Here is a 72,089-nt window from a genome sequence, read left to right on the forward strand (position 1 = left end):
CTCCTGGAAGATTGTCCCTTTGTGTAGGAACGTTTCGTATTCTGAATTCTAATATTTTGCATGAGGTATGTGTTCTGTGTTGCATAAACAGCCAAGTCCTAGAATGTGTGAAAAATGAACTCTGCATCCCCCTTAATTTTGTTCCAGCATTTCTTTGGACAAGCACATGGCTCACCTATCTTCCTGGCTGGAACAACATCCTTTGTGTGCCCGGATGTGTACTGCTCCCCTTTATTTCTTCTTCTCTTACGTTTCACTCTCTCCCAGTTATCATGGTCGCATCGTATATTTCTGGCTGGAGGATCTTTCACAGAAGATCGCTCTGTCGTCCTTGTGATGTAAAGGTCATTCTGAAATGGATCAGAGTAACAAATTTATTTGAAAATGTAAACTATCACTAAGCAATAACAGTCCAATCCACTCGACAAAAATTTCCGAAACACATCATTTTTGCAAATGACAAAACAATTCTGATTATTTATTTTTACATTCTTTCTACAATACCTTTCCTGTTGATTGACTTGATTTGTTGTTTTAAGTCTACTTTATGCACAGTAAGGTTAATCGGTACTGGACCTACAGTTTAAAGTGGAATCCGAACCAGTATGTGCCTCCACCGGGAATTGCACCCGGGACCCCTTGATTACAAGGCGACGACGCTACCACTGCGCCATCCGGGAGGCCACCTTTCCTATTCTATACGATTTATCGCAATGTCCTTGATGGTACGTTGTCAGAATTTGTCATTATTAGGGAACCATGTACGTGTGTCATGTCGATTTCTTCGTGATTAATCATTTCAGCAATATGGTGCTAACCTACATTCATTATGTTAGCAGCAGTTGTCATCAGAATAAGTTCATAATTTCAATGTACCAACTTGCAAGAGGCCTGACGAATGCATAGTGAGCTGATTTGCGCATTAACATGCACATCACGACGCACATTTACCAACCGTTTTCACCGTGCCCAAGTCTGAGACAATAAGGTGTTAACCAACATTTTAAAAAAATACCAAAAATAAAAACTTCTTTCTTACCTCAGAGTCGGTGCTTTCGCTGCTCGACACTCCACACACATAGTATGGGTCATCAAAGCTGTTGTCACCGCACAGAGGTCCATTTTCCTCATCAGAATCACAAATATATGAGGAGGTGCTCTGCAGACCTTCCTCTTTATCCGACATTTTCCTGTGGCTTGACACCTTGTTGCACAGAACTTTCCATTCGTACGTTCCTTTCGAAGAAGGGTACCATGTGATTGCGCGCGAATGTGACACAGCACCAGCACCATCTCTTGGTGAATGCAGCAGACGTTCATGCCGTACGTACTGCTCGGTATATCTCAATTTTGACAGAAGTGAGGGTTAGCCCTTCATATCATTACTCATCCTTATCGTCGCGATTAGACAAACTAGGCAGAAATGCGACGTAAAATAAACTAATTCAATCAATCTAACAGCATTCCAACATTTTCGGATCTGGCCTCTCCCTAAAGAAAATCCTGGGTACAGGCCTGGTCTGACAACTTCAAATTTTCCAGCTATTTCTACGTTCTCCGTGAAATCTCCATTTTTACCTACACATGGATGATTGTACCCATTTTCTCCTTTTCGAGGCGTCAGAAAAAAACACTAAAATGCCTCTAACGCGTCAGTAACGCATGAAGATCATACTGACGTCTAGGGAGAGAAGTTCACTTGCCATTGCGCATTAATTGGATACATCCCCGAAAAGTTGAATATTATGAATGGTTGACGAAGCTGTTCATAATGCTCATCGCCTTGTTTGAGATGCCCGTGTCTGGGTGAACTTGCTTTAAGACCTTGTAGATGTAAATGGTGTGTCGAACAATTACTGCCGGTGTACTAATTGAGGTCAGTGTACAGTGATTTGGATTCCACTTAAACTGTAGGCCCAGTCAAGATTAGCCCATCAGTGCATAAAGTTGCCTTAATCTGCTCGCTTGGTTGGCTCTCCACCGCATTTAGTGTTCGCTACTGTATGTGTGTGCATCAGATAAAGGTACATGGTGTAGTGATATTGTGATATTACAGCTATCAGTAGGGCTCGGAAGTTGATGGCCTAAAAAATCTAGCGTCTCCCCGATGGCGCAGTGGTAGCGTCGTCGCCTTGTAATCAAGGGGTCCCGGGTGCGTATTTCACATGTGCACATTGAAATAGAGATTGGGGGCATGGTTTATGCATGAATGCTCCCTATTGGCTAGTAGACTGTCTCAATGATAACCTACATTATTATATATTATTATCTGTATTATAGGATAGGAATCTGGCATTGTTTTAATTGACTTGGGCGAACACTTTTTATAAACAACAGACTTCTATACCCCAGCATAAGCAGAACCATCTGGTCGGGGAAGACAACGCACTCGAATAATAATCAATACTCGGAAAGCGAATAGACTTTCTTATAAAAGGAAATAATTTTAAAAATGTTGCGTTTGATGAAAATTCTTATACAATTACTAAATATATTGGGTCATTTACCGGTTTTCGTCACATGAAAGCAAGAAACATTTTGAATTCTTACTTTAAAAATTTGTCAAACCCTTGAGTAGGGGCAAAACCTAAATTTTGACTATATAAGCGCGCGCCTATTTGTTTTAAAAAGAGTTGTTACAAACAAGATATAACAACACAAAATGAAATGAAAGGAGTTTCGAAATAGAAAAGTAGATGGCAGCACAAGGTGAAAGAATGTAAATAAATCGTTGGAGGATAAGTATCGATTTAGTGAAAGTGAAGCTGTAATAGAAACATGTAGAAAAGATGAAAGAAACCAATGTATTAAAAGTAGATAATAGATGGGAAAGAAAAATATAAGTGGTTTTCAGCTTTCAACAAGTTCAAGATTATAGTCAAATTGTAATACACGCCATAGAAGTACTCAACACAGTAAAAAAAAAGTGACTCCAGTCAACCAGAAACTTCTCCATTACAAACCACGTCCCCAATCTCTATTTCAATGTGCACATGTGAAATGTGCGTCCCGGGTTCGATACCCGGTGGAGGCACATAGTGGTTCGGCTTCCACTTTAAATTGTAGGTCCAGTCCCGATTAGCCTTACTGTGCACAAAGTGGACTTAAAACATCATTTCAAACCAAACCTAAAAAATCTAAAAAAAATGACCTTAAAATTATTTAAAAAAATAACCTAAAATGGTAAAAAGAAAATACTCAAAAATAATTTTCGCTCTTAAAATGAAAGCGTGATTATTCATAAATTAGAAGAGAGTAGTTTAATAATTCGATAAAACCGTGGTTTGATGGTTTAATCTGCCAAAGCAAAGGGAAAAGGAAGCAAATAAGTGCTAATGTACGAGGGTGTTTTGAAAAGTTTTGCCTTTTATGCAATAACTCTGGCAACACTGCTCAGACACGTGCGAAATTGGTGTGAGAATAATCGCTAATTCACTGGCTGTTGCGACATCTATCGGCGTTCGCCTGCAACATCATGCACGCGCACAATAGTGAGTACAATGGCGACGTAAGTGGTATCCGCAGTAGAAGATAGCTGTTGCCTATTGTTCTCCGGTGTGCAGGTGTTCACAAATGATGTAAACAAGTTTGACATGTAGCTAGTGAATTGAAGGGAGGGGTGAATAAATTATGTCCTTTTGTTGTAAACAAAAATATTATTTTAATTTACTTTTCACCTTCGTTCATTTTGTTTACAACAAAAGGACATAATTTATTCACCCTCCACTTCAATTCACTACATGTCAAACTTGTTTACAACATTTGTGAACACCTGCACACCGGAGAACAATAGGCAACAGCTATCTTCTACTGCGGATACTCAGTGGCGGATTACCAAATAGGCCCACTAGGCACGTGCCTAGGGGCGGCAACTCTTGGGGGCGGCAAATCTTTTTTCCAGAATATCAAGAATAATAAAAAATGTCTTACGTACACAGTGACAGTTTAGACCTATGAAACCAATGTTTCAAATCAACGGTCTGCAACACTTTCGCTTCATACGAAAGAAACCTTGCTGTATCGGATTTATGTGTTATCAAGAAATGTTTCGTCTGCTCTGCCTCCTTCATGCGCCAATCAATTTGTTTTTAACCCGTGCTGTGGCCTTTATCGCTTACAATGACAATGCAAGCCGCCCAGCCTTCGTTGGTTTGTCTTTGTAAATACATACCACTCGATCTTCCACTAAGCGTTTGTTAATGGCCAGGCAGGAAAGAAGACTGATTGTTTGAAACTCGCATCTGTAACAATGCCAGTCTTAAAAAAAATAAACACATAAACACTGCTGACAAGTGAGTGAGTGAGTGCAGCTCTCGTTTGGACCGCAACTACTTTTTGTCTTACTTACTAAAGCGAACAAAGTTACTAAAAAAAAAAAAAAAGTGGGGAGGCACATTAAGTTTGTGCCTAGGGGCGGCGAGGAAGCTTAATCCGCCACTGCGGATACTACTGACGTACATAGACGTGCGGTTGAAACAATATGTTGTTATTGAATTCCTCACAGCAGAGAGTTTTGCGCCCGTTGACATTAATCGACGATTGACTGCTATCTATGGCGACGCCTGTATGGATGTGAGTAATGTCAGTAGGTGGGCAAGGAATCTTAAAGGCGACTATCCGGCCACGACGAGCCTGTATGTTCAGGTCCGCAGTGGACGACCGATAACAGCTACGGATCTGGGTTGGCAAAATTTGTGTTTTTTTTAAAAAAAGGAACAAAACAAACTTTTTTGTTTAAAACATGTTTTTTTTTTTGTTTTAAACATTTTTTTGTTTTAAACAGTTTTAAACATGAGTTTAAAAAACATGTTTTAAACATGTTTTAAGCAAAAGAAAGCCAACATTTTCCCAGTAAATTATAGTTAAAGTCGTTAAAGAAAAAATACTCATTTTTATGAGTACAGTGGCGGCAAGGACAGTTTATTTCCCTTTGGAGATAAGGTTTACCATACTGCAGGGAAGGAGTGTGCGGGACCAGTAGCGTACGCAGGATTTCATCAAGGGGGGTGTTATTTCGAAAACTTTCTACAAATTCACATTACCATTGTTTTATTACACTTTAATTAATTAATAAAAATAAATTAATTAATAATTATTACAATCAATTAGTTTAATTACTACTAATAATTACTACTAATGCAGCTGCTATTTATGAAAGAAATAGAACAAAATTACATTTCTTTTGTTTCTTTGTTACGAAATAATTGTCTAGTCAACGGTTATTTGTATATGATAAGTGAGACATTTTAAGTGAAAAAAATCCATAAAAACAAGCAACTATATTAAATTTATTGAAATAATCGATCGAAATATGAAATTCATTCAAGGAGCCGCGCTGGTCAAGTTTGACAACTTCATGGAATATCCGGGTTCGATTCCCGGAATTGGTTGGAATTTATCCAACCTTGTCTCCGCACCCAGCCTCATAGCAATGGGTCTGAGAGCAACCCTGGGGGATGAAGGCTGCCGGAGCATGGTGCTGATCACATCACCTGCAAAATAGTTCGAGATCGAGAATCTTTGGGGCCCACCACACCACTACGTGTGCCTTCATGGCACGGTGCTATATGCACGGGGGAATCTACATTACCTTTACCTATGGAACTCGCCCAGGATGATGATGAAGCGCGAGAATACATGTTGCTGAATTCCACTGAGTCTATGTTTTCGTTGAAAAGTAAGTTTATAGACATTCCAACACATTTATCACTTCTAGGTGATTCACAAAGCACTCCTTCAACATTATTTAATGATGTGGATGTAGACTCAGCATCACTTGAGAGTGCACAAGGGGATGTGAAATCAGTACCGGGAAGAACGTTTGAAATAAGGTCAGCACACTGCGACGAAGCAAGGAATTTTCACAATTCTCGCGAGAGTCACTGCGCGACTTTTTGCAAAACAAATTGCAAAATTGAACTTGGCGGCCGCTTAGATTGTGTTTGGAATGTTGTGTTTTTCTTCATGCTGCATGGGAATAATAATTCAAATTATTATTATTAATACTGTCGCAGATCTTTGACTGTGATAAATTAGCCATTTTCAATTTTTTTCTACAGCATTTTCCATAATATTTCAAAAGCTCAAGGGGGAGGTTTGAACCCGGTACCCCCCCCCTTGCGTACGCTACTGTGCGGGACAGAATTTTTTGGGTCGGGACGGGAAAAATTCTCAATTTCCCGACAAAGTCGGGAAATTTTCGGGACGGAATGAAATTTTCCAAAGCTCTTGAAATCTCGAATTCTACACGTAATTTCCATCTTGAGTGCTTGTTTTTGCACTTCTGGTACAAAAACTAACAATTTCCGATAAGTTCCAGACATTTACAATGCAGAAAACGTCGAGATTTGACGACTTTTTAAAATGACTATTCGGTATTTCCCGACTGCTTAAGATCCTGAAAAGCCGGGAAGTCATTTCCCGAAATTGGGACGGGAATTTTTTTCCCCGATCCCGGTCCCGACTTTTCGAGATCCCGCACACCTCTACTGCAGGGACAAAAGTTTTTCCGCCACTGCTGAAGTAGGTTAGGATTCATATTCATCTAAATTTCAATAAACTAAATATTATAGAATTACTATTCTCGTCCTGGAAATAATCAGGGTGAAATATTTCCTGCTGCCTGAACAGTTTATATAGCAGAAAACAACCTGCAGTGTCATAGCATGGTCATAGTAGATCCTCCAGATCAATTTATCTTTCCAAAGTACAAAATTATGTTGCCAAAAGTAAGCGTCTGCTCTTCATTCAGTTATACAAACCAATTAATTGTATCGCATGAGAAAAAAAATAACGCCATGATCAAAATCACGCATTGTGTATTCAGACCTATTAGTCTGCAGCTTCCACCAGTCTCAAACTTACAGGACGAACAGGTACGAAACAAAGAACTGAGAAGCTTCGATTTCTACAGTAAATCACGGGCCCTTCTTGTCGCACAAGTTTTGTTACCTTGTGCATACACAGCTAGCCTGCCTAACCTAACAACGTAGGCATTTAGCCAAAATTAAAAAGCTTTCTCCCGTGACGTGAGAACATAAGGTTGCTCAAGTGTTGTGCAATAAGAGACCTGTAATGCACGGATTAATTGATACAAATTCAATGAAAAGACAGGGTTGCCAACAGACTATAAAATATCAAATACCAAAATGTGTTTTAAACGCTTCTAAAAAAACATGTTTAAAACACATTGTTTTAAACGTTTAAAACATTTGTAAGAAAACAAAGCCGTGCGTTTTAAACGTTTAAAACAATGTGTTTTAAACATGCCAACCCTGCCACGGATGCACAGCATCAAGCGCGCGTGGACGAACTGATTCGTGTCAACGGACAGCGTAGTCCACACACAATTTTTGGAGCACGGGACCACTCCGATCGGTACTGCGAGTTAGGCCTGGCAAGGACGCAATTCTTCAACATGACAATGCTTGCCCACACACGAATTTTACTCCAACCGCCATACATCCCATAACTCGCATCTTGTGACTTTTTCCTCTTTCGGAGGCTGAAAGAGCACCTAAAGGGACACCGTTACACCAGTGACGCTGAGGTGCAAGCAGATGTGCGTCGCTGGTGCCGGGAGAAGATGCCTGATTTCTTCGCCGAAAGGATGCAACAACTTCTCCGACAGTTGAATTTGTGTGTGGACAATGATGGTGACTACGTGGAAAAGTAGTGAAACCCTGGTAGGACATTACAAGCTTTAAGAAGACATATAGTTCCTGTAAGTATCTTGCATATTATTGACGTTATTGCGTAGGAGACAAAACTTTTCAAAACCCCCTCGTAGTTTTCTATATTTTTAATTCAGGGTTACATAAAATACATCGCTATGTTTTTCTGTATAAGTCATTCACCTCTTTTCAGTGGGCCTTGCACGATACAGTATTCGGTCAGCATCTGAAAATGCAGTGTGTTTCGCGAGCATCAGGTTTGTGTGTGTGTATGTGTGTTGTGAATCATTTCACTTTGAAAACACAGACTGAAGCGATTATAGTGTCCATCGAGGGAACCTCAAAGTACGCTTCACACAAGTTATTTGAACTTTTCTGGAGGAAAAATAAATGTACCACAATTAATTATTTATATTTAATCCATTAACAAATGTATCAATTTAAAATAATATTGTGTTTTTGCATTGACCGTACTTTTGATTACTGGCAAACTTGCTAAAAAGAAAGACTAGGAAATTTAAGTATGGAAGTTACGTTAGCAAATATATTTAAAGTTCACGAAACAACAGGGGAGGAGAAAAATAAACCTAAAAAAATGAAGAAAAATTCAACAAAAACTGCCAAAAATACTGAAAATGACCTAAAAGCAGAAAAATGCAAAGAAATGCAAAATAAAAAGAATGTTTTCTGGTTCTAACTGAGGAGAAACTGACTGCTACTAGGATTAGCATTGTTTTCAATGCTCAGAAAGAGAGATAATTTTTCATCAATTTCCGACCCCTAGTTATCAGTAAAATCGGGTAGAGATGGCGATGTGTGAAGAAAATTCACATTCTGGGCATCTAAAAGAAAAAGAAAGGTTGAAAAACAGAATAAACGTTTATGTGGGTCACTGATGAAATATATGAAAACGAATATAATGGAAAATGTTACTATTGACGTTAGTAGACAATGCTGGATTATGAAATACGCAGAGTAGACACCGGCCCCACGCCATTTAGGGGCACTTCGACAAAGGATCAAAAGCATAATGATTTAATCTTGAAATAAGATTACAATCAAGGTTTCTGAAATTGCTTCCAAAAGATAGAGAAAATGAATGAACTAAAAAAAAGCGAAGACTCTATAGAGAAAGCACTATATTAATGCTAATATTAAAACGTAATCATTATTTTTTTATTATTATTATTTAAAATTGGTAATATTTTGCTGACAAATGCCTGATGATTTTGTCGGAAACCGGCCTTGTCCCTGCATAAAGCGGTTATTGAGCTCGCCCAGTCCCAAATCAATATGTACCTGGCGGCAACCCTGGGGAGGGGGGTGGTAAAACCGGCCGAAGCGAGGTGCTGATCACATCACCTCCAAAATGACGGAGATCGATAACGTGTGGGGCCCTACCCTCCCTTCCCAATTGTGCCTTCATGGCACGATGCATTATGTACGGGGAACTTTATCTTTATTCCACGATTGATTGATTTAGTTTATTTTACTTCGCGTTTTGTGCCTCTTAGCAAATTTGCGAAGATGGGGATGAGTGATGAAATGATGAAATTGATGAATGGACATTCACAAACAACCAAGCCCGATCGGGATTCGAACCCGGGACCCTTGTTTATTCCACGACAAATGTAAGTAATACAATAATACATAAGCACAATTATACAATAAAAATACACAGCATGTTGGCATACATGTACTTCAGGTTCATACAGAATATATCTTTCATTCTTTCTGCTGTGGAAGTCTTTAAATCAAATGTCTCAGTCACACAAACTTCGCTTTTGAGTCATATTTCGGTTCTCTGTTTCGCACAAACTACACCAAACGAGAGCAGACATTTTTTCCTGCGTCCAACCTTAACCACAGTCTTTATGGCTCAACCACAGAGAATATAAATTTATCTTCTCTGTGGTTACTTATTTAATTTCATGCAAATTCAAATTTCCATACTAATTAAAATTTAATTGTCAGTAGACGGTTGTAGTGTTGAATAATCTAGAAAGTTACTGAGTATTTTTTTTAAATTGTTTAATAGTAATTGAAGAGAACTACCTTCTTTAGAAATAGGATAATGTTTTATCATGAGCCCTCTTAAGCAAAAATTTTCTTCACGCCAAGCTATAGTGTTTCATTACAAATTTGGTCTTCCTGACGTTTTAAATCTGTGTGCTGTATGAATAACTAGGACTTCGTGACCCGATTCACACCTGAAATTTTATCCTGAACTTAAGTAATTTAAAATTATTATTTATTTCAAAATTGAGATTTAATTTGGTGGTTCTTGTGTAAAGATTTAGCTATTTCTTCCGCCTAATTGCTGGCAACATTTGTCTGCAGACTGCTCGTGCTCTGGTAAATATATGAAATAGCTTAGCTACTTTTTCCGCAGCGTTAAAAATCACGTTACTAAGGTAAGAATTTTGTTTTGTTTGCTTAGTTGTTTATGTTTTTTTTCCCCATCCGTCTACTCTTTTGTTATTGTTATGAGAACACAATTCTCTATCATCGTGTATTACAGCAGAAATTTTTGTTCGCTAACGAAAGATGTATTTATTTCAATCGCCGGTTCTGTCAATCGATTCCATGTGTCAATGTTTAAAAAATAAGAATATTAATTATTAATTCATCTTTAATGTATATTTTCAAAGTTAAACAGTTTAATATATACATTATAAAATGGTAAAAGGGAAAGAAATTGTTCGTTACACTGGATCGCAACAAAATACAGTTAAAAGGTAAATTATACGAAAAAATAAATGACAACTATTGGTAGTTTTGAGTTAAATTTTCCGTATCTATATTTTAAACCATCTTTAAGAATGTTAAAAATACACGAAAACTGCTCCTTCGAGTAGCCTAAGTGTTCCTGCATTTGCTAAATTGTCGATATGAAAGCTAAAGAAATTATAAGTTATGCGGTAAATGTCTGTTGTATCAGACACTTTTCTTCAAATTTACAGGAGGAACTACTTACGGAAATGAGTTTCTGTTGCATTCATCAAACTTCGTGGAGGTATTTTGTCACTATGGAATGCTGCACAACAAAAAAATAGACACTATTTTGTAGTACTGAAATGTTACTTTATATTTTGTATGTACTACAACTTATAGAAGTATGACAGGTATTTTGTTTGTACTACAACTTTTAGAAGTATGACAGGTGAGAGTTCAGATTTAGAATGTTCCATCTGCGGAAGACAGAAATGTTTTAAGCTTTTTTGAAGACCTCAGTGCATCAGAAATTGGTAAAAATTTACTATCCTTTGGACACCTCTAATTTTTTGGTTTCGTCAATTTTTGACATTCGTACTTACGTATCTGCTTCACGGAACATTCCTGAAGGAGTATCAACGTTGTTTTGATGAAATTTGAACTATGTTTCCTAACCTAACAGAACTAACCTAATCACGCGCCAATGGTTCGTGGGGCTAGCACCAATGGTTCGCAATTATTTCCAATTTCTAGATCCTGATATTAACACGACACCAAATTTTAACTATGTTTCCTAACCTAACAGTAACAGTTTGTATCCAAGATGACAGTAAACAAATGGCTGTTCATTGATAAATATGTTCTCCAGAAAACCTGCATAATGTAATCACTGAGGCACTGAAGTATGCGTTAACAGACATCAATGCAATAGAAATAGAAATCATGTAAAAATGCCTGTGTACCATGATTAATTTGAAATTAAACAATCAGGACTGGGCCTCTATTTCACCAAACTACAGAGGAACAGAAACAGTTTTAAGTTTTAAAAATGTGAATTTCAGCCTTGGAACAGCATCTTGCAGATTCTGTTCTGGGCCTCACTTCGGTACTAATTTACTATTCCACGAACAGATTTTTTCATTTTTACAGAAGAAACTACTTACGGTAATAAGTTCCTGTAGCCTTGTCTAACAGCTGGAAGGCATTTTCTGTGACGTGGGAATGCATCATAGTGGAAATTCATGTTTTTTGTTGAAAATTAATTCTCTGACTGACAATAGCCTTTGGCGCGTATACCTTGGTAGATCATCATGCGTCGTGCTTGTGTTTTGTTGATGTTCATTGGGATGCAGTGTTGCAACCTTCTGTGTTTCCAACCAAAAATACAAACATGACGTGTCATGGATGCATGGTGAAATTCATACCGGGAGCCCCACAAACCATTGACGCATAGCCCCAAAAACCATTCACGAATAGCGCCATGAACCATTTCCGGCAAGGTTATAACCAAGCATAGTAAAAATTTTGTTCGTAAAACAATGCAGAAAAAAAATTCAACGTAGTATTTTTTCGGTTACGAAGGTTGAAACACTGCATAGATGATGAAAATCGATAAAACACAAGCACAACGCATGATGAGGCACGAAGGTGTACGTGCTATATTGTGTTTTCCGCAAACGAAAACTAAAAGAAAGAACTACTCCTTATGTAAAAAATTGTAATTACTTTCATCAAAAAAAACATTAAAAAGCATTAAAGTTCCCTACTCAGAACCCTCTGTAGCTCGTTTGAAGCAATGGATTGTGGTGAAACTTCATATATCGGAGACACATTAAAATCTCATATTTTGTGTTTCGCATGGTTCGTACTTACCAATTGTGTATTGCGGAACATAGTTCAAGGTGCCATTATGCTTTTTACACGAAAACGAACACAATTTTTAACATACAGATTGATTTCTTTGATTCCTTTCCTCGCTTCCGTAACACATAATATGGCGGCCACATCTTGACTCAAGTTGTGGGTATGCAGTGTTTCCAACCTTCTTCACCGAAAAATACCTACTATCGTGTTCGTCACCGGTGGAAATTGTACATTATGCATCATGGGTAGCTGACGGATAGCCCTACAAACCATTCACGGATATCCCCATGAACCATTTCCGATAAGGTTAGTTTTGGTTAGGTTAAGCAAGCATAGTGAAAAAAAAGGGGTTGGAAACACTGACAGGGGGTTACGTCATGAAAAGTACGCTGCATCCGGTTTAGGTACGGGAGGCAAATGAAAACAATGGCAATTGTGCATCTGTGAGATATTTCTCTTGAAAAATACATGATTTCCCGGTCAAATATATTTCAGGATGAAAGAAAATACCTCGACGAACGTTGTAAACCTTAGACAAACTCATTTCCGTAAGTAGTTTCTTCTGTAAAAATTAAGAAATGTGTTTCCGATATACGAAACTGTTACCACATAAAGACTATGGAGAAGCAATAAGTGATGAAAATAAATTTTTCAAAGTTTTGCCACCAGGCGAAAATGTGCTGAAACAGCCGTTGCATTTTGATTATTTCACTGTATGATGTGGATTCAGCGCTGGTTTCATTCTGGGCCTCTTTTGCTTTGAGGAGCTTACACTTTAAGATTCAGTCATGCATTCCTTTACAAGTGCATGATACGCTCAACTCCTTGCACAGCATGTGGTTCTTGCCTGCAAGAACGGTGTTGTTTAGAGACCCATGTCTTCATACAAGATGGAGCAACATTCCACATGTTAATGTTTTTGAAGTTTCTTGAATGTTTATAAGTTTTATAGATGTTTCATGCCAAAAAGCAGCTTGCAGAGAACACTCTTCAACCAGTCTTTTTAGTTGAAACTATACTAAAACAGATTAACCTATTTACCTTTTTCGTGTAAAGAGGGAAAAGCAGATGAATGGAACATGTAAACAAAACTGATTTTAATTGTACATACCTGTAAATAAAGTAATTTCTACTTCGAGAGAAGAAAATCATGCATATTTGATCACAATGCCAAATGTTTCAAAGATGGCTGGATGAGTCAATTATCCACAGCAACAGTTTTTGAATGATACACCATGTATAGGGAAATATATACAAAAAAAAAAAAAAACGTTCTGCAAGAAAAGAGTAGCAAGCATGCCTCCATAGGGACATTCCATGTGAAATCAACAAGTGAAGAGGCACTTTTCAACCTCACATATTTTGATTCATTTGAAAATTTGCATGCTGAAAGGGCCACTTGAGGTAGAAAAATATGCAAAGTTGTAGATTCCATATCTTTTGTATTTTTGACAGTACAGTGTTGCAAAATCTTGTTAACTTTAAATTACAATATTTTGGCAATCCGGGCACCTATAGAAGTGATTTGGACGGTGTTGGAAAGGTCACGAAGGTATCTTTCACACGAGATATTGCATATCCATGTCAGAATAAAAAACAATTGAAGGTGGTGTAAAGAAAACTTTGGTAGCCATTTTCTCAAAAACTGGTCTTTATTTATTTATTTATTTTTTTTTTCAAAAAATTATGTTGCATATATACACTATTATTCAATAACCGTACAAAATTTGAAAATGGGACGCCAATGGGGTCCGGAGTAATGTTAGATTAGGGAAGGGTAGAGTAGGTTAAGTAATTCATTATAACATATTTTGATAGACAAATTCATAATATTCAAAAGTAAAAGTCTAAGAGAAATGAAATACAATATTGTTTGAATTAACGTACATAGATCTAATGTTTAAATTCGCAGTTGTTAAAAATAAGGGTGATTCAAAAGTCCGGTCCCATAGGTAACTCCGTTATTGGTGCATATAGTGAAAGGTGGAAAGAGGGGAAAGTTGTTGGAAATAGGTGAGATTGCCGAAATATTGCAATTTAAAGTTAACAAGATGTTAGAAAAATTGTCAAAATGGCGTAGTTTGCAACACTGTAATGTCAAAAATACAAAAGATATGGATCTACATATTTTCGTACCCCTGGTAGCCCTTTCAGTATGCCAAATTTCAAATGAATGAAAAAATGTAAGGTTGAGTCAGTGCAGGATGCATGGTTCGAAGAGCTCATTCCACAACCTCCCACAAATGCTCTAAGGGGTTAAGATCAGGGGAGTTAGGGGCCAATTCATATCCTGCATCTCTGGAATGTTCCTCCAGCCAAGCAAGTACAGCCTTGCCTCGGTGGTACCGTGCATTGTCATCCTGGAAAATGCTGTCCCTGTGTGGGTAGAAATGTTGCATTGCAGGGTGAAAGTGGTCCCCTAACACCTCCCGATACACAACGGATGTCACATGGCAGTCCATACACACCAATGGTCCCAGTCCATGCCAACAGAAGCAACCATACAGCGGCCCCCACCCGCATGTACAGCACTTACCATGCAGGAAGGGTCCATAGCCTCGTGCTGTTGGTACCACACACGCCTGTCACAGTGGTGTAGCAAAAACCGTGATTCATCTGACCAACACACCCTTTTCCAATCGTCTACGGTCCAATCAGCATGCTTGTTGGCCCAAGTGAGACAAAGTCGACAGTGATGCTTCATGAGGAGTGGGTAACGAGTGGGTCGTCTGCTCTGGAACTTCATGCATGCCAGTGTGCGCACATAGTTTTGTGGGATATGGGTGTTGTGCATCCACTGTTGCTGATTGTGTGTTCAGCTGTCATGAGCCGTTTGACTCGACGCTCTCCCCTCGGTGGCACCTTCCATACGCCCTTGCAATTCTGCCTTTTGGTAGTCGTTGCCCCATTTTCTTCTCTCTCTCTGTACACCTTCACTACACTGAAACGGGTGCATGCAGCCCATTATTGACGCACCTGATGCTCGGACACCCACAATCATGCTCTTTTGAAACAACGTTAAATCCTGACCACCTCCCATTGTAACGTGTGCTGTTTGATTAACATGTAGCGTTGTGTCTATACATTCATCACGATACTTCCAGTGAGGGTGGTCATGTGATCAGAGCAGCTACCTTGTTGTTTGGAGGGGTGGTCGCAATTCAGTGAGCACTCAGTGTATATAGTAAATTCATGTGATGTAGAACGGGTGCATGCATAATGAAGATGATTTGATCAAGCATTTGAATGTAGATGAAATACTTAAAGATACGATTTTTGTTGTCATTACTTAGGCTGAAAATGGAGCACAACAGTGTATCATCGGAAGGAGAGGAGTCAAACAAGGCTGACAAAACAGATGAGAAAGGTAAATAGAATCTTTTATTTTATTTTATTGGTTTGCATGGTGCCACTTCTCTTGTGGGGAGTGGTGAAATTTTTTAGCTTTCCTCTACTTGTTCATTGAAGATTTATCATTACTTTATGATATCACATGGAGCTTATTGCATTTCTTTAAGATGTGAGAAATAGGGGAAGCATGGAATTTCTTTTTATAATTGATGCTTTACTGTTTGTTTTGGATGTCCCTGTGGGGATGTTCCATTGGTTGTAGATATGAGGAGGGATGATAGCCCTTTTAATGCCTTGAGGAGGTATATCACACCCTCCACCTTAACCTGTCCAGTGAGCATGAACAAAATTAATTTACATCTGCTTTGTTGTTATTAGAGCCTGGATATTGCCTTCAATGCCAATTTTGTTCCCATGATCAGATTTGTAGACTTTCAGTACAGAAGTAAATTTAAGTTACTACAATAATTATGTGTAAATTTTCTTGTGACTGAAATGGCTTATTTCGACTTGTAGTGCCAATTTGGATTAGGAGTGCCTAAAATAGTGTTCAAGCTGTGAAAATTGTATTTTGGCATGTTTATTTAGGTCTCCCCAAAGGCAGCATAGTAATGCTCCACCCTTCCCCCACCTTCTCCTCTTGAATACTAGAACTTATAAAAATTCTTCAGTAAAAATAAAGAGTTAATGGTGATTGCCCCATCTTCACATGGTTGGTGGCAAGAGTTATATTCTCAGGCCTCGGGAGAAAGTCTGTTCTTTAAACTCTCTGCTTTCGCCTTACGGCCACCTAATCACATTGAATGTCGCACCAAAGGTTCCAGGTTCGAGTTCTTAGTTATAAGAATGACCTGCTCAATGTCATTGTACATCTTGTACTATAGATGATGAAACAAAGGGAATAAATCTAATCTAATCTCATCTCAGCGTGGGCATGACTGATCCTTTGGGTATGCCCCCATCATCAATTGGATATAATCACCATGCATCCTGGTCACATGGAAAATGAATGTTCACCTGAGAATTATATATTTCACACATAATTTCATTTCAGCCACAGTAATTTGTTAATTATTATAAATACGTTGAAGGAACATGATACTTTCAGACTGAAATAGTTTTTTAAATATGCCTCCTTTGCCCCCCCGGGAGAAATACCTTGATTGCCCCTCCCTGGAAAAAATCCTGCGGACGCCCATGATCCTGGTCTTTCCAATTATCAAACGGTGGCAGAAAACCAACACAAAACAAGATAATACAGGTATGAATCGTTCCACTTTCATTTTATTAGTCTGGGGCTCTTGAGAGTGCAATAAAGATAAAACTTGTTTATGTTTGTTAACACATATATGTTCTTGTATTGTATTTTGTTTTTGTATTTATTATTACATTGTGCATTTAGATTTAAGTTCTTTTCAGTTGTCTGTGCACTTATTTTTTCCATGCATGTTTCATAGTTCGTACTTTTGCAGGTACATTTTTTTCAACATTGTTTCTGTTTTGAAAAAGCTTCTTGGCCATTTTGAGAGGATTGTCTTCTGAGTATGAAAGGTTTTATGACTGTGACGCAGTTGTTGATATACTCAATAAGTCAATTGAATTGTTGTTTTAAGTCCACTTTATGCACAGATAGGCTAAATGGAACCGGACCTACAGTATAAATTGGGATCTGAACCATTGTGCAATGTGCCTCCACCAGGTATCAAACCTGGGGACCTTTGTTTACAAGGCAATGAATATACCATGACTCCAACGAGTAGTGAAGGAATCTATTGTTTTAGAAGATTAGAAAAAACAATCAAAGATGTTGTAACTTATATACAGTGATTGTACAATCCTCTGCATGTATTACGAAATTACAGCTATTGATGTTGCAGAAATATTAAATCTTGGATGAGAAGATTTGAATATGAGACTTTTCATTATTCATGCTATTATAAAAAGTAATGATTATTACATGTTATTTTATAAAATTCAGTGCCTAGTTTTTATATATTTTTTTCCAAACAAACTGTTCTACAGCAGAATAGAACAAGGTAGCAATGTTTCAGGAAATAAAACTTTTTTTTTATTATTTATTATTACATTGTGCATTTATATTTTAAGTTCTTTTCAGTTGTTTGTGTGTACTTATTTTTACCATATGTGTTTCATAGTTCGTAGGTTTGCAGATTCATACTTTGTATTTTGTAGGTAATTGGCAGTTATCAAAGAAGAAGGTGTTAGACAGATTACATCACTTACTGGATAGCACTGATTTCTGTGATTGTACAGTTATTGTAGGACATGAAGAAAAGGTAAAGCTTTTCTCAGTTTGTTATTTTGTTATATTTACATGTACAAAATGTTATTTTCTTACTATTAACTATACCACAGAATGCCCTGTGCCAGAGGTACAAATTAACCCTCCATTGGTACACGTCTTTCAGAGTAACGCGGTTGGTATACGATAAGCGTGGCACTCACATATGAATTTCATTGCTTTTTGTCATTTTTTCGAATATCATTTTACATTTATCACATTAAAAAAAAGAGTTTATAAATGTATATTGCCTAACATATATCACTTATACATTAAAATTTGTATTTATTATGTAATAACAAACTGATATTCTTGTATTGCAATATTACTGATTACCTATATAAGAGACAATGTAACATGAACACAACAATTTTTACAATTTTATTTGGAATTTACTTTTGATGTTCTGATTTGCAAAACATTAGTAATAAATTAAATAATTTGTTACTTGTTGACGAAAGAGATGTACCTGTACATTCTATTTCGTAGTTTCATCCTGCCAAATATATTGAGGGGAAAAAACACATAAAAGTAGGCTCATTTTTACAAGGAGCTATCATTATCGCTTTTCAATATCTCTTCAACAACATTATCATCTGATTACTGAGAATAAAACACTCTGCCCAAGTCTTCTTTTTTTCTCAACACTCGGTTCAGCAAAACATGCTCCGAACTGCCATTGTTCATAATTACCGAACAGAAAATGATATCATTATCTGAACCTGAAAAACTTACAACGTGAACATCACACCACGTATGCCAACGGAGGATTAACAATAAAAGTATATACGGGAGGCTATTCAAAAATCAAGTTCTGATTGGTTCGTAAAAAGCAATTCATAACCGCAGTGCCATGGCGTATGCGCAGTAGCCAGCAGTAATGTGTAATCGCACTCCACACAAAAAACGTAATCCATTTTCTTCAACAGTGTGCGAGTAGAAACTGACTAACATTGATGCTCGTGTTACTGCTCCTGCCAGTTGTGAGGTGTGATTCCATTACTTCAAGCAGAAGGAGTGAACGCTGCCAAAATTCATTGTTGATTGTGTCCTGGAAATTTGAGGAAATTCCTTGGAGAGTTGTGAAATTGTGAAACGGCATTTTGCTCGCACAATTTCTTCCAATTTGTCGGACGAGTTCATTGGTCACAATTGAAGGTCTTCCTTGAACTCCCTCATTATGCCCGTCTGCATGTCAAGCCTTAAATTTCCTGTACCCGTCTCTCGCAGCACTATCACTCACTACACCAATTTTTGTTGCATCGACTCCTTCTGCTTGAAGGAATTGAATCACATTGTGCACCTCGGAACTGGCTGGAGCAGTCATACGAGTGGCTATGTTTGCCAGTTTCTACTTGTACACTGTTGAAGCAAATGGACTGTGGTTGTATGTGGAGTGCAATTACACATTACTGCTACTGCTACTGTGCAAGTGCCATGTCGGTATGCTTATGCATTGCTTTTTACGAGCTAATCGGAATTTGATTTCTGAATAGCCCTTGTATGTATGTGTGTGGGTAAACAAAAATGGAAAGTTTGTATATTTTGCAACCTACATTTGCTGTGGAACTTACTCCTAGTTACATTGCATCCAGGAATCCATCCAGTCTCATGACAATCCTTCTACTGAACCCAGTCATCAGAGATGTGACTGCCTCTGGTATGTTGCCCAGTCCATTGATCAAGATCCACTGATCAAGTCTATCCATCAAAAGGTTGGCATGTGATGAGGTCATTCTGGTGCCAGTTTTCATCTGCAAACTCTGTGGTGGCTTTTACCTTTTATAAGATGTCCCAAAACTCCAACTCATCATTGCCACCCATACCAACAGTACAAACACTTAACTTCAGCTACTCATTCCAAGTAGCCATTATCCACCAGCTACCTCTGTAAACCACAATATCCTTTTCAAAATGCTGGGAACTCAATTTAGCCACTCATTAACCATCCCAACTTTTAATCCTCCTCCAATCCCAGTCACATATTTCCGACATTTTCAATCCCACCTACACACCATCCAGCAAACAGTGGCATGTTCTGAAAATTTGACTGGTTTGCCACAATAATTCTTATTTATCGTATATATTTATTATACATTTATTAATAATTATATATTTATTATATAGATTAATTAGATGTAATAGAAATAAAACACCAAAGCAGACATACAAGTAAAACAAAAAACATGAGTCTGATATCCTCAAAATTTCCAGCCATTTATTTCTACATTCTTCATAAAATCTTCCTTTTTACCTGAACTTTCACCTAGATTTTCCTGCACCAATGGACATTTCCCTTCGTGTAGCTTCACTGTCTCTGTCAAACACAGCACAGAAATCAGGAGGAACAAGTAGCTTTCTCCTGTCAACACTGTTTGCAGCAGTGGAACTTATCCTGCAGGCTGTGTGTTTTTAAATATCTACTTGCTTCGGCACCCTCACACTTCCTGCATCCTATCAGGGAGGAAACAGGGTCGTCAGAAGAGTGTGATGGAGAACGATCAGTGGCCTACATAAGCCAGTTTTTAAGTTCTTAAAAAAATTATGTAAATTCTACCTTAGAAGCTTGCTTTAATAGTTTCCATAATATACAGTGTGTCCCAGAAGTCACTGAACCCAGTTGTTTACCACCATATAACTGAAAACTTAATATAATGAGAAGAAACTCTTTTTTTGAAAATAAGACCCTGTATGTTGAGAAAATTATGTGATACGAACATATAGAATATCATGCATGATTTAATAATAAATAATTAAAATGTTGCCAGAAGTGAAAAAAGAAAAGGAAATCACATTTATTGACACACAGAACTCAATGAGGTACATTATTGCAACATTTTTTCAATATCACCAAACAATCTGGATTGAATACTATTGAATTTGACAGAAAAAGTACGTTGCTGAAGTCTTACAAACATTGCACAAGGGATATGAATAAGATGTCCCAAAAATGGCACTTGTTTGCAGATTCCTTCCAGGTAACACCACGAAAGAAAACTAGCACCTCTGGGAATGACGCCATTATGAATACCTTACCATAGGGCTGGAACAACGGATACAGCAACGAATTTGATATGATACAAGTGTTTTAATTCACTTAGCATTATACAGTAATTAAATACGTTTGCACACTGAATAAGATACACAAAAGCCCACATCCGATAGGCTAGTTGAAAAATGTTCTTCCCGCTGCCGCGAGCCGACATGCACCATGCCGCTGTGTTCGAATATCATAGTCCCAGAATTCCGCGTTCTTGCAAGAAGCTCCCAGCGGGAGTAAAATAAAAACAAATGAGGAGCGGAAAGCAATGCTATTTACAATCTTCAACATTCTCCCCCCTGTTGGAATGCGCAGCATCCAAACTAAATCATGAAAGTTCAATTGATCTTCCCATCTGGAAGAGGCACAATCTTACTGAGAGCCCTTCGGTACACTCCATCCTTGGTGCGAACCACGGCTACACGAACTAAATTGTCTTTCCCTGGAAACACTTCTTCTATAATGCCCATTTTCCAGGATAATGGGGGTAGGTTGTCTTCTTTCAGAAGCACAAGTAGTCCTGGTTGCAGGTTGGGCTGCGTGGTTGTCCACTTCTGACGCTGTTGCATACCATGCAGATAATCTCGGGACCAGTTTCTCCAAATCCTTTGTTGAAACTGTTGAACTCGTTGCCACCTGGAATGTCTATTTTCCTTGAGATCACTTAAGTCTGGTTGAGGAAAGGAGGTTAGTGGACCACCAATAAGAAAGTGGCCTGGAGTGAGGTAATTAAATTCTTCATGAGAGTCAGGTAAGGATGTAAGAGGTCGAGAGTTTAAGCAACCTTCGATTTGGCACAAAAGAGTTGACAGCTCTTCGTATGCCAGTACAGCATTCTTGGCGACTCTGCGAAGATGGTACTTCATAGATTTTATGGCGCTTTCCCAGACACCACCGAATGTTGGGCTACGTGGAGGTGAATTTTTCCACTGAAAGTTTTCTTGTGCTGCATACCTTTGAATGTCTTCACTGAATCCTTGCGATTGAAATAGCAATTGAAGTTTCTGAAGTTCGTTCTTCGCTCCTTGAAATGTTGTGGCATTATCGCTGATAATGGTGGAACAAATGCCTTGCCTTGCTGTGAAGCGTCGCAATGCTGCTATGAAAGCTTCAGAAGTAAGGTCTGTTACTAGCTCAAGATGTATTGCTCTCATGGCTAGGCACGTAAAAAGAGCGATGTAGCATTTCTTTGTGATTTTACTCCTGATTGACCCTACTTTGATGACGTATGGTCCGGCATAGTCTATGCCTACATGATTAAATGCCTTGCTAGGTGTAACTCTGATGGATGGGAGCTGTCCCATTAGCTGTTGTGCTCCGGATGCCTTCAAACGATAACAAGTTAAACACTGATGAATGATTTGCTTAATAACTTGTCGTATTCTAGGTATCCAGTACCTTTCTCGAATGGATGAGATTAACAATTGGGGTGCTGCGTGCATCAATCATTCATGCTCTGATTTAATTAGTAGACGGGCGAAGTGACTTTTTGGATGCAAAATGATTTGATGCTTGCTGCTGAATTCCAAGTTGCTATTTTCTAGCCTACCTCCAACACGAAGAATTCCCTGATTATCCAGAAAGGGGTGTGCCCGACCCTGTGGCCGAGTGGTTAGCACATCGCGCTGCGACGCCAAGGGTCCCGGGTTCGAATCCCGGTCGGGCTTGGTTGTTTGTGAATGTCCATTCATCAATTTCATCATTTCATCACTCATCCCCATCTTCGCAAATTAGCCAAGAGGCACAAAACGCGAAGTAAAATAAACTAAATCAATCAATCAATCAATCAAACCAGAAAGGGGTGTAAGTCCTTGAGGATACTTTTGTTGGATACTTGCCCTTCGGCAGTGAGATCATTTATCTCTCGATGAAAGAACGAAATTTGTGTCATAACGACGCACGATTGAGTGGCATCTTCAATGTCAATTGAAGTAAGTGGATCGGATTGTTTGTTACTTGCATTTTTACAATTGCGAATGAATCTTTTACAGAGCGCTATAGTCCTTAACAATTTGAAAAATGTAGAAAAATTGTTTATTATTGCCTCTGATTGCAGATGAGACACCAGTGAGGTTACAGGAAGCTTTCGTTGTTCAGGAACATCTTTGTTGTTAAGACTTGTGTCAGATGATGATGATGGCCAGCACGTTTCATTTTCTTGCAACCAAGCTGGACCATGAAACCATAGCGAATGATGATGAAGATCTTGAGGTTTAACTCCACGGGAGATTAAATCCGCTGGATTATCCTTGGACGAAACATGTCTCCATTGATAAGTTTGAGTAAATTCTTGAATTTGCGCTACTCTGTTGGATACAAAAGGCTTCCATCTGCTTGCTGGCGATCTGCGCCATGCCAGAACTATTTGTGAATCTGTCCACAAATAAACATTGTCAATATTAAGTCTCAAAATTGGGAGAGTCTTGTTGATTAATTTGGCCAATAAGACTGAAGCGCAGAGTTCCAATCTAGGAAGAGTGATTTTCTTGATCGGGCCGACCCGTGATTTTGAGCACAGTAAGTGAACTTCGGTGTAACCTTCTTCGTTTGCTGAACGAACATACAAGCAACTGCCATAATTTTTCTCCGATGCATCGGAAAAGCCATGGATTTGTATATTCTTGACACAACCAGGTGTTAGGATGAAACGTGGTATTTGCATTTCACTGATGACTGGTAGCTGAGAATGAAGATGAACCCATTCAACTTGCAGGCTATCTGGAAGTGGATCATCCCAGTTTATGTTATGAAGCCACAACTGTTGTAAAAAATACTTATACATTACAGTTACTGGTGAAAGTAGTCCAATTGGATCAAATATCTGGGCAATAACACTGGCTACTTGACGTTTGGTTGGTTTGTGTGACATCATGTTAACAGACTTGGCTCCAATGTTAATCATGAAAGTGTCTGCCAAGGGATTCCATGAAATTCCTAGAGTTTTAACACCTTCGGTATGAAAATGAATTAGATTTTGAGTCTCTCTCAGTGATTCTGGAATAGTGTTGAGTACTTCAGTGCTGTTGGAGCACCACTTTCGTAAGATGAATCCTCCTCTTTTCAGAAGTTCTGAAAGATCTTGATAAAGTTGTAACGCACCTTGCACGCTACTGCTTCCTTCAACGTAATCATCAACATAGAAATCACGCTGCAACACTTGAGATGCGTGTGGGAAGTTAACTGCCTCATCTTCGGCTAACTGCTTCAGACATCTGGTTGCTAATAAGGCACTTGATGTAAGCCCATACGAGACCGTATTCAATTGAAATACTGTTATGAGTTCCTGAGGAGAGTTTCTCCACAGAATGCATTGCAGTGGCCTGTCATCTGGATGTATGTGTATCATTCTATACATTTTTGTTACATCAGAAACCAATGCCACCTTGTGAGTTCGAAATCTCAGAACAATGGAAAACAAATCTTCCTGTATGGTAGGTCCAACCATTTGTATGCTATTTATTGATTCACCGCTTGTTGATGGCGAACTCCCATCAAAAACAACACGTATTTTCGTTGTACTGGAATCCTTGAAAACACAATGATGCGGAATGAAAAATTTTGTGCAGTCATTTGTTTGTACATCATTTAAATTTCCTATGGGCTCCATGTGTCCCAACTGGTAATATTCTTGCATAAATTCTGTATAATCAGCCTTTAATTGTGGTTGACGTTGAAGCCTCGTTTCTAATTGGTGTAATCGAGTTAATGCAGTGTGTGAGGAGTCACCCAACACTGAACGATCCTTACATAATGGCAGCCTGACCGTATAACGGCCACTTTCATCTCGTGTCACATTTCGCTGAAAATGTTGCTCGCAAGCAATTTCTTCTGGTGATTGCAGTTTCGTGTGGATCTCCTCTATGATCCAGAACTGTTAGAGCTGCGAGCTGAGAGAATCTTCCTTTCTCGTGAAAAATGACCTAGTAATACTGTTGCTAGAAGATGTTGCTGGAATCTTCCCTGCAATAATCCATCCAAACTCTGTGTCTTGAAGAATGGGGAAATTTCCTGGTTTTGTTCTCTTTTCAGGCTTCATAACGGTAAAGAAAATCTCTGCACCAAGCAGAATCTGTATTTTGCCCGGCGAACAAAAGTTTGGGTCTGCTAAACGAATATCTGTTGGAATGTTCCATTCAGATGCATCAAACTTTTCTGAAGGCATTAGCCCTGTAATGGTTGGCAACACTGAGCACGAAATACTTGTCGTAAAATTGCTATTATTAGATCTCAGAAGGATCTCTACTGAATGACTCGATTCAGCTGACGAATTGTTGATTCCCTGAATGGGAACTCGATGCTTTACCTTTCTAAGACGATTACTTTGAACGTCTTCAACAATGAAATTATTCTGACTCGCCACGTCCAAAAGAGCACGACAATTGACCCAATTGCCCACTATATCTTGTACTTGAACAATTGCCGTAGCAAGTAACACCTGTGATGCGGTTTTCTGCTTAATTGAACAATAAGAAACCTGAGGTGCTTGATCTGAATGCTGTGAAGAATTGCTTGTATTGTTTACCATTGACGTGTTCACGTGACCCCCAGATGACATTTCACGCTGCTGGTTTACATTGGATGTACCTTCATCTACATGAAGTAAAGTACTATGCTTCTGTTTACATCGCTTGCACACTCCATATTTACACTGAGCCGAAGCATGATTGTTGCTGCTAAGACAGTTAAAACATACGCGATTTTCACGTAAAAATTTATACTTTTGTGAAATAGAAGCTTTCTTAAAGGCTTCACACGAAAATAAGCGATGTTTATTTGCTTTACAAAACATGCACAATGAAGAATCTGTTGTAACATGACTTCGAAGATTGTTGACATTTAGCACTGTACTGTTTGTGCATATTTGTAGATGATTTTGTTGCTACCTTGTTACCTTCACTCGTAACTGGATTAATCTTTTCAAGAGCCTGGCATCTGTGCTCTAGAAAACTAAAGAGCTGATCTAATGTGCTAAATTCAGTATCATTACTTTCTAGTTCAAATGCTCTTCTCGTTGCAGGATCGAGATTTGAAACAAAATGCTGAACTAAAATTATATCAGTTAACGACGTGTCTTCAGCTATCATTTTGAGCACTGAAATAGAGCTAACTTCAGTGTTTGTAAATGCACGAAGTTCCTGACAATTCTCCTTTACAACTGGATTGATATGTAAAATATCATTTACATGTGACACTGCTATCAACCTTTTATTGTCGTATCGCTCATTGAGTTGCTCCCAAGCAATAGCGTAATTTGCTTCTGTCATTGGCAAATTTTGAATTAGATGTAAGGCCTCGCCTTTCAACGATACGCGCAAATACTGAAACTTCTGAACATTTGAAATATCTACATTGTTGTGTATCAGCGACACGAACGTGTCCTTGAAAGACACCCACTGCATGTAATTACCGCTAAAATGTGGTAATGCAATTGCCGGAAGTTTCACCTGCATACTTCCTCGTGATGCAGATTGTTTAGTTTCAGGGGAAACTGGCTTTGTGACATGCTTGTCAATCAAAATTTGCATTCTTGTTTTCAAATCAAAGTACATACGTTCAATTTCTTCTCTTGCCGCGTCATGTTCACCTTCGACTGATTGTAGTTCAATGCTGTCTTGAACGTCCTCTAATTTTAGCTAAACCTCGTTTAAATGCTCCAAGCGGGTCTTGATTGTTAGAATGTTGCTTGATGCTTCATCGTAAGTATCAACATACGAAGCTATACGTTTGGGGTTTACGCTTGCATGCATTTCTCTCTTTGATAAGATGCTGAATGTCGGCCATGGTTGCAAGGTAAGGAAAATTCAAGGAAGGAAATGTAAAATGAACCAGACTTACTCACCGATTTGCTTCTTTGATGCTCGCGTAGAAAGTCAATCCCTCCTCCCACGACGGTGGTGAAGAAACAGAGAATGCATCATCCTACGACGAAACAAGAGTTCCTGAAACAGCTGATTCCACCGTACCGTGACGATTGATGCTACTGTAATCGCAACCGAGTTCAAGGTCACTGCAAAATTCGTTGTAACAATGTTCGTTACGAAAGTGCGGAAAACATGTATGCGTACAAACGAAAAACACTGTTTTTTCTGTAACACTGTCACAATTAGCACTGTCACAACTGATGATCACTGACCTGCACGAAACAAACTATCACCATATCCGGAATACGGAGGACCATAGATGTTTGCAGATTCCTTCCAGGTAACACCACGAAAGAAAACTAGCACCTCTGGGGATGACACCATTATGAATACCTTACCATAGGGCTGGAACAATGGATACAGCAACGAATTCGATATGATACAAGTGTTTTAATTCACTTAGCATTATACAGTAATTAAATACGTTTGCACACTGAATAAGATACACAAAAGCCCACATCCGATAGGCTAGTTGAAAAATGTTCTTCCTGCTGTCGCGAGCCGACATGCACCATGCCGCTGTGTTCGAATATCACAGTCCCAGAATTCCGCGTTCTTGCAAGAAGCTCCCAGCGGGAGTAAAATAAAAACAAATGAGGAGCGGAAAGCAATACTATTTACAATCTTCAACAGCACTTTTTACTCAATCCATAAAATCGCCAGTCATGAATCCATCAAATGCTGCACATTATCATTATTGATTGCAAATGACAGATTGGCATGGCATCGGTCATCACATGTCTAATTATGACTCTCCCATAATTTCTTACATAGTTTTCTCCCTCAAAAGTGCATTTCTGGAAAAATATTTAATGCTGCCTTCCGCCACTTATTAATTTATTTAATTATCTGTATGGAATAAATTGATAATATTAAGTGTTGAAAATTATATCAATATATATATAGTGCAGCAAACCCGGTGTAAATATCTCTTACGGTTTTCATGATATAAATTTTCAAAGTTTGGTTTGCATGACTTGAAACACTGTAGCAAGTATTTGGATTAAAATCTATAATAAATACACAAAATCACACCAGATCTGTTGGACCCAAGTCGTCATTAATGTAGCCATCATTATAGTGTTAAAGTGTTCGAAATCCATGCATATATATTTTGTTATCAATATACATAGACCTACTATACTTATAAGTGTCACTTATATAATATCAGTAACAAAAGTTAATGTACATTGATAAGGTACTGAGTTTTAAAATGATACGATTGAGTTAATCATGTTTTTCTTACATATTTATTAAATCTGTAATATTTGTAATACCAAATATATTTTCTGTATCTGATAGAAATTAAATTACCGTGTATCTCTGAATGCAAGATGACTCTGAATCCAAGACGACCCCCCATTTTTCAACAAGGGATTACAGAAAAACTATTTTCAAAATTTATTACAAGTAACTGAAGGAGACAATAAAAGTACCGATACACAAGAAATAAAAACAGATACAGACATCCCTTAGTCAGATACAACAATGCTCAAAGCACATGCGAACATTCAAGGCTAAAGCGGTAGACGTAGCAGTGGGTATAGTTAGAGCTTAATGGAAGCTTGTGATTCTGTTCAGTAAAGAAAAGAAAAACTCTACATCATGTGCTGCGAAAGCAAGATGACCCCATCCTTCTGGGCATGAAATTGCGGCAAAAAACGTTGTCTTGGATTCAGAAATATACGGTACATGTTCTTCTTTATGGGACTATGAATAAATAACATATGTGCAGGAAAATGTAAAACCTGAAGTTACCGTAATATATATATATATATATATATATATCGTAACGCCGATCTTTCTTCTTCAACTTGAAAATGCGATATAGATCGCGAAATATAGAATAATTTCTCTTTGTGTGGTAAGTGTTTACTGTCTCCTTCGTCATTAGTGTTTATCTGCCCTTCTGGCACCTTTTCTGATCCTATTCCTGTGTTTTTGTTCCTTTTTGGATATGAACCCTTTTGTGTACAACTCACGCCAACTCTCCCGACTCCGGTCACTTATTATTTCCTTCACCAAATCTGTTTGTCACACACGTTTCTTACATTCATGCCTCTTATTAGGCCTAACTCCCAAAAGCCTGACACCCAAACTCCCTTTCTCAGCCATGCCCCCCGATATTCAACCCAATATTCGCCCCCTAGGGAGAACTTTTGCTGCCGAACTAACCCTAACCATGTACAGATCACAGCTCCACCGGACTCGAGAACTCTCGATTTCCATCCAGTCCCTCACCAAAATCCTCCTACTGACCCCAGGCACCAATAACAACCAAATCAACACACTCTGGAACCTTTCCCAGTCCATAGCCCACAACCTCAACCAGAAACACCTGCAAAAACTTTCCATTCTCTGCCGACAAGCCCTGAATGCAGGATGCACCCTCCCCCTCCCACCACAACACCACCACAAAACTGCATGTCCCTTACTTCCAGATCCACCCTTACCTCTACCCACTCCACCCCAACCTACCATCTCTAACCATGCCCCCCCCTCCCACCACACCACAGAAGAGCACCAGTCCTCGGACAAAAGATGCCCCCAGCACACTGACATTCCTCACCCCCTCCACCCACTGACTGCACCTCCGTCTTGAACCTTTCCAACCACAGCCTCACAACCACCGAAATTGACGTCCTTTCCAAAGGTCTTACCTTCTCCCCAGCCGCCACCCCTAACAATTTCTAGCTACTATTTGACATACAAACCTTCGCCCGCAGACTTAGGTGGACGTATTTTTGGGCCAAGAATCCCCCCTCCAATGCTAATCCCTCAGACATACATCCCAGTCTCCTCCAATTCTGCCCCCCTCCCCCCATGATCCCCCCTCCCTTCCCAACAACCACCCTCTTGAAAGATACATCACCTCTGTTGTCAACAATGTTTCTGACAGTACATACCTCCAAAACTCCTCTTCCCACCACAACCTAACCCCAACCCGGACATCAAAATCCTCCCTGCCGATAAAGGGTCCACCACAGTAGTCATGAACTCCTCTGACTACGTGGCGGAAGCCTCCCGTCAACTCTCTGATTCATCAACCTACAAGCCCACCACGGTTGATTCATCTACCACACACCTTGATAAAATTTGGGATTTTGTCCTCTCCCGAGGACCCCCTGAAGGCCTATCCAATTCCACCATCTCCTCACTCATACCTGACAACCCCCACACCCCCACGTTCTACCTCCTCCCGAAAATTCACAAACCGAACAACCCCGGGAGACCCATTGAGTCCAGCTACAATTCACCCACTGAACGCATTTCAGCCTTTCTAGACTCTCATCTCCAACCCCTCGTCCAAGCCCTGCCCTCCTACCTCCGTGACACCAACCACTTCCTTAACATCATCCAAAACTTACCACCCCTACCACCTAACACCATCCTCACAACTGTTGACGTCACATCCCTCTACACTAATATTCCCCATGCCCATGGCCTCAGTGCCACAGAATCATTCCTTAACTGCCGACGTAAACCCCACAATCCCAGCACTCACTTCGTGATACAACTAGCCAACCTTGTACTTACCTGCAACAACTTCTGCTTCGGTGATCAACATTACCTGCAGATACGTGGCACAGCCATGGGTACCCGCATGGCCCCCTCTTATGCCAACCTGTTCATGGGCAGGCTGGAACAGGAATTCCTTGACTCCCAGCAACTGAAACCACTCCTCTGGCTCAGATTCATAGATGACATTTTTCTCCTCTGGACACATGTCGAGCCCTCCCTCACTACATTCCTAAACCAACTTAACGACTTCACCACCCTCAAATTCACCTGGTTCCATTCAGAAGACCAAGTGACCTTCCTAGATGTGGACATCCACATTGCGGGAGACCACTTGGAAACCTCCATACATATTAAACCGACCAACCACCTCCAGTATCTCCACTACTCCAGCTCACACCCCTACCACACCAAAAAAGCCATCCCATTCTCCCTTGCCCTCAGAGGCCAGCGCCTCAACTCATCCCCCTCATCCCGCCAAAACTACAACCTACGCCTGCACCAAGCCCTAACCAACCGTGGCTATCCCTCCACCCTCATCAACAAACAAATCACCAGAGCCAACTCCCACAACCGCACCAAACAACCTAAAACCAACCCTCCAACCCTGATCACCCAATACCACCCCCATATTACGAAAATCAGACATACCCTCCACTCCCTCCTCCCCATCCTGCACAGTGATCCTGATACGAGGGACATCTTTCGGGATAAACCCAGGGTCGTCTTCCGTCGCCCCCCCAACCTCCAAAACATCTTGGTCGGAAGCACTCCCACCCCATCCACACCACTCCCCCCAGCTCACAGGTGCAACAAACCCAGATGCAAGACCTGCCCCATACTCATCACTTCCCCCACCCTCCTGATCCCCACAGCGGCAGGTGAGTTCACCCTTCACCCTAAGGGCACCTGCCACTCATCCAACCTAATTTACACCCTCATCTGCCAAATCTGCGGCAACTTCTACATAGGCGAAACCTCCACCCCCTTGAACCTAAGGATTAATAATCACCGTTCCTCCACCCAAAACTCCGATTTCACTGTTGCCATCCACACCAACAGCCATAACACCACCTTCAGTAACTGCTTCCGTGTTGCCATCATCCATCTTTTACCCCCCCCCCCCCCGCTCCGACACATCTTTCCGCAGGCGCTGGGAAAGGGCCTACATAACAGGCACGCACGCCACTATACCCCCCGGACTCAACCTAGCCAACCAGTAACCCTTTCCTCTCCTCCCCAAAATTACCCACCCACCTTACAGTAAACACTGGTGAAAGTACTTCTCGTCATCTATCAACTGTTTCTGGCAACACTGATCATAGAGACGCTACGGTCAGTATTCTGTGCCTCTACTCTTCGTAACGCCGATCTTTCTTCTTCAACTTGAAAATGCGATATAGATTGCGAAATATAGAATAATTTCTCTTCGTGTGGTAAGTGTTTACTGTCTCCTTCATCATTAGTGTTTATCCGCCCTTCTGGCACCTTTTCTGATCCTATTCCTGTGTTTATATATATATATATATATATAGAGAGAGAGAGAGAGAGAGAGAGAGGCAGGCTACATTTGTTATGTTTTGTTTAATTATAAAATTCAAAACATGACAAGTAATACCTAAAAGCTCACCCCTGATGCTCTTATCCAACAGTCAGTTTCCCTTCTTATACTTGCTTTTAACATGTAAAGTGAATATTCTTAAAACTTCGTTAAGTGAGATTCCAATCCTTGTATTTAGTTCAAATGTAGTAACCGTCTTATGCACATGTTTAAATACATGAATTGCCCTAATGACATGGTCTGGAAAATTTTGGTTCTTAGTTTGGAAAACCTGGTAAAGTCAGGAATTTTGTTTGTTAAAACTTCGTTAAGTGAGATTCCAATCCTTGTATTTAGTTCAAATGTAGTAAAAGCACTCCCACCCCATCCACACCACTCCCCCCAGCTCACAGGAATTTTGTTTTTACAAACTTGTAGACACTCTTATTCATGTGTGGACGACAAGTGGGCCAACACCATTCCAAGATATAGCCTCCCACCATTTTGTTGAAATTCCACCCTTGGTTTACCATTTCCTCTGATAGACTTTTTCATCCAGGGCTTTTGCCTGAGCATAGGCATCTGGTGATCTGAAATTAATGCACACTGGTGTATTGTTTTGTCTGTTGGTGCATCCTTTCTGAATTGAGCATGAATATGCCATTGAACACACACACATACAAACACACACACACACGTGTGTACATCCGTGCACGCACAAACAAACTATATGAAAAATTCGCCATGATGTTTAAGCTGCTAAAATCTTTCTCTTAGAGCTAAAAGTAATAGTGTCTAGGAGCTGGTAACAAAATCACCATGTTTTTGATTCTTCAACAGTTTCATCAAGGATAATATTTAATCCTTGGTTTCGTTCTCTGCTTCATACTGAAACTGCTTCTTCTCCTTTCGATTTCGGACATGTACAGTATTGCCCATATTTAGATCGTCTAGATCTAAATTTGATGCCAATTCTTTCACACCAACAAAGTAACTTTGAAACATTTCATCACTCCTGCTCTATTTGCAATAAATCTAACATACAGGTAATGGACAAAATAATATGAACACCAATGCAATTGCAGAAAACGTGTATTAGTAGGGGGTTGGGCCCCCCCTTGCCTGAATGATAGCTTGTATCCTACGTGGGATAGACAAATAAAGGTCCTGTACAGCGTGAACTGGAATGCGTAGCCACTCCTCGCACAAAACAGTCTCAAGTTCCGAAAGTGTCATTGGAGGTGGAAACCGATTACGCACTTTGGCCTCCAAAATACCCCACAAAGGCTCAATGATGTTAAGATCGGGGGACTGTGGACACCAGATGAGATGTTCTACCTCATCACTGTGCTCATCAAACCATGCATCAAAGCACCTAGCAGTGTGAATAGGGGCGTTATCATCTTGGAAGATGGGGCATGCATCGGGAAACAAAGTCTGAACCATGGGATGGAGGTGGTCACCCAGGATGGTGCAGTACTTCTCTGCTTTGATTCTCCCACGCAGGACGACAAGTGGGCCAACACCATTCCAAGATATAGCCTCCCACCATGTTTCACGGTAGGCACTAAGCAGTCAATATCAAATGCTTCAGCAGGAGTTCTCCACACATAAACACGTCCTGTGGTCTGAAATAATGTGAAAGACGATTTGTCTGACCATATCACATGTTCCCATTGCTGCTGTGTCCAATTTTTGTGCTCTTGTCACCACCTTCTTCGTGTCACTGCATTACGTGGAGTCACCAACGGTTTGGGGATGGCAACTCTGCCATGAATGTTCACAGAATGCAGCTCCCTTTGAATGGTTTTCGTTGATACAGGGTCCTGGAGGTGATTGTTCATCTCTGCGGTTATCTGGGTCAGTGTTGTCTTGTGCTTTCGAGTCACTATTGGCTTCAACACACGTCGATCCCTGTTGGATAACTTTGTTTTTCGCCCACTATTCTCCTTTGCAGACGTTGTCTTTCCATGTTGTCTGTAGGCTGTGAGAACAGTTGACACTGTGCTCCGTGCCACACCAACAAGTGTAGCTGTTTTTGTCACAGATGCTCCAGCCAGGCGGGCTCCTATGAGCATGCCTCTTTTGAAGTCTGAAAGGTCGGACATACCTGCATTTGATGGATAGCTGACTATTCGCATGCAACTCTCACACCAGCTTCTGATAGACTGATATGTTTGCTTTCATCGCCACTAGATGGTTGAAATCTCTGCTGAGTGTTGTTCCTTTTCCACGACGGCGTATATAGGCCTTTGCAAACCAAGGTGTTCATATTATTTTGTCCATTACCTGTATATCACATTGAGGTTAATGTTTTGTAGACATTCGATCACTGCATTTATGTGGAGTAAAATTGAGCCTTTTTCAAACAAGCTCAATATTACAACTTCCAATTTTTCAATCGGCTTATTTTTTTTTTGCTCTTCCAAATTTGCCACTCTGGGCTCCCCCCCCCCCCCACCAGCCCTGGTTGTATGATTTCAAGATGACAGTCAATATTCAGTGTCAACTAATTCCATTTTGATATCCTCTTTCATGAGGCTACTCTTAGATTATGTTGGCCCTACTTCTTACTGCAATGTTTTCCCCCCTCTTGCTTGTTCTCCAGATAATTTATTTCTGCTAAGGTTAAGGGGACAATGCCCACTGACCCCACTGTGGTTGCGCCACTGCATTCAATCATACTTTGCAATAAGCTGTAGATTTTAGTCCACCCAATGTCATATTTTTATTCTTATTATTCTCTTCCTTTCACTAATAAATGATTTGTACGAAATGTGTAGGACAGAATTTTCAAATGCAAATGCATTTGAGAATATTACTATGGTCATGATATTTGCACACATTTTGAAAAATCATATCAAGCAAATTAGTGAAAGAAAAAGGTTTAAATATGTATGTAAATCACAACGGAAAGTATTATGCATATGCTTTAACATTACGTGCAAGTGGGATGCACTTGCCAAACTTTGAGGGCGCTGCTGGATCTAGGGTTGCCAGACATTCCCTATTATCTTTAACTTCGCTGCTTCTAATTGAAGTAATATCCAACATGAAACCATCTCGTTTGTGAACTTAATAGTTAGTTTACACATTTAAAATGAAGCCCATTTTGTTACACCTCCTGTCAAGCATTGTTGAAACGAGACAGGAGTCGTTTTTCTTGGTTCTCTTCCGAACACGGCAAACATGAGTCAGATGCAGCGCCAACCATGCCAGCATAAGCTTCACCTGTATGGGGACAGAAATTCTTCCCAGGGGGACGTGTGGTCAGCAGAATAAACCCCCAGTAGTTGTTGTATGTTTCCATGACGACAGTACTCTACTCATTCATAGCTCCCCAATTTCCTCACAATGGTGGGTGGCCACCGGTTGCTTACACAGGTCGAAATCTCGGGCTTATTCCAGGAGGCTAGAACCTGCATGCATCCAAAGCATGGCACCTTAGATTGCATGGCCACAGTGCGGAAGTCCTTTGAAATTAATCGGAAAAAAACAATTCGCAACATCACTAGTACAAAACTAACAGACTTCCCAAAACCCAAGGAATCATTATGACTCACCCTGCATATAATATAGGAAAATGTAAAATTGATATTCCACTGTATTATCTAGTTCTGCTTATATGGCAGGAAGAAGTGATGATTATTATTATTTTTTAACAATTTTGAAATATTTATGAATGTTTTCTTGAAGTCCTTTTCAGCTCACAAGGTGGTCCTTGCCATGTCAAGCCCAAAATTCCGAGATATGCTGTACAGTGATGGATTAACAAAGCATTCTTTCAAATTACCAGATATGCAACCTGAGGTCTTCAAAGCTATGCTAGAGTAAGTTGCACAACATATACATAATATGTATAGTGAGGGAACCAAATAAGCCTAGCTAACAATAATTTCTGCTGACGACCTCTGTTGCCAAGTGGGTAGTACAGTGTGTTAACAGTCACTTATCCTTATTAGCCAAAAGTGGCAAAAAAGCTATGCTTAATAACATAAATCTAAACAAATCGACAATAATTTCTTTTTATTATTTTGCTCTGGCTGTCTTTTCAGTTGGTTTATAGGAGTAACTGGATGTAATTTTTTGGCTATGCAGTGTAAACATAAACTAGAAGCAGTGGAAACGTAACATGTTCATATCCATAAAATTATATGCAACTACTCCTACAAACCAACTGAAAAGATAGCAAGAGGAAAATAAAGAGACAATTGTTAGCCAGGTTTATTTCATTACGTAACTACTTTGATATGCTTTTAATGGAAACAACCATGAGGTAGCACATTCAAATAGTAAAGAAAAGGGGAAAAATTAAAGTTTTGATTCATTTAACGTGGTAAAGAAATAATCTATAAGGTTTATTTTTTAAAAGTCCTTAAGATTGGCGTTTCTCTAATATTCAAGATGAATTTGATCCTTCTTCAAAAACTAGAATCTGAAAATTATATTTAGAATAAGTAAGTTATATGCTGTTTTTGTAATTCTCGTTCCTTCTTTATTATTTCTTTGTGATTTTAGCACCGTTAATTTAGCTATGTGGTCATTTTATGACGACATATTTATCCCTAGTACTTCCAATAACCTGTCCAAGTGTGTTGATTGTGTAGCAAGGACTTTGTTTCTTTTATTTATTAAAATTTAACGTTGTTCGAGTTTTTGACAATGAAGCAAGGAAGGGAACATGTGAGGGCACTTTGGCACAAGCGAAAGGGAAGATAGAGAAGAAAACAAATGACTGTCCACATTAGATTTTGAATTTTCCTTAGTTTTTCTCATTTTGGTTGAATTGTATATACAGCACATTGGTATAACCTTTTATCTATCTTTGTGACCATGGTTACTCATATATGCAGACTAGTATTACTTTATTAGCAGTGTTCTCTTCTACCTTTAGTTCAACTATGCTATTTTTGGCCTGAAACTCTTTTGAAACCACTTTTCGGGCATCTTTGGGCCCATATTTCCATTCTGAAATCATTCTTCACTATGCAGTGCTTTGGGTCCATTGATTCCACATGGACTGGTCGAAAGTAGAGCAGCTGGTGGTTTCAATCGAGCCCCTGAGAGAGTTTGTGGCCATAAGTTTTCATGAAATTAGTAAAAGTAATGGAAACTAAATAATGCAATTAAATAATATTATATATGTAATATTATAATAATGCAAGTCTAGATGCCACGGAAAGTGCCAACAAGAAGGCAGTTCCCATGGCAGGTGGTTAGCATACTGCACCATTAAGCCAGGGGTCCTAGGTTGAAAACCTGGTTAGGTCATAGAAGTTTCAGTCAGTTTAATTTTTGCTGTTAACCCAGAAAGCTTGTAAAGTGATATAAAATAACCAACATTAGAAATATATATCGCTCGACAAGAGCAAAATGGAGATTGAAGGTTTGTGTACAAGCTAGAGTACTGCAATGAGTTTTTTTGCTCGAGCAGCAAATAGCACAGGTAATGCTAAATGGCATATACCGGGTGATTTTTTAACCTGAATCATTTGAATATCTTGAAAAAAATCATCCTACAAAAAAATGTTCCAAATAAAAAAGTTGATAGTTTGGAGGGGGAAGTTTAGTGGTGCAACAAAAAAACACCCCTCCCCCTCTTGTAGGTGGGGCGGGGGGCAACTTTGAAATTTCAAATAGAAACCCCTAATTTTTTATTACAGATTCGGATTTTACGGAAAAAAATACATAAGTTTTGTCTGAAACATTTTTTCGATTCGTGTTAGATGGCGCTATAATCGACAAATTTTCATTTCTTGAATGTTTACACTTTAAAACCAATGTATTTCATTTCGCAATTAATTTAAATTCAAAAAATAAAACATTCTCATGCATGAACTTTGTACTAATTCTTGACAAATCTTTTGAGATTTCATTAAGCTGGTAATTCGCCTATTTGCAACATTTAAAAGTTAGATTCGATATTTGTTTAATTTTTTTTATTGTTGTGTCAAAGATGCTTAACAAATCTACAACAGAAAAATAAAATAAAATAAAAATAAAACAATGTCAAGAAACAATTCCTTTTTAGACTTTTCCTGTTAAATCATTGTTTGTTTTTCATTGTTTTTTAGATCACAATAATGCCCCGAGCGATTAATTTGACTAAGCTGTTGATACTTTTTAATATCAATGGATGTATTAACTGTAGAAGAGAAAATTGAAATGGTTCTCGTGTATGGAGAATCTGGCATGAATCTCCGTCAAGCTGTCGTTGTTTATGCTCAGCGTTTTCCAGACAGGGTGCGTTCTTTCGCTTCGTTTCAACATACAGTCAATCAATTTACTACTGAAGGAAGTGTTAAACCTAAACAAAGGACCCGTCGAAGAACAGTTACTGGAGAAGAAAATGAAATTAATGTCTTGGCTGCTGTGGCCCATGATCCTCATGTCAGCTCACGAGAAGTAGCTCGAAATTCCGGATTGTCCCAGAGCAGTGTTTTGAAGATTTTACAGGGTCATAAATATCATCCATATCATGTGTCATTGCATCAAGAACTTCATGGCAATGATTTTCAAAATCGAGTGATGTTTTGTCAGTGGGCACATGAACAAATACAAATTTATTTCGTCTGGTATTGTTCTCTGATGATTCATCTTTTACAAACCACGGAACCATTTTGAAACTTAATGTAATTGAGAAGTGAATGTAGTTTACTAGCCATCGAGATATCTAGAGGTAAGAATTGTCGAGTAACTTTGTATTTTCAAAATAAATTTATTTGTTTTACAACAATTCCAAGTCCTGGAACAAAAATGTTTTATTTTTTGAATTTAAATGAATTGCGAAATGAAATACATTGGTTTTAAAGTGTAAACATTCAAGGAATGAAAATTTGTCGATTATAGCGCCATCTATCACGAATCGAAAAAAATGTTTCAGACAAAACTTATGTATTTTTTTACATAAAATCCGAATCTGTAATAAAAAATAGGGGTTTCTATTTGAAATTTCAAAGCTACCCCCCGCCCCACCTACAAAGGGGGAAGAGGGGTGTTCTTTTGTTGCACCACTAAACTTCCCCCTCCAAACTATCAACATTTTATTTTTAACATTTTTTTGTAGAATGATTTTTTTTCAAGATATTCAAATGATTCAGGTTAAAACAATCACCCGGTATAATTGATAGTTCTTTCTCTCGAGCGAAAAACGACCGAACTCTTGAACCTTGTTAGTACACATATTTCCGTGATTTGTCTTTGGTAGTCCACCCTCAAATATGGATCGTGAAGTAAAATACGAAGTGAAATTGAAAAATAAGTGAACATAATCATCATCTCCATGTTAAAATGCAGTTTTGTGTATCTTACCGAGATATGTGAAATGGTAATAGATGATTATGGGCTGAAACTACCTAGACTGATATTTTATGTTCCTAAGATTATTTTCACATTGAAATGATGTTCGATTGATTGTTATAACTGCATTTTATTATTTCGCAGAATATGATCATCCTTTTCGGTAAGTGAACAATGATGTACACATAGAAAATACTTGTTGCACGGTGATGATATACTTCTAATTGCTTAGGCAGGTCTGTCAACATCTGTATCCATTTTACGTTTCGGTCTGTAGATATTGCATAGTTATATACATATACATATATATATACACACACACACAGGAATAGGGTCAGAAAAGGTGCCAGAAGGGCGGATAAATACAAATGATGAAGGAGACAGTAAACACTTACCACACGAAGAGAAATAATTCTATATTTCGCGATCTGAGTCGCATTTTCAAGATAGAAGATAAAAGATCGACGACACTCGGAGAAGAGGCACAGAATACTGACCATAGCGTCTCTCGATCTTTTATCTTCTATCTTGAAAATGCGACTCAGATCGCGAAATATAGAATTATTTCTCTTCGTGTGGTAAGTGTTTACTGTCTCCTTCATCATTTGTGTGTGTGTGTGTGTGTGTGTGTTTTTTTTTGTACTGCGCACCTTTATTTTGTTATTATTAGTAGTATTATGCTATTAATTTTTCATATTTTCTTTCCTCGTTGGCAAGCCCATCATTTTTTTTCTCTCTTCGTTTTTCTTAGTCGACCGTTTCTTGTCTTTTTATTTGTCAACCCAGAAGACAGAGAGGCCGTACGGCTACCCCAACTCCTACATTCCAGGGACACCCCAGAATCCAGTATAACCAAACCCCCATATAATTAACTAAACTTTACATTGTCATAATTTTGTTCAAATAATTAATAATCGGATCCTCTATCCATTGCATAGGCGTGATGAGTTATTATACATGGAATAATAGAATGCAATAGCTTCAACATAGATTTTGTACAGGAACAGTTAGGGGTAAATAAGGACACGAGTTGGCAGTTGTGTGTGTGGTGAAAAGAGGGGTCTCCAAGAAGTGACTTTTTTTTCTTCTTCTTTTTGTGCAAAATGTTAAATGGAACCATGAAAGATGGCTGACCATTGGTCCAAGGGACGACAGAGGAGCCAAAGGGCGATAAAACTGACGAACTGATTGGCTATCTCTTCCCCTTCTTTAAGAAAATTGTGTTGGAAGAGAAAAACGTGCATTTTTTTTTTCCAAGAGAGTGTGTTTTTAGATCTGACGAGAGCAGGATTGTGAAATTGTGTTAAGTGAGGGAAGGAGAAGAACTTTCGTTGTCCTTTGTGTCTTGTGGTGAAGTGGATAAAACACGAGTAGAGTGGATGGGAGGACTCATCTTCCATTGAGTTGTGCTACGCCGAGGGGAGATAGCTGATCCAGACAAGTAAGTGAAGCCCGCCTACAGTAGTGCCAGTGGCTCTTCTTACTATCGCCCCGTGTCTCCTAGACCCTCACGGACAGAGGAAGTGTGAAACTAAGCGTGTGGACCTCCAATTGATCTAGTTGAATCTGGAACGTGCACGAACTGAACTAAACTCAAAATTTCAAATAACTATTTCGTTATTTTTTTTTTTTTTTTGGCCAATGGGGTTTTATTTTATGTAAACAAATGGGTGGGAGAGTTGTACCTTTTGTTTTTATTTTTTTTTGTTTTCATTTCATTATATAGAATAGATTATCGTATAAATTGACAGATATTTATTTTCATTGTCGACTTAGAATAGTAATAGTAAATGGCAGCAACCCTTTCCCAGTGCCTGGTTGGAGTGGCAGCGGAGAAGAATGAACCCTGGGAGTCTCATGCTCTGAATATTCTTAACCCTTCGCTACCGCTCTGCCAAGCACTATATATATATATATATATATATATATATATATATATATATATATATATATATATATATATATATATATATATATATATATATATATATATATGATACGTTCTCTGCAATCAGACGTACGCGTCGTATTATTTTACTATTTATATTAACTTAATAATACTCAGCGGTGAACGATGAGACTCGGTGAAGTACACAGACTCCTCTCAGGTACAGGGATAGTGTTAGGCAAAGACAATTTTCACAGCACAAAGAAATAAAACCACATTACTGCCGTATGTATAAACTGAAAGTTTTATTCTTTATTTATTGCAATTATAATGCAACTATACTTGAGACGAAGGCGAGGATTTCGCTTTGTCGACGAATTGACTCAATTAAAACGCATAAACTCAATGCGTGGCTATCGGCAGCCTATGATCACATAGACCTAGCTTGCGCCCCGAACTACCACACCAAGAGATATGCAATGATAACTGAGCCAATATTTGCTCTTTAGCCTTTTATTTCCAAATTAATCCTAAGGCTAACTTTATTATTTGACGTAGAATGGTTGCAGTATTGTGCATATCATCAATGCATGGCATCGGCGTACCTATGATCACATATGCCTAGCTTGCGCCCCGAACAACCATACCAAGATGTATGCCAACACCGAGGAGTTTCTTTTTAAGTTTAAAAGCTTCGTCGATCCGTGGCGAAAAGTGTGATGATTCTTACGCGATATCCTCACTTTTTATACTATTTTGAGAACACGGATTAAAGTACAGATGAATCACTCACTATCTACAAAAGGATACTACAACAAAACTGACATCTATACATGTTTAGAAATACAAATTCGTATAGTGAACTCTCGCAAACATGAAGATACATTAAATTACCCATAATGTAGCATAAAATACAATAAACATTAAACAAAAGATATATATTACTAATAAGGCGCAATATTACATAGAATAACAAGGAGGTTACGCTTTCTTTCACAAAATAAATATATTAGTGACAATTTTCTACTGATGATGTCACACAAAAATATGGATCATATATATATATATATATATATATATATATAGACACACACACACACACACTAATGATGAAGGAGTTTACTGTCTCCTTCATCATTAGTGTTTATCCGCCCTTCTGGCACCTTTTCTGATCCTATTCCTGTGTTTTTTAATATATATATATATATATATATATATATATATGTTGTATTTGAGCCTTACATAATAATATATGGAATTATTATTTAGAATTGTAATTCCATAGAGTGGATTCCTTCCATGTATAGGTTTTAGGTTGACAGTGCTGCTTATTACGCTCTGAAATATGGAACATTTTCAATCATTCCACTACGAGTGCGGTACATTTTAACGTAGCATGCTCGAGTGTGGGAGATTCAAACCAGTTTGACTGAGCAAAATTGGTCTGATGCAGTACTCTAGTACAAGCACATTATAATGCATTGAATATCACACTACTTACTTTAACACAGTGAAGATGCATGTGCTTAGATTTTGTGATTACCAAGGCTTGGAAGTTTAAGACCTAATTAATTCTCAAAAAATAACTAGTAACACTCCGCAGCTGTGGCGGCAATTCAGGGGTGGGGCATATGCCCCCCACTTTTCGCCACTTTTGCCCCCCCTCAAGTTTTGGCACCTTGCTTGCACCCCCCCCCCCCCCCCCGGTGGTTTTGGAACCCAATCGCCACCACTGCTTCACATTGTTAAGTGTTCAGGCCAAGATTATGCTCTTTCTCTCGCAATCCCCTCCTTTTTGCACATTAGCCTAAGTAATGTATGAATTTTTCATTGTAAAATTTTTGGAGAATTGTAGAATTTTATGTTTCTAACTGACTGAAAGCTACCCACTATCACATTTGGCATCTTCTAAAGATGGTTAAAAAGAAAATAATTTTCATTATCTTCTGAATCCTAATGGGGCCTGTGCCAGTGCCTGTTTAAGTAAACAGTCTTTTATACATGGTCATATTGCAATTTGTTTGTAATGTTTACAACTGTTGTTCTCTTTTCAGATACATGTATACGGATAAACTGAGTTTGCAGTCATCCCAAGATGCAGGCCAAGTTTTGTTGGCAGCTAAAGAATATGAGCTACCACATTTATATGAGCTTTGTAGTGCATACTTAGTGAAGGAACTTGGTGCATCTAACGTGTGGAATATACTCAAGTTAGCTGAGTCTGTACAAGATGATATGTTGACCAAAGAATGTATGAAAGTAAGTGTGCCTCTTCTGCATATTTTAATGGATTATCTGACTTAAACTAGTCACCATCGTGTTCAAGGTTCCCAATGACTTGGAAATCCTGGAAGAGACCAGGAAATCACCTCTGAGTGGAAAAAGTCAAGTTCTTGCTGGGATGGACCATATTAGTAGTGACGTCATCAGCAGACAACTGAGCAAGACAGACCAAACAAACCTCTCACGTGGTGTTCCCTTGTGTGATACCATTAGATTTTCCATCATAAGGGGTAATTTTAAAATTGTGTCAGCAGTTATATTTATAATTGTGATGTGCATTGTACATAAATGTAAAGATGAGACTTCGGATAATACATTTGTATATTGCACATACCATGTTGTCATGGCAGTGGTGGCTCAGTCGGTAACGCGTCTGACTACCATGCTAAAGGTCCCGGGTTCGATCCCCGGCCGGTTCAAATCCGGGAACTTTTCTAACGTTGGAAGCGGCCCTGGTGCCCACCCAGCGTCGAATGACGTGGGTTCCTGGGGGAAACCCTGGGGGGTAAAGGCAGTCAGGGGTGTGATGCTGATCACATCACCCCCACTCACGACCGGATCAAGAAAGTGTGGGGCGTTACCCCCACACCCCCTATACGCCTTCATGGCGTGGTGCTAAGCACAGGGGAGCACTTTACCTTTTTTTTATGTTGCCAGAATTCAAGTTCTCATACTCGGAGACCTCTGGAGTCTGTTCGAAGCATCATATTTTAGTGAGACTTGGTATAGAGGCTATGCAAACTATGGAGAAGCAAATGCTGATGGAAATAGAGATGATTCAAATTATCACCACCAGGTGGAATTGTGCTGAAAAAACAACAACCAGTAGTTACACATGAAAAACTTTGTATTTGGTTTGGCAGTACAGCAGTGTTCAATATGCCCATTGTCAACATGAATGACACTTTGGAAGGCTAATTCAGCATAATGAATGAATCAGCAACAGGATGATGTTCACTGTGCACCAGCTTTCAGCACCATATTTCCACCTGGTATTGACAATTTGAAATATTTTTTTCATCGGCAATTGCTTCCCCATGCACTCCATAGCCTCACCAAGTTTCACCGCAATCTGATGCTTTCAATGGGCTCCACAGAGCTCTGAGTAGTAGAATTTTAATGATAACCACCTGGTGCCTTTTAGAAAAGAAGGTAAAGAATAACCAGAGTAAAGAAATTGTGCACTTTTAAAGAAAATGTAGTGCTTAACTGCATTGCTGAAGCCATGATTGCTGCTGGGAGCCCGGCCAGCAGACTCACATGACTGCAATATTGGCTTCCATTCTCAGATCGGATGTTGGCTGGGTGCATTCACTTTTTTGAATTCTTACTCCTTACTTCCTTATCCTCTGTAAGGTATTGTAATATATCAACGTATTCCCTGAAATATCTTTAGATTGATGTATGATACACCTCACAATTTTGTTTCATAACTGCTGTTAACAATTTTATAAGTTGTCCCTTATGATGGCAAATCCAATGCTATTGCATAAGGAAATACCACATGATGTGTTTGTTTGGACTCTGTGTGATGTCACACTAATATGGTACATTTGAACATGAAATAAGTTCCATTTTTTCCGCTTGAATCATTATTTGTGTTTATTTATTTTGAGCAATGTTGAGTAAACCGTATTCGTTTATTTTGAGCAATGTTGAAAAACCATATTCGCTTGATTAATAAATGCAGTTTAACACTTAAAACTTTATTGACATGTTTAAGCACCACAAGATTAGTATGAACTCTGATGTGATGTGATGGCTCTTATTTTGAGAATCTGCTCGTGGGTATTTTGGAATAATGTTGTGTGCACTGCTTTTTCTCGCCCACACAGTAAGATTCTTTATTCTCCTAAACTAAAATAACTTTGTGGCAAAACAGCCCTTGAAGGTCGAATCGATCAATTAGGTTTTTAATAGGGTGACTTGTGGTCAGTTCAAGGAACTTGACAATTATCCTCACAATTCTAGGCCAACACTAAAATGCTTGGGTCTCCAACTGTGAATCAAAACCGTGATAGCTCACACCGAAAACATTCAGCTACCCTGGAGCTCTTCTCCGTTCTCCTACCTTTTCTAAATCAAGGGTAGAAGTAGAAAGACAGAAGCAGCGTGATGATAAAAGCTTAAAATATACACCAGTTTTTCGATAATATTGTTTGTAGACATTTTCACATTTTTATTGCCATTTTAACTTTAGACAGACAGGAGATTTTCAGATGCATGCTTTTGAAATGTGCATTGAATGTACAAAAATAAACCATGCAAGGGAATCTTATTTATTTTAGAGAGTTGAAGTTGGTTGTTTTTTTTTTGGAGGAAAACCACTCTTCTGTAGGAAATTAAATATTATTCTCGCACCCAGCAAGTGTAGTTAGAAGATGAAAAAAAAATGACATTTTCCTGAATATATTAATAACAAAATATAATTGCATTGTATGAATTATTAAAACCCATGGCTCTACAGCCTGTAAGGGCCTTGGCATATCTCCCGACTGTCAGTCTCCCTCCCAGAATCCTGCCTAGAGGTGTGGAGATCTGCAACCAGTAATAGGGTGATGTGGGGTCAGCATTTCGAATCCCCAACCGTTATAGGAGATATCTGTGACCGGGTTATGCTACTCACTTGTAGCTCCCCATTTTCCTCACGATGGTGGGTTGCCACCGGTCCTATACACAGGCCAAAAACCCAGGCAGTCTCTAACCTGCTGTTTGAGCCCAAAGCACAGTACCTTAGACCGCACAGCCACGGAGGAGGACTTTTTACTTCCTGTGAAATACTTTGGTATTCTGCTCAGAATAAGTCGACCATCAGCCCTCTATAACGAAGTTCTCATTCAGGATATTTTTCTATATGCAGTGGACTCTTTTTTACTTTGAACTTGGATAATTCAAATTATTCGATTATGTGAAGAGAAGTTTACTCCCCTTGCAATTCCTATTGAAACCAATGGTAAAAATTCATGGTGTGTATACTTGCTTAACCCATCCGCTTACCTAGTCGTTGAATCGACGGGTTCCCGATTTTCATCACGTAGTTTCTTTTTCATTCAATAGATGGCAGAGGTTGTATGATCTTTCGAATGTATGACGTGTATGTTTGTGCTGCTAAGTTTTTCATACCATTTCAAGCATGTTTTGTTCAGTAATTTCTCATGTAAACAAACCTTAATTTGTTATGTCTTGCAAACATGTTGCGTAAGATTGTTGTAGAAGATTCTGCGATTGAAAAGTTTATTTTCGATAGCGATAAAGAGGAAAATGTGGATTTTGGAAATGGAGATGAACACGGGGGTTCATTTTGTGTTAGTGAAATTGAAGAATGTAGTGAAAGTGAGGAAGAGGTGGCTATGGCAGGAAAAAATAAAAGGATGAGGAATGTAAATAGAATGCAAAGATGTATGTGATCAAAATTATTAAATGAGTTTCTAATTATCTTTCAAAGTAAACTGCATATGTGCATACGTATTACTATACTTCCACTTCAATATATAAAATTTTCACGTAAATTGCTTGGATAGTTTTCACAATATTTGACATCTTGTCTTGCTGTGCAACCTTCATGGGAGAAAGCCAAATTTAAATGGTATTTCATGGCAAAAAATTTGGCATTTAAATGGTATGCGGATGGGTTAACATTAGAGAAAAAGAAAAAAAAGGTAAAGTGCTCCCCTCTGCTTAGCACCATGAAGGGGTGTGGGGGTAATGCCCACACTTTCTTCATCCAGTCGTGAGTGGGGGTGATGTGATCAGCATCATGCCCCTGACCAGCTTTACCCCCCAGGTTTTCCCCCAGGTACCCATGTTATTCGATGCTGGGTGGGGGCCGGGGCCACTTCCAATGTTAGAAAAGTTTCCGGATTTGAACCTGCCGGGAATCAAACCCGGGACTTTTAGCATGGTAGTCAGATGCGTTACTGACTGAACCACCGTAGGAAGTTCTAAAAGAAGTGTAAGGAAGAAAAGGGACCACTAAAGAGTAGGGAATACAGAAATTATGGAGAGCTGGAATCTACAAAATAGAGAAAACAGGAAAAAGGTGCTGTGAATTTCCAGACATGGAATAGTGTGTTTATGTGTGATTCAAACAATCATTTGAGTGCAACATTCAAGTAAGTGGTTTGCTCTAAAGCTGAGGAATTTGCTGAAGAACATTTCTTTAATAATGCATGTTTTTGTTAATTCAATTTTTTTCGTGTCCCCTTGGAGTTTAAATTAAAGAGTCCCCACGTATCATTACATTTAAAAAGTCCAACCTTATAAGTTCAAATTGATTTAATTGAAACTCAAGTATGTCATACCTCCATATGTATAAAATGAGAAAAGAAAATTGAAATATGATATCGAGAGTTGTTCCAGAGAAATTATGAGGATTTTAAGTCATGTACTGTTATTCCAAAACGAGTCAGCCCTATGTTGAAAGCTTAAAGGTATGCAGGAAGGGTTTCTGTGAGGTTCTACCCTGTGCATCGTCTGCAGAGCACTGTTGCCAACTTGCCAACTTAGCTGTTTTGGAGCCAGATCTGGCTCTTTCATGCACTCGTTTGGCTCTGAACTGGGGCACCTGCCCCACTATGATACCATCACTGACTCTGTCCCACGTAGACCAACTTTTGCCATGAGTATACATTTTGCACGTGACGTGATATTGTTATATTGGCTGGCTTGCCACATTCCCTCGTACCTCCCAGCTACTTTTTTTTAGCACAGGGGCTGACGTGAAGATGACATAATATTGTTATCCGGGAATCCTTTATTTTTTAATTCAAATTACCATCAGTGGATTATTGAGATGGATGATGCTGCCAGATCTAGACAGTAAAAACTAAGAATAAATTGTCATCACTTCAAAGTTAACGGTAATAGCAGCAGCCCCTCCCCCACTCCTTTGACACCTAAAATTATCCTAGAAGGCACTTTATCCAGCCTTCGTAAATCTAGCTCCTTGAAAGTCATCTTTAAGGTGAAATTTAGATCTTTTATGCACATCAGGTTTGGCAACACTGCCAGGATGGCCGTAGCAGGCAAGGTAAAATGCATTACACTTATGGGAGTATTATTTTTATTTGTTCTATCGGGAATATCAAACATCCAATGCTGTAGAAAAGTACATGGAGGGAAAAAGGACATGAACAATTTCTTAGTTGTCGGAAAAGTCGAAACTTCCATTTGATTAGTCGTAACTTGAAGTTGATTCCCCATAAGGAATACATGGGATTCTGTAAATACTTATTAATCGTATTTTTCAAACATCATGTCTAGCTTAATAATCAACTTTAAAAAACTGCTTCCACTTTACCCATTCATGGTAACTGCATTCTTTATTTCTTTAACTGATGCAGTACATTTACTGAGCCAAATTGCAATCTGAATGCAGATATTAAATACCCCACTGTTTTTTTTACGTGCTTGTTTGGCATATTGTAAACAAAGGAAATTACTTTTCAGTTTTCTTTTCCATTACCTTGGTTGATAACAACGAAGGAGTTGCTCAAAAGTTGTGTTAGCAGATTTTAATTTCTTAATAAAACATGATTATTAATGCACAAAACTTTTTAACACTTTCTTTGGGCACCTTCTTTATTCATTAAACTGACTATGGTATGGTACCTAACTGTGGTTCCTATTTATACATGATGAAAATTTTTCAGGGCTCCTTACAAATTGGCTTGAAAATAATGTGTAAAAGTGTCAGACAATTCTCTCATGCCCATGAGGTGTGGAAGAACTTAAACTAATACTGTATAACCATGCAAATTCCTTTACAGGTACAAATGTTTTCTCTTACTGTATTAAAAATAAAATACAAAAGCTTGAAATCTTATGTATGGTTAAAATTGTCTACAATAATCTGTATCATGTGCAAAAAAAACAAAAACAATTAATGCTTTCACTAATCTGAGAAACCTGTTCGAGTTAGTCTGAGACTATTTACATAACAAATGGCTTTTGCATTTCATCTTTGAGTGTAAGAGGTTACCCTTCCACGAAGTACACCCAATTGTCAACCTCACTTCCACGTAGTACACCCTGGACTAGTGGCAACTCGTGACTTTTTCGGAGTGTAGGAAGAAGTTATGGTAAACCGAGGAATGTTTGAAAAATGCGTTCAATTACATTCACACGTATTGCTTGTACTATCCTTTGCATTTAGAATGTTAGCTGAAGGCCCATGCACAAGGTAGGGCAAGGGGCTCTTGTTCCTCACTTCGAACTATGAAATATTTAAATGTGAACCAATAAAAAAAATGACGAAAATAACATTGATGATATTTCATATTTTTCAAGAATTTCGATTATCTTCTCCCTCCCTGTCGTCGAGTGCATTCAGAGTAGCTAATCTAGTCAATTGTACGTACATTGCGCTCATCATTTTATAACATGCATTAAACTCTCAAAAGTAGAGAACTTGAAATAAGTACAAATGAACTGTAGGAAGGTCCTCACTTCCTACATTGAGGAATCGCCCCTGCCCTGGACTGCATTTTGCAGACTAACGAGGCTCTGGCATCTGAACCTATGGCCAGTATAATCCTCTGTGGGGCTGTGTGTGTGTGTTGTCCTGTGTGCTGAGTGCCCCTTTACGGCCTCAGCTTTTAACCCAGGTAAGAATATTTTAGTCCTCCGACATTACAGTTATGTCCATTACATTACAGTATTGGTTATATTTTCGTTATGAGAAGGGGCTGGACCCCATATAATTTAATGGGTGCAAAATAACCTAAGTGCTGATGCACCCAAAATTTCAATTTCAATTTCATCTCATTACTTGTTAATAAATTTTCAAAATTTTGTATCAACTTTATTTCTCTTTCCAGTGCATTGTTGCGTAACATTTTATGATTGTTAGTCTGGCTCTGTAACTCTCCTAATTTTCCCAGAGTTCAGTCTTTCTCCAAAAAAATAAGTAAATATATTGAATGTGCAGAAAAAATTGAGATGGGAAAAATGAACTTCTTCCTTCCTTTTCTACCGAGGTTATGAATGGCTGCACACCAAATGTCTTTTGTTTAGACTGATGACATCCCATCCTTAATGTCTTCTCACCAGCCCAGTTCTTGTATCATCAGCAGTCTAGTGTCTGTAGGGTCCTTATTATTGAAAAATGCTATGACAGCATTTTCTGGTGCGAAAAATTTGGCAAAAAAATAATGGAGTAACTCTTCTCCTATTCGTGTTCATTAATTCTAGGCCACTGTACCTTGCCCTGTGCATGCGTGTCTAAAGCCATTCTTCTCATCCATATCTACTTGCTTTTTACTGTAGCTTTCCTCCATTTATGAGGGCAAGTCGAATTTGAACCTTAAATATTTTGTATCTTGAAATATATTGAAGCTTAAATTGTTTGAACATGTGGTAAGAATGGACGAAGCTAGAAAAGCAAAACAATTGATGGAAGGAGAACAAGAGGTAGACCCTGGAAGACATTCGAAAAAGGATTAGAAGAAATAGGACAAAAGAAAGGAAAGAAATGAAGAGGATGGCAAAGGAATGGGAGAGATGGAAGGAGTGGATAGAGGCAACCCCGATGCTGTAAGGCAAAAGGGGAAAGAGGAGGAAGAAGAAATATATTGAATACAAAAGGTATAAGTCATTTTTTGATGTAGTCTCCATGGCATACAATACAAGTGTTCCATGCCTTTTTTAAGAGCATGGATACTTCTAGAGGGGGAAAAAAGTATTTTGGTTGTGAGCGTAGTCACTCGTGCACTGTCTGCTTCACCTCTTTATCAGACTTGAAAGACTAGCCACCAAAGTGCTTCTTTGAGTGGTCCAAAGATATTAAAATCACTGGGAACAAGGTCTCAAATACAGTGGATGTGGTAGACACTCAAAAAGACATCTTGGATGGTTGCAACAGTTGAATGGGCACCATGTAGTCAAGCATTGTCATGTTGCAACAAAACACCTGTACTCGGAAGTCCACGTTGTTTGCACCTGAATGCAGGAGACAAGTGGATCCTGAAATCTGCATGCATTGCATTGGTGACACTTTCTCCTCTGGGTATGTAGTGTTCCAAAATGGCTCATTGTTCATCCCCAAAGATCATCAATATAATATTTCCCAGTAGTGGCTGTGTGTCGAGTTTTTTTGATTTTGCTGAAACCTTTCTTTTCATTTTTGGTGGTAGTGGACCCAGGTTTCATCTCAAGTGATGATTCTTCCTAGGAAGTCATCACCTTCAGCTTGTAGGCATCGATATATCAATCTTTCAGTGCTGAAGTCAGCTGGTGTGGCACCAGCAGGAACTTTATTCACCATGCTGCAATGGCTTTTGGTGTCACTACTCGATGTACCTGGCCTGATCAAGAGGAGTATGTAACAGAAGTGATGTTGTTTAGAAACTTCTTAGTCTATTTACACACTTGATGTATTAACGGACATGCATTACATTATTTCACTTGCATTCTTCAATGAATTTTGATCGCTTCGCTACTCAAAAAATGTATAACAGAATGCTGTTCCACCTTGGTGCATGTTGCAAGTGGAGCCACAGTCTTTACATTACTGCAGCACTAGCATCTCATGTTCTGACATCATGCTGCCACCTGTTGACTACTCTTCTAACCATGAGCATCGCTGCTGTCAAGTTATAGTACAACCAAATGGTATTTGGAAATTTTAGCACCCTTCTAAGATTTTCAATTGACTCTCTCTCTCTCATATTAATTCATCCTCGAACAGTTCTTTTTCCTGACTATGTAACAGTTACAAAGAATGTCTCGAACATTATAAAATTGATTAAATTATTCATGTTTTTTCCTATCTCTTTTTCTGATAGATTCTTCGAATGAAAACAAGTGATGTTTTGGAACACCCTAGTTTCCTGGAAGTAGACAGAAGCATTCTGCTGAAGCTACTGAGCGAAGATTTTCTGAAGATCAGTGAAAGCGATCTGTTTGCAGCCATAAAAAGATGGGCCGAGCGTAGATGCAAGGAGGATGGGCATCCTCTCAACGGCAAGAGCAAAAGGAAGGTGCTTGGAGTGGAAATTTTGGGTAAGGTCCGATACTTATCTTTCAAGTCAAAAGAATTCGCAGAAGGTCCTGCAATGTCTGAGATTTTGACTTTGGAAGAAATGTGCAGTATTTTCATGAACTTGGCTTCCATTAATTTGCATCCCATGCCCGAAGGGTTTTGCAAATTAACAGCCCCAAGGAACTTGCCAGAGCTGCGCTGCGTACGCAAAATCATAAACACGGTCTCGCAAAATGTTCCTAGTGCCCAGAGTGTACCGTTTGGTCAGTCAGCGTCAAGTGCATTTACGTTTACAAAGAACATACCGGTGAGTAGGGTATTTGGTGGTGCTCCCACTTTTTCTCAAAACAAAAGTGCGTTCGGTCAAAACTTATCTTCTTCGGGGACGGGATTATTCTCCACCGCATGTTCCTTTGGTGGGACGGTCCAAAGCTGCAGCAGCCAGGGTTTCAGCTTTTCATTGCCGCAGAAATTCATGGCATTCAATGAAAATGGCACGTTCAGTAATGCAAATTTTTCAGTGAGTGTTAAAGTAAGCAATGATATTATTCTTCATGCCATTCACGTACCTTCACGTTCGCATGAGACCAATGATAACCAGCTGAACAAACTTAACAACTATCCTTTCTCTAAAGAATATGAGGAATCGTTAACAGTTAATGTTTTTGAACTTCCCTCACACAAAAGTCTGAGTACAACTATCTTTGAGGAAAAGGTGGAGTACGGAACGTCTTTTGATATTTGTCTTACAAATGCTGTGCATATGAAGAAAGATGTGGAATATCTTATTGAAATTCTGACATCCGGTGTATATGTCTGCACTAAGAAGCTGTCGGATTCCGAAAATTGTGCTTCTGTGGTTTTCACTCTTAAGGACTTCCTAACTCTTCCACCTGTCAAGGTTAACTCAAGGCAGGAGGCCGAGTGGAGTTTTGTTAGTCAGCTGACATATTCACTGTCTCCATAAGATTCCATGTAGTTTCTGTTGTCATTACTACTCAATCATAAGACTGATAGTTTATTTTTGTTTATTCTACAGTAGTGTGAGATCTTTTTTTCTGTATTATTTTTTACACGGAGTAAGAATAATTTACACTGTATTTTGAAATAAATAGCACTGAGAAAATTAAGTGTTGTTTTCCTAATCATTTCTTTGTTTATTATTATTATTATCATCATCATTATTATATGATCCATTTTATGATAATTAACTTGTGACTCCAAATTTTGCTTGCTGTTCACATGGCCGTGGATTCAGGGAATACTCATGTAATCATTGAGTGTCCTCTTTATGATTGTAGCTATATAAATATAATTTGTCCAGAAAGCAACAAAATTTACGAAAAAGTGTGGTTTTAGAGCAGTTTTTTTTTTATCTTGAGCTTCATTTAGTTCGAACTTTGAAATGGCAGGATTTGAAATGTTTCTCCATACAACCTATGAAATGCATCTGTTAGTACAACTTGTAGAAAGTTGAGTGTGCTCAATGAAAAATTTTCCTGGAATTATTGAAAAAGACAGATGTTACAATTTGCATTGTAGTAATTAATATAAATAAGCAGGCAACTCAATCTCAAAGTTCATAAATTTGCTGATGGCTTTCCATATATTTGATATCCTAGACACACACAGAGAGACAATGTTGAAAACCCACTGTTTGTATGCCAGCATAGTAAGTGTTGATGCAACATGAATGAAGTGTGGCAACGTAGCACTTCCTGTGTTGCTGCATCCAGGAACCTGTCACATTCTGAAACAATAACTTTAATTTCTACAAAATAATAAAATTACAAGACAGTTTCTTACAATATGAACACTATTACAAGACAGTTTCTTGCAATATGAACACTGCTGAATAAGTTTTAAAAAAGTGCTTGTATAATAATAATAATAATAATAAACTATGACGTAACAGCCTGTGAGGGCTAGTGACTAACTACTGACTGCTTGTCTCACCCTCACCAGAAGTGAAAGATCATTCAACCAGTTACAGAGTAACATGTGGTCAGCCCAACGAATCCCCAGTTACGCTACTGATTCATAGCCACTAATTTCCTCACAATAGTAGAGGCCAAAATCTCAGGAAAAGTTGTTATGCTTCCCCCGAGATACTCAAACCTGCATGTGTGCCATAGCAGGAGCCCAAAGCTTGTGCCTTAAGACTGCACAGCCACAGTGCAGTATGTTTGTTTGCTTATAACCTATTAATTATTATCATGATACCAGTCATTACATATATTTTGATAACAGTGTTACGATCTGCGACATTTTTACAGAATGATAAGGTGCCTATATGGAAGTGACCTATCAATTCAAATTTGATATCTATCTGAGTTTTGCAATTTGGATGCTACTCAAATTAATGTTTACAACTATACATAAATAGAATTTGGTAAGATTATTTATGTTTATGTATCCCCATATTTTTATTAGGAATAATTTATACCATTTTTGAATAGACTAACATGATATCAGTATTTAGGACGAAAAGGATAAATGCCAACTGCGACCAACAACCAAATGAGAACAAGCTAAAGATGAAGGTAATTATACTTTTACTACAGCACATACAAGGGGTAGTGGGGAAACGTGTCATAAACAATGGTTCCTGAATTGGATAACATGGCAGTGCAATCGGTAACTCTACTTATTCTTATAAGAAAGTAACTCAGCTTCATCTTAGTTTGATTTTTAATACATTATGTAGATTTTTTTTACTTGAAAGGCGAAGTCAATTGCTGGAAACAGTTATATTTGTGGATTGATTAGCAGTAACAAAATTACATTTGGAAAGAAAAGTAAAAAAATAAACAGTACGTGCAATACAAGCAGCAACATTGCAATGCTAGACGTCAAATATTAAATTATGTGCAGAAGCTATTTTTTCTGTTAATAAAATAGAATAGTATCGTGAAGTAGAAATTATAAGTTTCATAGTGCATGCAAGTAGTACATACAATTTAGTCTGAAAGCTGCAATATATTTGTCTCAACTGGTAAGTGGAGCATGGTCATTTAAGGACCCATAAGACCTAAGTCCCATGATGCATGGTGTTGAGAAAATGCTTAAACCTGCTGCAAAATTAGTTTGGTATTGAGAGCTGAAGGAACACGCATCATGGTGCTGCCATATCATGCGGTACGGTACGGTACGCAGTGAAGCCGTCTGAAGCTGTGTCGAGATAAACGTGTTATGAAAATGAACAACAATGATGAAATGTGTTATTGTTTTCTCTCTTCATTGACATTTCCCTTACAACATGAACGAATTAACGAAACGAATTACTTTACAGGTTACCTTTTCAATCCATTCTGAAAATATTGAATATATACACTTGCAATAACCATTTCTTTCCGAAATTGCCGTTAAAGTCTACCCATCTTTAAATTATACCGCAACTGAATTGCAGAAAGTCCAGTTGGTGGGGCGTCTGACTTTCACGCGGGAGACCCACGGTGGTTTGTGGAATTTTTTTAAATATCCCGAGCGGCTCCGGGGTCGACTCAGCCCAAGGTAGTACCTGAGGTAAAGGCGGTTGGTGAACCTCATCACCTCCATAATATGGCCTAGGTCGAGAATGTGTGGAGCTCTACCTCCACATCCCCATACTTTACTTTATTTTGCATCCATTAATTTTTGTTGTATGAGAATCCCAGAGATTTTATGACTGTCCTAAAAGATGTTTCCCCACCTTGAAAAAGTCCAGAATCTTTCAACGAAACGCGCAGTTTTCCAACAGTGGGATGATCTTTCCTTCTATAATAAGAGTAAATATCGCGACGAATAGAGTCTTGCTGAAAGGTATCTAATTTTGTCACACGTTTACTGATATTCCTCTTCTTTCCTGAGGTTTCCAATTTTGAAGCCCCCCATTGATTTATTTATTTATTTCTACCACAATATATTTTTCTTTCCCTATGTAACAAAAGTGTTCTTAGACACGCGACAGCAGCATCAGTCCTGTCCAGAACTTTATTTACAGAAATGATTGGACCCCCATTCTTTTTCTCTTGCTCAAATTATCGCGCTCAGAACAAACCATCTCCCGCGTTTGGCCTTTGAGAGAAATTCCTTTTTCTTTTAGTGCATGGCCTCTTTGGTACATTGTCATCTCGAGTATTATCTCCTGTGCTTGACATTCTTCACACAGGCACGAGACACACTCAAGCCGAACACAGAAAATTATGTACAAAAAATAACACACTAAAACAACATGTTATATACAACAAATAATACTCTAAATTCAATAAACACTAAACAAACGGACCGGTTGAAATATCACAGCAACGCAACGCAACAAACAAACACACCCTGTCGCAACATGAAAACTGATCGCAGGAAGAATCGCCCGATAAGCGGCAACACCGAGATAAACGTTTTCTGTTGTTAGGTAACCAGGGCTTGGGTTAGGCACTGGGAAGATTTTGATTGTCTTGCATGCCAGCAACCCACCCTCCCGCAGTGATGTACACCCACTTTCTCCACATGCTTCACAAGCGTCAATACCAAACTAATTTTGCGGCAGGTGTAGTCCGAGTGGCATACAAGCGACATGTTCAGCTTGTCATGTCACTTGATTTCACCACCGAAATTCACGGATTCAAGTCCCAGCCCAGGCATGGATGTTTTTTTGTGGCGGTGCCCCTTCATCAATTTCATGTAATAATAATAATAATCATCGCGAGTATCTAAAAGTGGAAGGTAACCAGTAACCTATGTAAAATTAACAAAAATACAAATATGTCAGTGTGTATATCTTCAAAAATTGGTCAATAATAATGACCTTTTTGTGTAATGCGTACATGATTTTGATTCTCATGCCAATTGCCATATTAAGAGTTACAATGTGTATTTCATACCATTTTCTCTTTCTTACTATTCATAAAAACTACAAAAGCAGGACATAGTCAGAGGGGAGGCATCCGGTCATCGGGAGATGCGGCGATGACAAAGCAAAATAATAATAATTTTGCTTTTTAAATATTTTAGAGAAGAAGTAAAAAATAAGTCAGAATACTTGCATATTTGAGCGAAATTAGTCAAGTGACACCATGAAACAGCTAGAAATATGCAAGAGATTCACAAAGTTTAGTGCATTGAAAGGAGAGCCCAGTCCTACCCCCATGCCCAACCATCCTGCTACGTTTCCTGTTGAGTGCAATGGTGTCATGCAGCCCAAGTCATCGCAGCAGGTCTGCGAATCCGAAGTCCTTCAACCGCTTTTCCCCCGCTTTTGAATGTCTGGTCATAAGAGAACTTTTTTTCAGCCCCTTTCTTTAGAAACCCGGCAGGATTTCTGTGACGTCATCAAGATGAAACTTCTCAGAATGTTCAGCACTGTAAAGCATGCAACCCTCTTGTTTTTAAGAGAAAAACGTGCATTGAAGAGCATCGCAACACAACTTACACACAATACATGAAAGTAATGGTGCATAGAAAAAAAATATAAGTAAGGAAAAGCATGCATTTACCCCATGCTTAGTGCTAGAAAAAATTGGGAGAAAAAGCAGTTCTGGATCCATAGCATTTCTCCTTTATTTTATTTTATTTTTTTTTTTTATTTTTATTTTTTTTTGATCTTGCGGTTCAAATTAGATTTCGGGAAAAAAATGTTCTTGCTTTACAAAACACGAAGTAGTTTTGTGTTTACTATGCTTACAAATGACAAGACTGATAAAGATTTTTGCTTTCGAGGTGACAAAACTTTTTTCCTAACTTTCACACCAGGGATGGCCAAAAATATCAGGATTCCGAAAAATTTAAAATATCGATTTGGAAATTTTATTACCCGGATTTCGGAGAGAGAGAGGTTTAATAATTTTTCCATTTTTTTGGGGTAGAATTTATTAAGTTTTGTCTTCCTTAATTTACGGTCATATACTCCATAGAAAAAGTGGAATTGGCCATCTCTACTTCAAAGGTCATGTATGAACACTGTTATCATCATTATCAATGTAGGAATCCTCCCCTGGTTGAAAGATAAGCCCTGACTAAGTAATAATGTCATGCTTCGCCACTGGACATAATCTATGGTTCAATATATCCTTTAATATCTTTGCAACCACTGTACCAAATATCCGCCATTTCCCTGCTCATAGAAATGTTGCTAATAGCAGGGTGCGAAATCACTGCAGATTTGGTGGGGGGGGAAGGAGCAGACAAACAGGCACACACACATACACACTATATATATATATATATATATATATATATATATATATATATATACGAGGGCAGGCTGAAAATTTGTGACGGTGTAAAGACATTTTGGATTTTGAGCAACCATGCATTGTACTCTTCAGACTTTCCCCTTTCTCCATTCCAAGTTTCAAACTTCTATCACCAGGGATTGCTGAAGTAGAGCGAGGAAAATGGCAGCATGTAACCATACTATGTCGGTGCACCTGAAACTGCATAGAGTTTCTAACTGCAGAAAATGTGTCCCCAATTGACATTCATCAGAGAATGGAGGCTTTTTATGGCAATGAATGTGTAACGTCAGTACTGTATGATGTTGGGCTGTTCATGCTCACAATGAAAACCCCTGCTGAGGAACACACAACTCTCAAGAAGTTCTTTGTCACACAAGTTAGACTTCCTCGGCAGGGGTTTTCATTGTGAGCATGAACAGCCCAACATCATACAGTACTGACGTTACACATTCATTGCCATAAAAAGCCTCCATTCTCTGATGAATGTCAATTGGGGACACATTTTCTGCAGTTAGAAACTCGGTCACCACATGCAGTTTCAGGTGCACCGAGATAGTATGGTTACATGCTGCCATTTTCCTCGCTCTAGTTCAGCCATCCCTGATGATAGAAGTTTGAAACTTGGAATGGAGAAGGGGGAAAGTCTGAAGAGTACAATGCATGGTTGCTCAAAATCCAAAATGTCTTTACCTAGTCACAAAAAAATAGCAGGCATTACTTTTCAGCCTGCCCTCGTGTGTGTGTATATATATATTATAAGGAGACTCCATCATTCAAAATTCGATTGCGAATTTAAGATTTTAATACATCCTTTTTGTATGTATTTGTATGATTGTATACTACTAATACTATGAACAGTGATTTGCATGACTAGTGAGAGGGGCAAAAGTTAAGACATTAAGAAGATAGTAGTTTCCTGTATAAAATTCACATCTAAATGCTATTACGTGTTTCATTAATATATTTATATACTTTGCGGTAGCTGACGAAAGGCGATGAGAAATGATGAAGAAATAACAAGTCAGACTAATTTCTATGTTCTGGGGAGTGTTGGGTTCAGTGTCCTTAGAGATGATGTTCATTCTTTGTATGTGTTTTTGATATTGTTCCAGTGAAGTATATTCGACTTAAACAAGGTTTGCCTCTGTTGTTAGAACAAAAACTCTCCCCCCCCCCGGAAAAGATTGGTGGGGGGCAAAATTTTAGGACAAGATCGTTGGTGGGGGAATTCCCCCTATCCCCCTCAGGATTTTGCACCCTGACTAATAGAACTACATTACTTGCAAGTAGGGGTGTGCAGGACAGATGTTTTTCGTCGGGATGGGAAAAATTTGCCATTTATTTCCCGAAGCTCTGTTTGCCGCCTGCTGGAATTCTATAAGTCATTTTCAACTTAAGTGATAGTTTTTTATATTTCTGGAATAAAAACAAACAATTTCCGATAAGTTCCAGACACTTGCATTGCAGAAAACGTCAAGAATTAACAACTTTTTACAATGACCATTTGGTATTTCCCGGCTGCTTGGGATCCCGAAAAGTCAGGAAGTCATTTCCCAGGATGGGATTTTTTTTCCCGATCGGGATCCTGCACACCCCTACTTGCAAGCAGCAAAATCTTCATCCTGTTGACAACACCAGCATCTCTGACGGATTTCATCATGGAGTGGAACTGCCAGAAAGCATAGAAGCTTTCAATTTGCTAAACCTTTAATTGAATGGTTGAGTTTTGGCTTGTTTTTTTTATTTTTCTGCTTTTCTGCCGTTTCTGGCAGAATCGTAAAGATCAGGGTGAATGATGATATGATGAAATTGATGATGGAACACTTAAAGAAGAACACCCATGCCCAGGCCAGGATTCGAAACCGGGAATCATTGCATCGAAGCATCCTGTGCTAACCACTCTGTCAAGGTTGGCCCATTTGCCACACTATTCCCTTGTAGACACTGTACTTTGTGACATTTCTTCTTTTGTACTGATACGAAGGAAAATCGAACACTATTGCTACATACAAAGTTTACCTCAAAATTCTGAGAAGAAATGTAACTGTAGCAAAATATTTGCACAAAATATGAGAATTTTGTTGTGAATTTACAGCTACAGCTTTGATTCTTAATCCTAGCTTACTAATGCCGTATGAGAAACTAACTAACCTGAGGGGGCAGGGGGCTCACAGGCCCACACTTTTTTTTTATTATTAACATTCAAGAAACCATTTGTTATTGAATCACTGCTTCCTTTCTTAATCATATATGTGCAGTTATTTGTTAATTATTATAATTACAAGAAGAAGGACTAAAATTAAATGGTGTGACTCAGTTGTTATCATACGTATGCAGATGATGTAGACTTACTGGGGGATGATGTGAATACAATTAAGAATAATGCTAAAATATTTTTGAAAACTGCTAAAGAGAGAGGTTTGGAAGTTAACCAAGAGAAAACTAAATATATGCTTACAAGCCGAAACCAGGTGTTAGGTAATAATCAAAATCTAATTATTGATAACAACTCGTTTGAACCAGTTTCCAAATTCAAATACTTAGGAGTAATATTAACAAATGAAAATTATATTAAAGAGGAAATAAAAATTAGGCTTAATTCAGGAAATGCATGTTACTTCTCTCTTCATAAACTTTTGTCTTCTCGTTTAATATCTAAGAAACTAAAAGTTAAAATATACAAAACAGTAATTTTGCCTGTAGTAGTATATGGATGTGAAACTTGGTCCCTTACATTGAAAGGGGAACATAAATTGAGAGTATTTGAAAATAAGATCCTTAGGAAAATCTTTGGACCTAAAAGGGATGAGGAGACAGGTGAGTGGAGAAGGTTACATAATTTAGAACTACATATTTTGTATTCATGTCCAGATATTATTAGAATAATTAAATCAAGAAGACTTAGGTGGGCAGGCCATGTGGCACGAATGGGAGAGGAAAGAGGAGTTTACAGGATTCTTGTTGGGAAACCTGATGGTAAGAGACCTGTAGGAAGGCCAAGACGAAGATGGAGGGACAATGTTGAGATGGACCTAAGGGAAATCGGTAGGGATGGAAAAGAGTATATAGATCTTGCTCAAGATAGGGAAAGATGGAAGGCCTGTGTTGCTGCAGCCATGAACCTTCGGGTTTTAAGAAGGCTAGGGAGTTAGTTAGTTAGTTTAAATTATCATCATTAATAAGAAATAATAACCAATTAATGCATGAGTGTTACACACACATTTTACCATTCACAAAAACTCCCAAAACCATAATAATTTTTCATTAATGCCTTTTTGTTTACAGAGATGCAGTTGTTTATTAATAATAATAATTACAAAAATTACCAACCAATTGTGCACTCTCACTGGCATGAGTGTCTCAAATGACACACATTCAAAGATGGCGCTTGATAGTGCCTATTATTTACATTACATTTATGTTTTTGAGGGCAATATTGATGTAGAAGTATTGGGTACACCCTAGTGAACAAGGTAATTTATTTTCAGTTTTTATAAAAAAATTCACAGTTGAAAAACTGAAAAAAATAGAGGTTGTGGACCTGACAAGCCCTCGCCTCGGATAAGCTAAGGGGTAAAATGTAGAAGCTAACTACAGTAGCACCACTAAAATGACCACTGCAGAGTTGCCAAATTTAGATCTTCCTCCACGATACAAAGTTTAAGTTAAGAATTTAAATGTTGGAAAGTAACTATTGATAACGTTACTTCTATTGTTAAAAAGTAACTGTTTTGCAGTGATGGGTACTTACTTTTAAAAGTGGGTAGTTACAGTTAGAATTCCTAAAAAAGTAACTTGTTACTTTCAAACGGACAAAAATGAATGGTCAATGTCTTATTTCGTTACCCTTTCGTCAGTTACAATGAGAAACAATTTGTTCAAGATCGTGTACAGTGAGATGAACAGGCATTGCCCATACAACTATTTTCATTAATTTTTCTCTTGCATCCTACGTGTTTTTAAGAAATATTTTTTTACGTAGGCTGTTGCAGAGGCGTTCGATTTGAATTCTTGATGCTCTCATTGGGACAGTTTCTATCCCTCTGTACGGGACTTCATATGATATCTAGTGAACGAATAATTGTTCATGGTTAACATACTTCAATGGAAACCTTGCTAAAGAGAAAAGTTTGAACCTGGAGGTCTAAAATACATCGTAAGCTCTTCAACATTCAATAGAGGTGGGACCGGTCAAACAAATTCAATCGTGTGTACTTTAGGAAAATTTGAATAGTTTAATAGAATAAAGTTGAGTGTTAAGTCTGGATTTGTGTCTATTGTTTCTTAGAAATGTCACTTGTCTGGCCAGGAAATCTACTGCCACCTGAATTATGGAGTTGGAAACTGAAAGGTCAAGGATTATATATGTCTCTCAAAAGCTGATCTCCGCGGCAGAGTGGTTAATGAAGCGCACTACGATGCCAGCAATCCCGGGTTCGAATCCCAGCCTGCACATGGACCTTCTTTGTGAGTCGCTTCAACAATTTCATGATATCATAATGCATCTTCACAATAAGCCAAAAGAGGCAGAAAAGCGAAATAAAATAAAGAAACCAATGAATTTCTCTGAGGAATTTGTGTTACTTTACTTGTCAAGAGTGTTCCAAGAAAAACGCCGGATTTAATAACATGAAAAAATTATTTTGTTTTCATGAAATGACATACATCATTACAAAGGGTACATGTTGCCAGTTACTATGAAAAACAATATGTCATATGTGACGCACAACTTGCTCGGATGACTCTTAACACAGACTTGCTCCTCGATTTGGTCGATGACACGTCGAATACCCTCCTTGAGTCCTGATAGGGTTCGGGTATTGATTAATTTCATAAACCTGCGATTTCACACCCCAAAAGGAAGAAGGCTCGGGGTGTCAGGTCGCATGACCTCCCTGGCCAGTTCTGATCGCCATTGCGCTAAAGGACTCTGCCCAAAAATTTGTCGTGGAGCAAGGTGATCGTCTCGTGGGAGGTGTGGCAGAAAGTGCTGGAACCACAAGTGTTCAATATCCACGTCATTCAAATAAAACCACAACCATTTCGTAACGTTCTCTATTCACTTTTGTGGCATTTCAATCCTCAGACAACAAGACAGAGGCGCAATTCAAATCCGGCGTTCTTGTTGGTACACCCATTATGTGTAACCTGCTGCCTGTATGACTCGAAGATCGTATTTGATTGCAGCATAAACCACTGCTTCCCACATTATTTGTGCCAAATTCTTAGTTTCCCAATGATGTACTTTGAGTTAAACATTGTTCACCGTATCGTTGAGCATGCAATAATGTCAAAACATTTTGTGGAATTGATTACGAATTGAAAAGAGACAAATTTCGAACGTTCCACTGAAAAAGACTAGCAAGAGCGAAACGCTGCAAACCTTTTCGGTGTCAGGATGAACGAAATGCTCGAGACAGTAGAGAAGACTTGGTTCACGTCCAAGGCTGCTACACCGTGCATAAGTTGCTCAGATTCTTATCTTCTCCTCTGCTGGAAGTTACAGGGGTTACATCAAACTTACTCCCAAGTCACCCACGTGGGTTAGCAGATGGCAGCACAAATGGGAGAAGAGAATGAACCTGGTCAATGACTGATCCAGGAGTTCCCGGACGAAAGTTCATCTGAGGATGAACACATCTCAACAGAGCAGCTGACTGCTTCAATGACGTCAATGCAGAGTCCTGCACCAGCAACAAGGGGAACAACAAAAATATGTAGAGGGACAACTCGAAATTACAGCACTTCAAGAACCATCCCATGAAGCAGACAGCAGGGGGTTCAAGCACCTCAGGAACATGCAAGGAAGGAGACAGACAAGCACGCGACCAGGGACAACCAGCCCACCGAGGATGCAGACTTTACCACCTCGTCCACCGTGATTGTCGTCATCGGTATAACAAGAAAACACCTAACGAGGAAGAAGACTAGCTTCTCCAGACTGTGCAGCCTTTATTGCTGCTTACGAGGTGTAAGCAGCAATTAGTATATGTACAGAATCTTCTCAAGGTAACACTATAAATTCGCTGTGATTTCATAGCCCTCGCCAAAAGTTGAATTATCTGTAAATTCATTACTTAACACTGTCACAAAGGTGAAGTGCAAGCTTTCCCAGTTGGTAAGAACTCCGAAGGTACGAGGGTTAAAGCCGATTAATAACTGTGTGAAGGAAAGAAATTGCAGATAGCCACGGATCCTTGAGAGGGGCAAGAAGAGTAGAAGAAAAGGGCTAATGACAGCTGAGCTGATAACTTAGAAGTGGCAAGAGAGGGAAATGGCGACTTGCTTATGAAATATCTTACTGAGGGATGGTCGAGAAGCTGCAGAAAGGTGATAATAAAGAAGGAAAGGATATCTGAGACGAAGCAACTACATGAAGGGAGGAGGAAAGTTCCCGCGCAAGGATGCTAGGGCAGTTGCCGAATTGTGGTAGAGCACTTCACTCTTCTGAAGAATAAAGGGAAGGAAAGGTGTCAGAGTATTGTGAGCAGCCCGCGGAAAGGATAGGAGTTGGCAGAAGTAGTTTCTTTTCACACACTGGTGAGTCGATGGCCCTTGGACTGTCCACCGCAGAACCACTGGAGCATCATAGACAAGATCCCTTAACTATTTTGGTTTTGCAAAATCTTACGGTGCAACTATTGAACAGTTAGGGCATTGTATACACGAGTGTAATTTGTAGTGACTCCTATTGCATGTACGTACTTTGGAACTTAGTGCAGTGTTGTAGGTTCAGCGTCAACTATAGCAATAGATCAGTAGTAGAAAGACTTGCTCCAGCCGAAATCTGAAACCCATCACGTTTGGAGTACGGTGATAATCGTGACATTATAGCATTGACTCTAGAAGAGGACATGTGTTATTATTTCTTAAATTAAGTTAATAAGCTTAAGTTTAAGTGTAACCATGCCTTAATAATAAGAAGAATATGCTGCTGTGTTATAATTTTGACACTTAGAATCAGTGTTTCATTTCTTTCTCACTCATGTACTTTGTGAGGTTCGTGGTGCATGCTTATGTTGACTTCAGGAAGGCATTATGGCTGAATGTAGGAATCGATGAAGTTTTGTATCATCTCCCAAGGTCGGATCCAGGAAAACATTTCATTTCAAAAGAGATATGATATAGTATATTCTAATAATTAATTAATATATTGTGTGTTCCTCAGGGTGATTAAAAATATTTTTTTATTTGTAAAACTTGCATAATCTTACATTTATTTGTGTCCACCCTAATTTATCAATATGCGCTTCTGTCCACCTGGCCGAAAATTTCTGGCGCCTCCCAGGGGTGCCCAAATTCTGGGGTGGCAACTGAGAAATATTTTTTTGGAGGAGGCAATATCAGTGTCAATAGTAATCTAAAATTGGCATGGAAATTTTTGTGGTAGGATTGAGTATTAAATTTAAAGGGGCAGATAGGAAGCTCTTGATAAAGTGTTAAATCCTAGATTGCCAAGGGATTTCTGTAGTGGAGAATTCGAACATTAAATTTTGGAGACTGTATTTAGCTATATGGTATGCACACGTTTTCAACCCAAACGTGCCAAAAGAGAAACTGAAAAAGACTAAATATCTCGGGATCCTAAGAAAGAATTAACACCCCCATTAAATTAATATTCTTGAAAGCCTGAAAAGAAATGGATGTAAAAATTTTCTTCCTCGCTTCGCTCGCATTAATGTGTTGCGAGGATGCGTTTTTGGCGCTTTAGTGAGGTGAATCTGAAGTTTTATACTATAGTTGGATTACAAGACAAGCGACATTCTCGATATTCATTGATAACATCACTTCTTAAAATATAAATGCTTAGTGTTGGTATACGGCTTAATTTAAAGTAGGTGCATCAGTTGGAACAAAAATATATCGAATCCGCATTTCTAACTTCTTGTCAGGAAAAGTTTACTTTAACAAGTTAAATTTGCACTGAAGATAAAATTCACGTAATTATTGTTATGGTTTACTAAAATAATTATACTTACCCCAAGAAAACGGGGGAGGGGCTTAGTTCTTTGAAAGAGTAACCCTATTATATTATAGCCCTGAGCTTAAGAATTTCTAGCTAGGGTTCTGTACTGTCTCGTGAAACAAGAATTGAATTGGTCATACACGGTTGGAGGTGAATTTTCTATCTATATCTTAAGTTGTGTAACAATTTGTGTTAAATACTCAAATTCTGAGTTTTATAAACCCACTCGCAAACACTATTTATATGCATATTTACATAATTTAATTTACTCCATTTAACCAATCAATGTGCAACCTTTTTTTTTTTTTTTCGAAAATCGAACAAATAAAAAATATGGACAGTTTAACATGGTATTTCATTCAAATATACATCAATTATTATGTATTCATCCAAACATCTATGGAAGGATTATGATGAACGATTTTAAGGCCGGTTTTGAGTGATCGGCACCCCTGTTTAGGGAGGAGGGGCAGATCAAGTATAGTGTTCAGTAAAGCTAAAGAAAGTTACTTTCGGTAGACACGCTGTCGTAATTAAATACTTTGTGGGGATTACGATATGGTTTGAGGGCGCGAATGATATGATTTGGGGGGTCGCCAAGGGCGGATTAAAGGGGGGCGATCGCCCCCTACGAAGCCCTTGAAGGCCCTTGAGGAGGCGTCGTGGGTGACTTCCACCGAGGACTTGATTTTATTATTTCACAAATTGATAAATAATTTACACAGTTAGAATTAAATATAACGCATAACACACATAGTGTCAATTAAGAGACATAAATAGCGCAATAAAGGGAGACGGAGAGGGCGCCCCACTAGCCGAGGGGCGACATCTTTATGGGCCTTATTTTATTTCTTCAATAATATGCGTGGTTGAAATGCCAGTGCTTCATTAACAGGTTTTTTGTAAGTATCGGGACCATTGTGCCCTTGACTTACTATCATGTTCTTACAAAGTAGTGTATATTCAACATTTTTCTTGCTATAACCCGGGCCGGGATTTGGACAATAGTTCTTCTGTATTACTTCACTAATTTGAAATTGTTGAGTTCCTTGTTATAATTTTGCATTGACAGAGGAAGGAAATAATCACTATTATTTTTCAAACCATACAATACTTCGGTGCACTGATGAAAAGTTCTAATCACAAACTACATTTTGCACATCACTTTAAGACACAAAACATAAAATAACCGCATAGAATAATAATAATAATGATAACAATATATAAGTGACAATAAGTAACAAAAAAAATAAATCACAATCTGTGCTTTTATAGCTGCACTATCAAGGAACACTAATCTGCTCCATTGAAAACAGTACTTTGAAGTACTCATAAACAGGTAGTATATGTAACACATAACATAATAATACAATAGCATTTTTTGAATTTAGATTTGTTCAAAATTTCGGGGCATGGAATGGGACATCCGGACCTGTGGTCGAGTTCCAATGCCCCGAACCGCTGGATTTGGATGCTGTTGGATCTGGCTCCAGAAGTTGTAACACATGGCATATACAGGGTTTTCGTAAATGATTGTCGGGGTTACAAATAAGCACTGTACTTTACGTAATAAAGGTAGACACATGCAATTTTTGCAAAATGTTAGAAAACTCACCAAGTTTTTATGACAAAGTCACAAATGTTCCTTGTGCTCGCCTCGCGATATCCTGCAGATATCTAAGCGATAGTCCATTTCCTGCCACACTCGGGATAGCATATCACGTGTAACACTGTTGATGGAATTCGTTATGCGTGTTTTCAGTTCCTCGATGGTAGTGGGTAATGGAGGATAGTAAACGGTATCCTTTACTTATCCCCAGAGAAAAAAATCGCAAGGAGAAAGGTCAGGGGAACGAGGCGGCCATGATAAAAGGTTTTCATCCTCATCACTCCCGCGCCCAATCCAACGTTTTGGTAATTTTCTGTTGAGCAATGATCGCACTTCACAGTGGAAATGAGGTGGGGCTCCATCCAATTGAATGATGAAGTTGTTAGAATCTTCTTCCACTTGAGGAAATAGCCACTCATTCAACATATCCAGGAATGTCAATCCTGTAACTGTTTTCTCCATGAAGAAGAATGGACCGTACACCTTTTCTCGTGACACAGCACAAAAAACATTCACTTTAGGCGAGTCCCGAACCAATTCAACAAACTGATGAGGATTTTCCGTTCCCCATATGCGCACATTGTGTGTGTTTACTTTTCCACTTAGGTGGAATGTCGCCTCGTCAGTGGAAACGAAATTCTCGATGAAATTGTCATCGTCAGTCATGAGATTTTGCATATCGCTGGCGAACGTTTCCCGTACACGACGGTCGTTAAGTGTTAGCTTTTGATGCAGACTTAGGCGGTATGGTTTCATGTTGAGCCGTTTTCGTAGAACACTCCATAATGTTGTCTTCGGTATGTTTAGTTCCTTGGATCCAGCAGGAATCGATTTCTTCGGGCTCCGTAGATAGGTTTCACGAACACGCTCCACATCATGTTCCGGCACTGATGGTCGACCACTGCTTTTGTTTTTGCAAATGCAACCTTTTTCTTTGAACTGCGCATACCACCTTCTAATCGAATTGTCTGACGGTGCATCTTTCCGATATCGCGCACGAAAATGTCGCTGCACAACTGTAACGGACCTCGTTGCGTGATATTCAAGGACACAGAACGCCTTCTCACTAGCAATATCCGCCATTTTGGAAAACTGCCGCTTAGCGGCAGAATCTGGAAACAGAGGTCTATGAAACAAATAAGGAACAAAACTTGTTGAGTTTCTCAAGAATATCGTGCATTTGTGTTCACCGTGTCATTCACCCAAATCGGTTACAACAATGAGGAAACCCCGACAATCATTTACGAAAACCCGGTATAGCAGATTGAACATAATCTAGTTCAAGGTCCTCATGGATTTGTAAGATACGAGTATCTCGGCTATGACCAGTAATAAGTCGAGCAACATTATTCTGTATAATCTGCAATGTCCTTATGACTGAAGGTAGGAGATGACCCCAAGCTGGTGCTGCATACAGGAGTGTGGGACGTACCATCATCTTATACACATGCAAGCGAGTCGTCAGTCCCAAGGTAGGATTTCGCAAAACTGGGTACAATTGTCCAACTCCATTTTGTGCTTTTGCAAATATTGTAATATTTTACGAAGAACTGCCGTTATGGGGGAGCAGGAAGTTTAACGGCGAGTGACTAAAATAGGGGCGATGAGATACAAGGGGCGAACAAAGATAAGAATGACAAAGGATGGGGTTGTCGAATGATAATGGGGTGACGAAAGATAGTAGGCGACGAGAGACAGGGAGCGAACAATGGTAAGGCTGACGAAGGAAGGCGGAGGGGCGACGAAAGATAAGAAAGAAATGAACTTAAAGGGAAGTATAATATTACTAGGGTGAATCGAAGGAGTCGTGAGGTGACCGACAGCCCCTTCACAGAGGATCTAGAAAATATTCCAGCCACCTCTGCCTCCTCATTCATTATTTTCATGCGCAGTCACTGTGGAATGGCCGTCGCCAGGGCAGGGAGTGAGAACAGCTGACATGCATACCCCAGCGCCACTAGGGCAATGATGATGAAAAAACAAAATAGGTGAACTACAATTATCAATCTTACATTAGTATTTTACTGTAAGGGCGAATTAAAGGTTTGAGGGGCAATCATTCTTCTCCTGCGCCCTTGACAAGGTTTTTTTTTGTTTAGTTGTTGATAAATTTGCAAAGATGGAATGAAATACATCAAACATTGTGGCATTCTATGACATACGCAAGAGCTAAAAATTAGCAACCATGGGGGGTGACACAGCAGTGCTTTTCTTGCCTGTTGGGACACAAGACATAGGTTAAGCTGGTCCACTGTTCCCGAGAGTAACATCTATTGTAATGAAAATAAATTTATTGTGATTTTTGGGAAATGTATTACAGTCTTTATTTTATTGAAGTTAAATAACTTAGAATGATTGGCGTGCTCAGCAAACGTTGTAGTATTTTATACAGTGCTATAAAAACCGGAGGTGCAATGCAAGTGGCGCTTCAAGCTTTGGGGACGCGGGCACCAGCTTTAAAAAATAATAGAATGAATATTCCTTCCTTTTTTTGTTCTACAGTTAAATAAAGATGAAATTGGAGAAAACAATAATATAGCAATTATTTATCACTTATTAAGTAACAGGCTTGTACTAAACGTACGTGCAGCAGGACGCCGCAAGATGGAATAGAGGCTTTGCGAGCCATTAACAAAATCGTTTCTTTGTCCTGCGGTGCTCCTTGATTTATCAAAATACGAACTTCAAAAGTGTACGAGCGACGTTATTTCTAATCTTGTACACCCAATACCAGACACTATAGAAACAGATATCACAAACAGGATTTTCGAAAAAGGCTGTACGTTCCTTTTTAGAAATAATGGAACAAAGGGGGGTTATGACTCCCATCAACCCCCTTTAGCACGCCTCTGATCACAAAACTCGAGACCATTTGCGACGTCATTACTTTCATCCTGGAAACCGACTATTACTCTTCTCTTCCGGATTTATTTACTGCTTGTTTGATCTTCCTTAATTTACCCGTGACTGTGGCCTCTGCAGAAAGTGCACTTTCCAAACTTCAACTAATAAAATATCATCTGCGGAATAGTGCTCCTCAGAAAAGATAAACAAACATGTCCGTTTTGAACAAGGAACACAGGCAAATGGAACGGCTAAGTTTTGAACACGCTGTGAAACACTTATCTCGTGGCAAAGCACGCAAGCGAATATTTCAGGTTTTCAAATAAATATTTTACGCTGAATTTATCATAGTTACTTATTTTTTGTATCTTGATTGTTCGATATGTGTTATGTACACATTCATTACTTGTTTTGATGCAAAATGCATACTTCATTCAATAAACATCAGCCACGCGATGTGGAATTTCTGACTTAAAAACATTACAAACATGCAATTCATAATTGTAACCGGCCTCATAATAACGTGACCAGATTTTTAAAACAACAGAACGGAACAATTTTCATATTTCCCTTTAGGAAAAACAGGACTTCAAAATGTCCACATTTTAACAAAAATAACTGTTTATCATAAATACTTGTGTTTGATAATTAATATGAAAAATTCATACTGTGTAAATAACTTACATAATATGGTGATGTGCAATGCACTCCAACCAAAAATTCATTTAGAATTTGAAGTCATTCATTGATATTTTACCGATGAATGGATCTTCTTCATAACATTCTTCTTCTCGAATAACATTTTGTAAAAGTTCACACAAGTGTGATTAATAGGGCTAGGATTTTGATGACCTTAAAATTGCCAAAAAAAAACATTAGAAAATTAATTTATAACCTAATACATGCAAGAAAATGCCCTATAAACTTAGAAGAATGACCTAAAGATTGTGAAAGCTTTGTAAAACAAATTTATAAACTACCAAGAGAAATTCAAATTACAAATTAACGTTACAGTATCTATCACATGCTCATTGCGTATGGTAGTACAAGTAAGAAAGTTCACTTTTTTCATCTTTTACATTTT

The 72,089-nt window shown here is 38.7% G+C and overlaps 1 protein-coding gene across 2 annotated transcripts; it reads left to right on the forward strand.

Annotated features, from left to right (window-relative positions):
• The first annotated feature begins 10,022 nt into the window (after nt 1–10,022).
• LOC146003576 (BTB/POZ domain-containing protein 6-like) lies at nt 10,023–53,496 on the forward strand. 2 transcript variants are annotated; one of them, XM_083141877.1, is made up of 6 exons: nt 10,023–10,087; nt 15,545–15,618; nt 17,796–17,899; nt 35,621–35,754; nt 43,166–43,370; nt 52,178–53,496. In XM_083141877.1, exons 2-6 carry the CDS (start codon nt 15,552–15,554, stop codon nt 53,339–53,341), a joined length of 1,674 nt encoding a protein of 557 aa, XP_082998003.1. In that variant the 5' UTR covers nt 10,023–10,087; nt 15,545–15,551; the 3' UTR covers nt 53,342–53,496. The 2 variants fall into 2 exon arrangements, with proteins under 2 accessions (XP_082998003.1, XP_082998002.1); XM_083141876.1 differs by lacking the exon at nt 10,023–10,087 and adding an exon at nt 10,107–10,411.
• The last annotated feature ends 18,593 nt before the right edge of the window (nt 53,497–72,089 follow it).

This window comes from Lepisma saccharinum, chromosome 20 (genome assembly GCF_977018435.1).
Source record: "Lepisma saccharinum chromosome 20, izLepSacc3.1, whole genome shotgun sequence".
In the NCBI taxonomy this organism is placed as follows: Eukaryota; Metazoa; Arthropoda; class Insecta; order Zygentoma; family Lepismatidae; genus Lepisma; species Lepisma saccharinum.

Excerpts from the sequence above, each read along its gene's own strand:
- LOC146003576 (XM_083141876.1), top strand. The coding sequence starts at position 10,353 with ATGGTAAAAGGGAAAGAAATTGTTCGTTACACTGGATCGCAACAAAAT. Across the intron at positions 10,412-15,544 it reads CAACAAAATACAGTTAAAAG|GCTGAAAATGGAGCACAACA; the intron begins GTAAATTATACG and ends GTCATTACTTAG. Across the intron at positions 35,755-43,165 it reads GTCTTCAAAGCTATGCTAGA|ATACATGTATACGGATAAAC; the intron begins GTAAGTTGCACA and ends TTCTCTTTTCAG.